This window comes from Triticum aestivum, chromosome 1B, assembly GCF_018294505.1.
Source record: "Triticum aestivum cultivar Chinese Spring chromosome 1B, IWGSC CS RefSeq v2.1, whole genome shotgun sequence".
Taxonomy (NCBI): Eukaryota; Viridiplantae; Streptophyta; class Magnoliopsida; order Poales; family Poaceae; genus Triticum; species Triticum aestivum.
In genome coordinates this window covers 9,564,271-9,635,850 of record NC_057795.1, presented here as the reverse complement: position 1 = coordinate 9,635,850, position 71,580 = coordinate 9,564,271, and the positions used below count along the sequence as shown (strand labels likewise).

The 71,580-nt window shown below is 46.2% G+C and overlaps 4 protein-coding genes and 1 pseudogene across 6 annotated transcripts; 3 read left to right on the top strand and 2 right to left on the bottom strand.

The window, feature by feature from the left end:
- The first annotated feature begins 16,284 nt into the window (after positions 1–16,284).
- LOC123075632 (uncharacterized) lies at positions 16,285–17,553 on the top strand. Its single transcript, XM_044498192.1, has one exon. It carries the CDS (start codon positions 16,285–16,287, stop codon positions 17,551–17,553), a length of 1,269 nt encoding a protein of 422 aa, XP_044354127.1.
- A 4,880-nt stretch (positions 17,554–22,433) lies between these two features.
- LOC123084110 (probable glutathione S-transferase GSTF2) lies at positions 22,434–23,473 on the top strand (annotated as a pseudogene).
- Positions 23,474–29,016: 5,543 nt separating this feature from the next.
- Positions 29,017–33,744, bottom strand: LOC123103334 (protein PHOTOSYSTEM I ASSEMBLY 2, chloroplastic). Its single transcript, XM_044524891.1, has 6 exons — positions 33,219–33,744; positions 33,015–33,074; positions 32,793–32,839; positions 30,802–32,661; positions 30,445–30,660; positions 29,017–30,302 (listed from the first exon to the last, which is right to left on the bottom strand). Exons 1-4 carry the CDS (start codon positions 33,354–33,356, stop codon positions 32,574–32,576), a joined length of 333 nt encoding a protein of 110 aa, XP_044380826.1. The 5' UTR covers positions 33,357–33,744; the 3' UTR covers positions 29,017–30,302; positions 30,445–30,660; positions 30,802–32,573.
- Positions 33,554–39,089, bottom strand: LOC123103320 (tubulin-folding cofactor E). 3 transcript variants are annotated; one of them, XM_044524869.1, is made up of 15 exons: positions 38,706–39,085; positions 37,992–38,162; positions 37,377–37,423; positions 36,676–36,822; positions 36,504–36,578; positions 36,123–36,232; positions 35,914–36,041; positions 35,722–35,783; positions 35,514–35,621; positions 35,399–35,433; positions 34,993–35,061; positions 34,473–34,564; positions 34,318–34,394; positions 34,085–34,162; positions 33,554–33,903 (listed from the first exon to the last, which is right to left on the bottom strand). In XM_044524869.1, exons 1-15 carry the CDS (start codon positions 39,016–39,018, stop codon positions 33,805–33,807), a joined length of 1,611 nt encoding a protein of 536 aa, XP_044380804.1. In that variant the 5' UTR covers positions 39,019–39,085; the 3' UTR covers positions 33,554–33,804. The 3 variants fall into 3 exon arrangements, with proteins under 3 accessions (XP_044380804.1, XP_044380795.1, XP_044380812.1); XM_044524860.1 differs by having other exon boundaries at positions 33,708–33,906; positions 38,706–39,089; XM_044524877.1 differs by lacking the exon at positions 38,706–39,085 and adding an exon at positions 38,290–38,622 and having other exon boundaries at positions 33,708–33,906.
- A 2,204-nt stretch (positions 39,090–41,293) lies between these two features.
- On the top strand, positions 41,294–45,137 carry LOC123103311 (ras-related protein RABD1). Its single transcript, XM_044524849.1, has 8 exons — positions 41,294–41,543; positions 41,669–41,741; positions 41,821–41,868; positions 41,991–42,038; positions 43,414–43,485; positions 43,704–43,859; positions 44,266–44,369; positions 44,689–45,137. The coding sequence occupies exons 1-8, from the start codon at positions 41,527–41,529 to the stop codon at positions 44,786–44,788; spliced, it is 618 nt and encodes a 205-aa protein (XP_044380784.1). The 5' UTR covers positions 41,294–41,526; the 3' UTR covers positions 44,789–45,137.
- The last annotated feature ends 26,443 nt before the right edge of the window (positions 45,138–71,580 follow it).

Sequence of the window (71,580 nt, the reverse complement as noted above, 5' to 3'; positions counted from 1 at the left end):
CCGCTGCACGACCCGACTGAAGGAAATATGCCCTAGAGGCAATAATAAAGTTATTATTTATTTCCTCATATCATGATAAATGTTTATTATTCATGCTAGAATTGTATTAACCGGAAACATGATACATGTGTGAATAAATAGATAAACACAACGTCACTAGTATGCCTCTACTTGACTAGCTTATATATCAAAGATGGTTATGTTTCCTAACCATAGACATGTGTTGTCATTTGATTAATGGGATCACATCATTAGGAGAATGATGTGATTGACATGACCCATTCCGTTAGCCTAGCACTTGATCGTTTAGTATATTGCTATTGCTTTCTTCATGACTTATACATGTTCCTGTAACTATGAGATTATGCAACTCCCGTTTACCGGAGGAACACTTTGGGCGCTACCAAATGTCACAACGTAACTGGGTGATTATAAAGGAGTACTACAGGTGTCTCCGAAGGTACATGTTGAGTTGGCGTATTTCGAGATTAGGTTTTGTCACTCCGATTGTCAGAGAGGTATCTCTGGGCCCTCTCGGTAATGCACATCACTATAAGCCTTGCAAGCAATGTAGCTAATGAGTTAGTTACGGTATGATGCATTACGTAACGAGTAAAGAGACTTGCCGGTAACGAGATTGAACTAGGTATTGGATGCCGACGATCGAATCTCGGACAAGTAACATACCGATGCCAAAGGGAACAACGTATGTTGTTATGCGGTTTGACCGATAAAGATCTTCGTAGAATATGTAGGAACCAATATGGGCATCCAGGTTCCGCTATTGGTTATTGACCGAGAATAGTTCTAGGTCATGTCTACATAGTTCTCGAACCCGGAGGGTCCGCACGCTTAACGTTACGTTGACAGTTTCATTATGAGTTTATAAGTTTTGATGTACCGAAGTTTGTTTGGAGTCCCGGATGTGATCACGGACATGACGAGGAGTCTCGAAATGATCGAGACATAAAGATTGATATATTGGACGCCTATGTTTGGACATCGGAAGTGTTCCGTGTGAAATCGCATTTTACCGGAGTACCGGGGGGTTACCGGAACCCTCCTGGGGGTTATTGGGCCTTCATGGGCCATAAGGGAGAAGAGGAGAGGAGGCAAGAGGTGGGCCGCACCCCCTCCCCTCCCTAGTCCGAATAGGACAAGGAGAGGGGGGCGGCGCCCCCCCTTTCCTTCCCCTCTTCCTCCTCCTTCCCCCTTGTCCTACTCCAACTAGGAAAGAAGGGAGTCCTACTCCCGATGGGAGTAGGACTCCCCCTTGGCGCGCCCTCCTTGGTCGGCCGCCTCCTCCCCCCTGGCTCCTTTATATAATGGGGCAGGGGGCACCCTAGAACACACAAGTTGATCTACGGATCGTTCCTTAGCCGTGTGCGGTGCCCCCCTCCACCATATTCCACCTTGGTCATATCGTCACGGAGTTTAGGCGAAGCCCTGCGCCGGTAGAACATCATCATCGTCACCACGCCATCGTGCTGACGGAACTCATCCCCGACGCTTTGCTGGATCGGAGCCCGGGGATCGTCATTGAGCTGAACGTGTGCTGAACTTGGAGGTGCCGTACGTTCGGTGCTTGGATCGGTTGGATCGTGAAGAAGTACGACTACATCAACCGCGTTGTCATAACGCTTCCGCTTACGGTCTACGAGGGTACGTGGACAATACTCTCCCCTCTCGTTGCTATGTCATCACCATGATCTTGCGTGTGCGTAGGAAATTTTTTGAAATTACTACGTTCCCCAACAGTGGCATCAGAGCCAGGTTTTATGCGTAGATGTCATATGCACGAGTAGAACACAAGTGAGTTGTGGGCGATACAAGTCATACTGCTTACCAGCATGTTATACTTTGGTTCGGCGGTACTGTGAGATGAAGCGGCCCGGACCGACATTACGTGTACGCTTACGTGAGACTGGTTTCACCGTTACGAGCACTCATGCTTAAAGGTGGCTGGCGGATGTCTGTCTCTCTCAGTTTAGCTGAATCGAGTGTGGCTACGCCCGGTCCTTGCAAAGGTTAAAACAGCACTAACTTGACGAACTATCGTTGTGGTTTTGATGCGTAGGTAAGAACGGTTCTTGCTAAGCCCGTAGCAGCCACGTAAAACTTGCAACAATAAAGTAGAGGACGTCTAACTTGTTTTTGTAGGGCATGTTGTGATGTGATATGGTCAAGACGTGATGCTATATTTTATTGTATGAGTTGATCATGTTTTGTAACCGAAGTTATCAGCAACTGGCAGGAGCCATATGGTTGTCGCTTTATTGTATGAAATGCAAACGCCCTATAATTGCTTTACTTTATCACTAAGCGGTAGCGATAGTCGTAGAAGCAATAGATGGCGTAAACGACAACGATGCTACGACGGAGATCAAGGTGTCGCGCCGGTGATGATGGTGATCACGACGGTGCTTCGGAGATGGAGATCACAAGCACAAGATGATGATGGCCATATCATATCACTTATATTGATTGCATGTGATGTTTATCCTTTATGCATCTTATCTTGCTTTGATTGATGGTAGCATTTTAAGATGATCTCTCACTAAAAATTATCAAGGAGTGTTCTCCCTGAGTTTGCACCGTTGCCAAAGTTCGTCGTGCCCAGACACCACGTGATGATCGGGTGTGATAAGCTCTACGTCCATCTACAACGGGTGCAAGCCAGTTTTGCACATGCAGAATACTCAGGTTAAACTTGACGAGCCTAGCATATGTAGATATGGCCTCGGAACACGGAGACCGAAAGGTCGAGCGTGAATCATATAGTAGATATGATCAAGATAGTGATGTTCACCATTGAAAACTACTCTATCTCACGTGATGATCGGTTATGGTTTAGTTGATTTGGATCACGTGATCACTTAGATGACTAAAGAGATGTCTGTCTAAGTGGGAGTTCTTAAGTAATATGATTAATTGAACTTAAATTTATCATGAACTTAGTACCTGATAGTATTTTGCTTGTCTATGTTTGTTGTAGATAGATGGCTCGTGCTGTTGTTCCGTTGAATTTTAATGCGTTCCTTGAGAAAGCAAAGTTGAAAGATGATGGTAGCAATTACACGGACTGGGTCCGTAACTTGAGGATTATCCTCATTGCTGCATAGAAGAATTACGTCCTGGAAGCACCGCTGGGTGCCAGGCCTGCTGCTGATGCAACTGACAACGTTAAGAACGTCTGGCAGAGCAAAGCTGATGACTACTCGATAGTTCAATGTGTCATGCTTTACGGCTTAGAACCGGGTCTTCAACGACGTTTTGAACGTCATGGAGCATATGAGATGTTCCATGAGTTGAAGTTAATATTTCAAGCAAATGCCCGGATTGAGAGATATGAAGTCTCCAATAAGTTCTACAGCTGCAAGATGGAGGAGAACAGTTCTGTCAGTGAGCATATACTCAAAATATCTGGGTATAATAATCACTTGATTCAACTGGAAGTTAATCTTCCGGATGATAGTGTCATTGACAGAATTCTCCAATCACTACCACCAAGCTACAAGAGCTTCGTGATGAACTATAATATGCAAGGGATGAACAAGACAATTCCCGAGCTCTTCGCAATGCTAAAAGTTGCGGAGGTAGAAATCAAGAAGGAGCATCAAGTGTTGATGGTCAACAAGACCACTAGTTTCAAGAAAAAGGGCAAAGGGAAGAAGAAGGGGAACTTCAAGAAGAACAGCAAGCAAGTTGCTGCTCAAGAGAAGAAACCCAAGTCTGGACCTAAGCCTGAAACTGAGTGCTTCTACTGCAAGCAGACTGGACACTGGAAGCGGAACTGCCCCAAGTATTTGGCGGATAAGAAGGATGGCAAGGTGAACAAAGGTATATGTGATATACATGTTATTGATGTGTACCTTACTAGAGCTCGCAGTAGCACCTGGGTATTTGATACTAGTTCTGTTGCTAATATTTGCAACTCGAAACAGGGACTACGGAATAAGCGAGCACTGGCCAAGGACGAGGTGACGATGCGCGTGGGAAACGGTTCCAAAGTCGATGTGATCGCGGTCGGCACGCTACCTCTACATCTACCTTCGGGATTAGTTTTAGACCTGAATAATTGTTATTTGGTGCCAGCGTTGAGCATGAACATTATATCTGGATCTTGTTTGATGCGAGACGGTTATTCATTTAAATCAGAGAATAATGGTTTTTCTATTTATATGAGTAATATCTTTTATGGTCATGCACCCTTGAAGAGTGGTCTATTTTTATTGAATCTCGTTAGTAGTGATACACATATTCATAATGTCGAAGACAAAAGATGCAGAGTTGATAATGATAGTGCAACTTATTTGTGGCACTGCCGTTTAGGTCATATTGGTGTAAAGCGCATGAAGAAACTCCATACTGATGGACTTTTGGAATCACTTGATTATGAATCACTTGGTACTTGCGAACCGTGCCTCATGGGCAAGATGACTAAAACACCGTTCTCTGGTACTATGGAGAGAGCAACAGATTTGTTGGAAATCATACATACAGATGTATGTGGTCCGATGAATGTTGAAGCTCGTGGCGGATATCGTTATTTTCTCACCTTCACAGATGATTTGAGCAGATATGGGTATATCTACTTAATGAAACACAAGTCTGAAACGTTTGAAAAGTTCAAAGAATTTCAGAGTGAAGTGGAAAATCATCGTAACAAGAAAATAAAGTTTCTACGATCTGATCGTGGAGGAGAATATTTGAGTTACGAGTTTGGTTTACATTTGAAACAATGCGGAATAGTTTTGTAACTCACGCCACCCGGAACACCACAACGAAATGGTGTGTCCGAACATCGTAATCGTACTTTACTAGATATGGTGCGGTCTATGATGTCTCTTACTGATTTACCGATATCGTTCTGGGGTTATGCTTTAGAGACGGCCGCATTCACGTTAAATCGGGCTATCAAAATCCGTTGAAACGGCGCCTTATGAACTGTGGTTTGGCAAGAAACCAAAGTTGTCGTTTCTTAAAGTTTGGGGCTGCGATGCTTATGTGAAGAAACTTCAACCAGATAAGCTCGAACCTAAATCAGAGAAATGTGTCTTCATAGGATACCCAAAAGAGACTGTTGGGTACACCTTCTATCACAGATCCGAAGGCAAGACATTCGTTGCTAAAAATGGATCCTTTCTAGAGAAGGAGTTTCTCTCGAAAGAAGTGAGTGGGAGGAAAGTAGAACTTGATGAGGTAACTATACCTGCTCCCTTATTGGAAAGTAGTTCATCACAGAAATTGGTTCCTGTGACACCTATACCAATTAGTGAGGAAGTTAATGATGTTGATCGTGAAACTTCAGATCAAGTTTCTACTGAACCTCGTAGGTCTACCAGAGTAAGATCCGCACCAGAGTGGTACGGTAATCCTATTCTGGAAGTCATGTTACTTGACCATGATGAACCTACGAACTATGAGGAAGCGATGATGAGCCCAGATTCCGCAAAATGGCTAGAGGCCATGAAATCTGAGATGGGATCCATGTATGAGAACAAAGTATGGACTTTGGTTGACTTGCCCGATGATCGGCAAGCCGTTGAGAATAAATGGATCTTTAAGAAGAAGACTGATGCTGATGGTAATATAACTGTCTATAAAGCTCGACTTGTTGCGAAAGATTTTCGACAAGTTCAAGGGGTTGACTACGATGAGACTTTCTCACCCGTAGCGATGCTTAAGTCTGTCCGAATCATGTTAGCTATTGCTGCATTTCATGATTATGAAATTTGGCAAATGGATGTCAAAACTGCATTCTTGAATGGATTTCTGGAAGAAGAGTTGTATATGATGCAGCCAGAAGGTTTTGTTGATCCAAAAGGTGCTAACAAAGTGTGCAAGCTCCAGGGATCCATTTATGGACTGGTGCAAGCATCTCGGAGTTGGAATAAACGCTTTGATAGTGTGATAAAGCATATGTTTTTATACAGACTTTTGGAGAAGCCTGTATTTACAAGAAAGTGAGTGGGAGCTCTCTAGCATTTCTGATATTATATGTAGAGGACATATTATTAATTGGAAATGATATAGAATTTCTGGATAGCATAAAAGGATACTTGAATAAAAGTTTTTCAATGAAAGACCTCGGTGAAGCTGCTTACATATTGGGCATCAAGATTTATAGAGATAGATCAAGACGCTTAATAGGACTTTCACAAAGCACATACCTTGATAAAATTTTGAAAAAGTTCAAAAATGGATCAGGCAAACAAAGGGTTCTTGCCCGTACTACAAGGTGTGAAGTTGAGTCGAACTCAATGCCCGACCACAGCAGAAGATAGAGAGAAAATGAAAGATGTTCCCTCTGCTTCAGCCATAGGCTCTATCATGAATGCAATGCTGTGTACCAGACCTGATGTATGCTTAGCAATAAGCTTGGCAGGAAGGTACCAAAGTAATCCAGGAGTGGATCACTGGACAGCGGTCAAGAACATCCTGAAATACCTGAAAAGGACTAAGGATATGTTTCTCGTATATGGAGGTGACAAAGAGCTCGTCGTAAATGGTTACGTTGATGCAAGCTTTGACACTGATTCGGACGATTCTAAATCGCAAACCGGATACGTATTTTTATTAAACGGTGGAGCTGTGAGTTCGTGCAGTTCTAAACAAAGCGTCGTGGCGGGATCTACATGTGAAGCGGAGTACATAGCTGCTTCGGAAGCAGCAAATGAAGGAGTCTGGATGAAGGAGTTCATTTCCGATCTAGGTGTCATACCTAGTGCATCAGGACCAATGAAGATGTTCTGTGACAATACTGGTGCAATTGCCTTGGCAAAGGAATCCAGATTTCACAAGAGGACCAAGCACATCAAGAGACGCTTCAATTGCATCCGGGACCAAGTCCAAGTGGGAGACATAGAAATTTGCAAGATACATACGGATCTGAATGTTGCAGGCCTGTTGACTAAGCCTCTCTCACGAGCAAAACATGCTCAGCACCAAGACTCCATGGGTGTTAGAATCATTACTATATAATCTAAATTATTGACTCTAGTGCAAGTGGGAGACTGAAGGAAATATGCCCTAGAGGCAATAATAAAGTTATTATTTATTTCCTCATATCATGATAAATGTTTATTATTCATGCTAGAATTGTATTAACCGGAAACATGATACATGTGTGAATACATAGACAAACACAACGTCACTAGTATGCCTCTACTTGACTAGCTTATTAATCAAAGATGGTTATGTTTCCTAACCATAGACATGTGTTGTCATTTGATTAATGGGATCACATCATTAGGAGAATGATGTGATTGACATGACCCATTTCGTTAGCCTAGCACTTGATCGTTTAGTATATTGCTATTGCTTTCTTCATGACTTATACATGTTCCTGTAACTATGAGATTATGCAACTCCCGTTTACCGGAGGAACACTTTGGATGCTACCAAACGTCACAACGTAACTGGGTGACTATAAAGGAGTACTACAGATGTCTCCGAAGGTACATGTTGAGTTGGCGTATTTCGAGATTAGGTTTTGTCACTCCGATTGTCGGAGAGGTATCTCTGGGCCCTCTCGGTAATGCACATCACTATAAGCCTTGCAAGCAATGTAGCTAATGAGTTAGTTACGGTATGATGCATTACGTAACGAGTAAAGAGACTTGCCGGTAACGAGATTGAACTAGGTATTGGATACCGACGATCGAATCTCGGACAAGTAACATACCGATGACAAAGGGAACAACGTATGTTGTTATGCGGTTTGACCGATAAAGATCTTCGTAGAATATGTAGGAACCAATATGGGCATCCAGGTTCCGCTATTGGTTATTGACCGAGAATAGTTCTAGGTCATGTCTACATAGTTCTCGAACCCGTAGGGTCCGCACGCTTAACGTTACGATGACAGTTTCATTATGAGTTTATAAGTTTTGATGTACCGAAGATTGTTCGGAGTCCCGGATGTGATCACGGACATGACGAGGAGTCTCTAAATGATCGAGACATAAAGATTGATATATTGGAAGCCTATGTTTGGACATCGGAAGTGTTCCGGGTGAAATCGGCATTTTACCGAAGTACCGGGGGGTTACTGGAACCCTCCCGGGGGTTATTGGGCCTTCATGGGCCATAAGGGAGAAGAGGAGAGGAGGCAAGAGGTGGGCCGCGCCCCCTCCCCTCCCTAGTCCGAATAGGACAAGGAGAGGGGGGTGGCGCCCCCCCTTTCCTTCCCCTCTTCCTCCTCCATCCCCCTTCTCCTACTCCAACTAGGAAAGAAGGGAGTCCTACTCCCGGTGGGAGTAGGACTCCCCCTTGGCGCGCCCTCCATGGCCGGCCGCCTCCTCCCCCCTGGCTCCTTTATATACGGGGGCGGGGGGGCACCCTAGAACACACAAGTTGATCTACGGATCGTTCCCTAGCCGTGTGCGGTGCCCCCTCCACCATATTCCACCTCGGTCATATCGTCGCGGAGTTTAGGCAAAGCCCTGCGCCGGTAGAACATCATCATCGTCACCATGCCGTCGTGCTGACGGAACTCTCCCCGACGCTTTGATGGATCGGAGCCCGGGGATCGTCATCGAGCTGAACGTGTGCTGAACTCGGAGGTGCCGTACGTTCGGTGCTTGGATCGGTTGGATCGTGAAGAAGTACGACTACATCAACCGCGTTGTCATAACGCTTCCGCTTACGGTCTACGAGGGTACGTGGACAATACTCTCCCCTCTCGTTGCTATGCCATCACCATGATCTTGCGTGTGCGTAGGAAAATTTTGAAATTACTACGTTCCCCAACACCGACAGCTTTCTTTATCGCGCGCGGGTGCCCTGCGCACCTGGTCGCGTTGGGGGGCCTCGCGCCTTGGCTCAGGGATGACATCTTGCTGGAGAGCAGGAGGAGGCGCGCCATGAGCTATGTTACCCTCCTGGGGTTACGGGGGAGGCAGCGAACGGGATAGCACAGGAGCCTCTCTAGTAGCGCTGACGAGCTCGGCGATGCGGTCCAACCAATCCTTGTAGAGATCGTCGATCGGATGGTAACGCAGAAACTCACGTGCCATGAGCAGCGCCGACTGCGCGGTCGCCGTACCGTGACGGGCATGGGAGGACGAAGCAGTGGGCGGGGTCAGCGACGGAGTGGCGGTGCGGCCGTCGCATAGCACGGAGGGCGGCAGCGACGAATCCTGCTGCTTGTGGGCTCCAGGGCCGGTGGAAGCGTTGGCCACGGGCGACGGGGAGCGGCGAGGAGCACCGTTGCCCACGGGCGCCGTCTGGGCAACGCACGCGGCAAGGGCTGCCCCGCGCTCGGCACGAACTCGACGAGCGTCTGCCATGAGAACAGCGGAGCGTTGGTGAAACAACTGACAGAAGAGAGGCTTCGGCACGCCCCTACCTGGCGCGCGCCAAATGTTGGATTCTAGGCTCCGCGGACCCAAGAAAGGTTCGAACTTAGGGGCGTGTGCAAAGAACTCAAACTCTCAAGCCGATCGATCCGCTGCTCTCATGACCTAGCTCGATGAACAAGAAGGAGAAAGACACGGCAGTTTACCCAGGTTCGGGTCACCTTGCGGTGTAAAACCCTACTCCTGCTTTGTGGTGGATTAGCTTCACGGGGGGCTGAGGATGAACCAGTACAAGTGGAAGAACAGCCTCAGGAGGCGTGTTCTTGTGGTGAGCTATGGGTATTCGGTCTTAGGGGGTCCGATCGCTTCTAAGGTGATTGCTAGGCCATATTTATAGTGGCCTTGGTCCTCTTCCTCCAAAACTTAGGCGGGAAGGGATCGCACAACAACTGAATTTGAAAGGGGACAAGAAGTACATCTAATCCTGACGAAAGGTGGTCTTCGCCTGCAAAGCCTATGAGTGTGACGTCGTGGTGGACTCGGCGATGACATCCATCCTGCCGTTCTGGTGGTCTTGGTCTCGTAGCACGCAAATGGCAACATTTGGCTGGTCCCTTGGGACTCCACACCTGCACTTTCCTCCTTTGCACCAAAGATGAAACTTGCCGCTTTACGCCCGCTGGCGCGCGTCTGGCCTTGGTCGTCATGGTTGATGTCATTCCAGCCTCGTGAGGCTGGGCCTTGCATAGAAATATCCGCTCCGCTCAGTAGGCCACCTGAGGATGCCGCTCCCTCGGGAGGTCTTGATGTCCCCTAACTCGCGAGGCTTGGCCCCTAGCGAGGGTCTTATCTTGCCGTGGTTGAATATGGGCCATGCTACGTCTTGAGCTTGTGTTGGTTTTCCTTGAAGAGGAAAGGGTGATGCAGCAATAGTAGCGTAAGTATTTCCCTCAGTTTTTGAGAACCAAGGTAGCAATCCAGTAGGAGGCTCCTCAAAAGTCCCACGCACCTACACAAACAAACAAAGAACTCGCAACCAACGCAATAAAGGGGTTGTCAATCCCTTCACGGCCACTTGCGAAAGTGAGATCTGATAGAGATAGTATGATAAGATAAATATATTTTTGGTATTTTATGATATAGATTGGAAAAGTAAAGATGCAAATAAAAGTAGATTGAAAGCTTATATGATAAAAGATAGATCCGGGGGCCATAGGTTTCACTAGTGGCTTCTCTCAAGATAGCATAAGTATTACGGTGGGTGAACAAATTACTATCGAGCAATTGATAGAAAAGCGAATAATTATGAGATTATCTAGGCATGATCATGTATATAGGCATCACGTCCGTGACAAGTAGACCGACTCCTGCCTGCATCTACTACTATTACTCCACACATCGACCGCTATCCAGCATGCTTCTAGAGTATTAAGTTCATAAAGAACAGAGTAACGCATTAAGAAAGATGACATGATGTAGAGGGATAAACTCATGCAATATGATATAAACCCCATCTTTTTATCCTCGATAGCAACAATACAATATGTGCCTTGTTTCCCCTACTGTCACTACGAAAGGACACCGCAAGATTGAACCTAAATCTAAGCACTTCTTCCATTGCAAGAAAGATCAATCTAGTAGGCCAAACTAAACTGATAATTCGAAGAGACTTGCAAAGATAACTCAGTCATACATAAAAGAATTCAGAAGAGATTCAAATATTTCTCATAGATAAACTTGATCATAAACCCACAATTCATTGGATCTCGACAAACACACCGCAAAGGAGTTACATCAAATAGATCTCCAAGAAGATTGAGGAGAACATGGTATTGAGATCCAAAAAGAGAGAAGAAGCCATCTAGCTAATAACTATGGACCCGAAGGTCTGTGGTAAACTACTCACAACTCATCGGAGGGGCTATGGTGTTGATGTAGAAGCCCTCCGTGGTCGATTCCCCCTCCGGCGGAGCGCCGGCGAAGGCTCCAAGATGGGATCTCGCGGATACAGAAGGTTGCAGCGGTGGAATTAGGTTTTCGTGGCTTGTTCTGATGTTCTCGGGGTACGTGGGTATATATAGGAGGAGGAAGTAGGTCGGTGGCCGCCCAAGGGGCCCACGAGATAGGGGGCGCGCCCTGTAGGGGTGGGCGCACCCTCCACCCTCGTGGTCGCCTCGGCTGCTTCTTGACTTGCACTCCAAGTCCTCTGGATCATGTTCGTTCCAAAAATCACGCTCCCGAAGGTTTCATTGCATTTGGACTCCGTTTGATATTCCTTTTCTTCGAAATACTGAAATAGGCAAAAAATACAGCAATACGGACTGGGCCTCCGGTTAGTAGGTTAGTCCCAAAAATGATATAAATGTGTAAAGTAAAACCCATAAACATCCAAAACGGGTAATATAATAGCATGGAACAATCAAAAATTATAGATACGTTGGAGACGTATCAGGCCGTACCATGCCATTGGTGGAGCCACGTCGTGAGCCGCAGGCAGGCAAGTCTGGGTACCCCGGTTCCCAGAACGCTGACAGATAACCAGGTGAAAACCATCACAACCGCTGAGCGGCACTCATAAGAAACCCACAAACCACTCCATAGAGGGCCTCAACGAGACAGCACGCAGGCGTCATCATCATCACTCCTCTCCTAGACCTAGAGGCATCATTGCCATCCCTACACTTAGAGCAAATGACTCCGACTTCGCCGAAGGCGATCATCAACTCAGCCCCACTATAGTGGGCGCGTGAAGCTGCATGAAGATCTGTGACAAAACTCAGCCACCTACAGAAAAATAGCGAAATTCTGATTCTGAAGCAGAATTCTGAAGGACAAAACAAGGCACGGTTGGCACCACGGAAGATCGCTGAATGGCCACCTGCAGCCAGTCATCATATACCACAGGGCCCCGCCGCCGCAGCTTCGAGTCCACAGCAACAAAGAAATCGACGCAATACTGCAGACACGTCGGAGAAGAGCCGACTATAGCAACCATTGTCACTTCGCCGACATTGCTCCTACCATCATTGACCCCACAGATGTGTGGACGCCACACCTACCGCAAATCACCAATCTCGCTTTCTAGTGTCGAGCTCCGAGACAAAGCCCCCAGGAGAGAAAATGACACATCAAAGTGTCGCCATCATCCGATCACAAGATCAAGGGTTTCCCCTGGGGAGGCCATGATGGGCGGATGGAGAACACGGCCGCCGGAGATGAGATCGAGAACACGGCCGGCAAGGTGGAGTGGGTGGTCGCGCTTCTAGACGAGGCAGACGACGACCCCGCCTCATGGTCATGCTTGGCCTTCTTGCTAGGCACCCACTTCCAGAAGCCCATGGAAACGAGCGGCGAGGAGCGAGGAGAGCGGCGACGCTAGGCTAGGGTTTGCTGTTAGGGAGGGAGGGAGCAATGGTGTTGTGTGGACGTGGTGGGGAATTCGATATGCCAGTCCCCAACTTCGCCATAAAAAAGGATGCGGCTGGGGGCGGCTGGATGGCTGACATGCGGGCCCGCCCACACGTGTGGATTAAATGGGGCTGGTGGAATATAGTTGGACGGCCGATAGGTGGGCCCAAGGCAGACGCCGAGAGGACACGTGCGCGTCCGTTCACTGCCCATCTGGCCGCAAAGTCGGGCCAAATTTGCTCCCGGTTTGGTCGAGCCGGACATGAAACGGACAGACTTTACAGATGGGATCGCGCGTTGGGCCATCGCAGCTGTCCGTTTCGATCCAAACGTTCACCGTTTGACCATTCCGTGCCGTGCGCTGAAGTTGGCCCAACCGAAGGACATAAGAAATTCCCGCAGACGGACACCCTCCCGTAGTACCTGGCACGCGGATGGCGGAGGTGGTCAAACATCCATGCGCCCCACCCTGCTGACGGAAATTGCAACGTCCGGCTAACGAGAGCCGATCGATCGAGGATCAGACGTAAACCCTGCTCCCCTCTCGCTCTCTCATTTCCTTCCCCTCTCGCCGTAATCCAACACTCTCTGGATCTCGCCGGAATCCGCCAAATCCCGTGCTTGCTGCGCCGCCACTCCTTCCCCGGCTTGCAGCGCCGCCTTCCTCGTCCTTCCTGGCCCCTCCACCAAGCCGTGTTCCCCTGGTAAGGAAAACCATGCGCGTGCGTACGTGCAGCAGATCTGGCTGTCTGCTAGGTCTAGCACGGCTCGATCTCTGTCTTATTCTTCTTGCTTCAGAGAGTAGAATTATTTGTCCACCTAACTAATTCGACTAATTCGATGTTTTATAAGTTGTGTGCTGAGTTCGTACTGGGTGTTGTGGATCCCCTTCGTCCGGAAATACTTGTCCTAAAAATTATTGTATCTAGACTTATTTTAGTTATAGATACATCATATCAATTTTTAGGGCAAGTATTTCTGGACAGAGGGAGTATATAAAGCAGTGCGAAAGCCTTTTTGGTAAACAAAACCAAATTGCTCTGGGACCTTTTTTTTGCGGGGGGAAAGCATTTCATTACTTAATTAATCATAGTGTTACAATCATTCATAATGACAATGCTAATCTCCTGAGGAACATTTGCGAGCCAACAAGTCGTCCTTTGCTGTCCACGCCCTATCGCTGCCATAGTATGTCCAACCTTGTTCTGCGCACGAGTGATCTTTCGAACTTGGGAGTGTCGCTGCTTTAGCATCTCCGTGATTTCTGAAATAAGGTACATGCTACTAGATCGATCCACCGGTCCAGCCTTGATCATGGACACAAGTTTAGCACAGTCTGTTCCACCAAGATGAGTTTCTGGGACCAATGTAGAGCTAAGTTAAGGCCTTCAGCACATGCAGTAATCTCAGCCTCCAGTGGTCAAGGGCAATCATACAGCCATCTACACGCCGCAAAAATTACTTGGCCCAAGTGATTGCGCAGTACCATGCCCGCTCCCGCAGACCCATCAGCGACAACGAACGAGCCATCGAAATTCAGTTTGACATGTCCGCCCGGTGGGGGTTCCCAAGCAACAGGACCAAACATTTTGTATTGGTAGTGTCAGGAACAAAATTGCTTAACTCTGTCAGGACCGGCAGTTTCCCTTTGATAGTATCCGCATGTGGGTAGTGCTTGATTGTCAACAGGGATTGCACATAATCACAAAGGAACCTCTTGGACACCTCTACTGGAATCAGGGGCTTGTCATGAGTCAACTCGTTGTGTATATGCCAAGCACGCCATAACACCATGAGCACAAGCATCCGTTGGGTCTCGGATAATTCGTGTAAGAGCAGCAGCAACCAATCTGGTTCTCTTCTACTAAGAACCTCCTCCAATGGCAGGTCCCAAACTAGCCTCATAACATTCCATGAGTTTCGAGCATGGGGGCAGCGTACGAGTGCATGATGATCTGACTCATCTTCCTGTCCACAAATGGTGCACACTCCATCAACCTCCATATGGCGTTTCATCTTGTTCAGCCTAGTGGCCAGTGCTTCCCTAGCAGCTTTCCAAGCAAACACACAGACTTTGGATGGCGCTCCACAACTCCATAGCATTTTCCACCCCGGCCTTGAGCCATCAGGCCGAGTACTACACGCAACAGTCCCCTTTCAAGCCAAGATCTCATCCCTTGCAAAATTGTACGCCGACTTCACAGAGAAACGACCATGCTTGTCTGGTTGCCAAGCAATAGAATCAGCCTCCCGTTGGCCAGAGGTTTTTATTTTATTTTCAGAATCTCTATAACATCAGCCGGATAGAAGTGTTGTCTGAGGAGTGAAATGTTCCAAGATCCATCAAAATTCAGAAGGTCAGCTACCCATTTCAGTCGGCGCCGTCGTTTCTGCGTGATTGGCTTAAAGGGAGGCCCTCTCGGCAACCACGGGTCGCGCCAGATACATATGTCAGTACCATTCCCCACCCACCAAACATACCCCTGCTTCACTAACTGCAGACCATGCTCAATGGCGTTCCACGTTGATGATCCGTTCCCGGTAAAGACAGTGTCAAGAATGGACCCATCCGGATAGTACTTGGCCCGCAGAACCTGTGCACAGAGACTTTCCGGAAACTGAATAAGACGTCAGGCTTGCCATGCTAAGAGGGCTTGATTGAACATCCGAAGGTCTTTAAACCCCATTCCACCTTTTCCTTTAGGTCTCACCATAAAGTCCCAGCTGACCCAATGTGTTTTTCGTTTACCTTTTTCTGCTCCCCACCAGAAGCGACGAATCATTCTCATGAGTTCCTCACATAGCCCCGCTGGTACCTTGAAGACGCTCATAACATAAACCGGGAGGGTCTGAGCGATCGCTTGATCTTTATTTCTTTTCCACCCATAGAGAGATAGTTGTCCTCCCATTCCATTAAGCATTTTGCCAACCTCTCTTGTAGGCTTTTTAATTTACCCTTACTCATTCTGCCATCTGGTGTCGGGAGGCTGAAGTATTTAGCTTCAAAGGTTGCTTGCATAATTTGCAGTGTACCCTTAATGCTCTGGGACCTGCAGATACATAAATTTATGTATCTGCAGACGATATTGTATGTTTCATATTTCCGCGCGCCACCTATTGCTTGCTAAGGTAGTGGCCGTTTACAGTGTAGATATAAATTCAGTAATTCTAGGGTTGTATGTATGTATGTTAAGGTCCAGTATCTTTAATTGGCCTTTTATCACTCATATTTTGGCGTGTTCTGCATCTTTGCAGTAAAGCAATATTTTGAGTTATCCATGGTTACAATTCAGGTCATGATGGGGGCATGATTATTATGATAAGCTACTATAACTTTGATTTCGCGCCTAGCGCATTGCGTGCAGGGTTCTATTTGTAAAAAAAAGTTTATATATCTAAAGTTTTTTTATGATTTTTGGTAACATTATTTCTTTTTGATTATGGCTTTGAAGGTTATTGTATGATCACGTGCCCAGCGCTGATTGGTGATAACATTGGAGTGCTCTGGGGTCAAGTATCTTTTTCCTAATCCATCGTTCCGTGTGTCTGTTTATACTTGCTGAGGTGTTGTGAAATGGAGTGCAACAAGGACGCGGCCCTTATTGGAAAGGAGGATGCAGAGAGGAAGTTTGTAACTCTAACTAGCATCTTAAATGCTGCTTCCAGGGCAGGGAAAAGGAAGCAGAATGTAGGATCAGAAACATCTGCAGTGCACCATAACTGCCATAAGCCGTTCCAAGCAAACGAGACACCAATGCCGCAAACTGAGAATGGCCGTGCAGTCCAAACTGAGAATCAAGATGCAAGCAGTGCTATAAATTTTCAGTGGAGTCCACCATTCATGGGAGGTGGAAGTATTCTGGCTTCTAGCAACACTGGAGCCATGGAGTTTCAACATGTTAATGTTGGGCACAACGGGAAAGTGCAACCTCCTACCAAAATTAGCCTAGCCAAGTCCATTGATAAGGATGAAAAGAGGAAACTTTTGATTAAAAAAGCGAAGAGCAGCTTGACCGAGAAGCTGAGGAAGATTAGAAGTAACAAGAATGATTCTGGTAGAAACACAGATGCTGAAAAAGAAGAGGATCACCCATTCACATATATTGTTCCTGATCCTCATTTTCATGATTTTGATAAGGATCGTACCGAGGAATCTTTTCAGAGTGGTCAAGTTTGGGCTTCTTATGGTGACAAAGATGGCATGCCTCAGTGTTATGTGCTCATTAAGAAACGTCTGTCCTTATCACCATTTAAGCTTGGGATAAGTTTTCTCCACGGCGCAAGGACGAGCAATGAATTTGGGTCTTTCGATTGGGTTTCTTCTGATTTAAGAAAGACGTGTGGTGATTTCAGGATTGGCATGTATGAAACCTGCAGTGCATTGAACGCATTCTCTCACCAGATTACATGGGATAATGGTCCTGGTGGGATAATCAGCATTTATCCACGGAAAGGCGACATATGGGCCGTGTACCGGAACTGGTCAGCTGATTGGAATGGAAATACTCCTGATAATGTGATGCAAGTCTATGATCTGGTTGAGGTTCTGGATGATTATGATGCTGAGCACGGCATTTCTGTCGCCGCATTGATCAAGGTTGCTGGATTCAGAACGGTTTTTCAACGCTGCCCGGATGGGTATGCCATCAAGAGGATTATGAAAGAAGAGATGCTTCGGTTTTCACACCAGGTTCCTTTTTACAGGATGACAGGGGAAGAAGCTCCAGATTTGCCCATGGGTTGCTATGAGATAGACCCAGCTGCTCTTTCTAAAGAGCTGCTTGAGGAGATCACAGAGGCAGTGGAGGAGGGTAACGAGATACCAGGGGAAGAAGCTATTTAGTGCCCCCAAAGATGGTTGTGAGCTACTCCGAGCTGCCACCTCCGATCAAGTTCAAAGGAAAACTGAAACAGTGGAGAAAGGCAATGCTGATGAAAACATTGATTGATGCTGATCATTAGATGCCTTCTATGTTTCTTTATACCTACCATCTGTACTGAATATTTCTTGGCATGTTGTACCTTGTATGTTTTCCTAGCTTTTATTTCTCTTGAACGTGAATTTTGTTGTAACTGAACTAGTACATATGGGGCTAGCCATTCTGTGTTGTAATTGGGTAGCTTGGACATGAATTTGCTGTGATGACTATGCCTTTTTAGTAGCTAGCTCTACTTTTTATCGGTGGAGAACCAAAGTTAAGTTTGTGCGAGCTTCTCTGTGAATGATATTCTACCATGCATGGAACATCCTGTACATTTATCCACCATCTGTTGTTACTTTGATATTCATGCCACGCTTTCTAGGTTGTGGCAAAAATTGTTTTGTTTCTTAGTGTTACATATTTAATTGTGGTATTTTTTTTTCTCATTCCACAGTGTATATCATAATGTTTCGTCATGTACAAACAAATAAGAGTACACTTGTTTAAAGTCGGATTTGCTGGTATAGAATGAAACATTACAATACACTCTGAAACATTGAAAAAATATGCAACATTATGTATGTACCCAAAGATGAACCTCATCAGATGATGTCCGCGGTTGACTGTGGGCATTTTCTGGCTAAACGCTCCCGCCAGTTCATGAAGGGGTGGGGTGCTAACCTTGCCACAGATCTCAAGGTCCGCAAGGCTGGCCAGCTTTTCAAGATTCAGCTCCTGGATCTTAAGGCCAATGGGGTACGCTTATCTTTGGAAGAATGGGCGATCCGCTATAATCTGGAGGACGAGATCCTCAAAATCTGTTGTAAAGAAGAGACCTATTGGCGCCATGAACTGGGTACTTTTTGGGGACGGCAACACGGGGTACTTCCAAGCTATTGCCAACGGAAGGAGGCATAGATGTACTATTTCCCTTTTATAGGATGGTGACCGTTTAATCAAGGACCCCGTGGATATTAGGGCACATGTCGACTGGTTTTATGCTCAGTTATTCTCAGAGGCCGCTAGGGGTGGAACCTCCTCGCCGAACATATTAGAACAGGGAATAGTCCGGTTTCTCCAGAGGAGAACAACTTACTACTAGCACCTTTCGAGGAGGCCGAAGTCGTAGCGATCATCAAGTCCATGAACCCGGCATCAGCCCCGGGTCCGGACGGCTTGCCAGTGCGCTTCTTCCATGCTTTCTAGGGAACGATATCTTGGATCTTTTTGGGGAATTCTTCCATGGAGTGATGGACATTTCCTGCCTTAAGTATGGGATAATATCTCTCATCCCCAAAATCTGCGGAGCGACCAACATTTGTCATTTCCGTCTAATAACGATCATTAATGTTATCTTTCGGATCCATGCTAAAGGGTACGCCAGTAGGGCGGCCCTTATAGCAGATAGGAATACCCACCTGAATCAGACCGCCTTCATTAAAGGGAGATTCATTTATTCTCGATGGGATCCTCGTTCTCTATGAGGTCATCCAGGAAGTCAAGAGAAAACACCTCAAATTAGTAAAAAAAATAATGATTTTCCTAAAGCTTACGACAGTGTCCATTGGTCCTTCGTGAAGGAGGTCCTCATCCAAAAAGGTTTTGACACCCATTGGATTGTGATGGTTATGCAACACATCTCTAGTGGTAGAACAGTAGTTAACATGAATGATGAAGCCGGCCCATCTTCGCCACCTCTCGTGGGGTACGTCAGGGTGACCCCCTATCACCATTTCTGTTTTACTTGGTAGTTGATGTGCTCGCAGGTATCCTTGATGCGGCGAAGCATGCATGGCATATTAGGGGAATATGCCCCTATCTTATTAGGGGAGGGGGAATTACCCACCTCCAATATGCGGACGATACCATCCTTATGGTGGAGGGATCGGACATGTATATCCAAAACATCAAATTTCTGCTACTCTGTTTTCAGGAGATGTTGGGGCTACCTATCAACTTCACTAAGGCCTTGTTCGTTTAATCCCACCCCCGCCGGGATGGGAACGATTTTGGCCCGAACCCCGTGGTTTTTACCCTCGTCGGGGCTGAATCCCCGCGTAGCTTACATGCGTGTTCGGTTAAACCCGACCGGGTTTATATCCCATCCAATCCCACCCCGAACCGCAGGGATTTCACCGGGTTTAGACCCACGTCTCCTGCCGCGTGGAAGAAAACCTCATCTCGTCTTCTCGAAAGAAAAAGGAGGAGAGGGCAAGAGCGGCGGAGGCGGCGGCGCCGACGCCGGCAGGGAAGGACTGGGCGACGGCTAGGGGCCGGAGCGGACGATCTCTCATCTCCAGTGAAGGCCGGCTGCTGCGTCTTAGCATTAGATCTCCCAGTGCGAGCTCGGCGGCCACGGCAGGCTACTTCGGTGTCCCTCCCCAAGGTTTGACGCCGGCAAGATCTTCTCCCCTTTTGATTTCTAGGGATTCACATCACCTTTTCCGCCAGTGATTGAGGGGATTAACCAAACAGCAATGAAGGGAAGGGTTGAGAGGAAATTCTGGGGATTAATCACGGCAGGGTTTGGGTGACAGGGTGGGGGTCACCCAATCCCTAGGTGGATCAAATCCACTAGAGGATTAAATCTTTTGCAACCGAACAAAGCCTAAGAGTGGGGTAATGGTGCTTGGATACTCTGACATGGATGAGTAAAGAATTGCAAACCGACTAAATTGCCGCCTAGGGTCTTTCCCGACATCTTAACCGGGGATGCCAATTAGTGACTCTAGGTTGTTAGTTAAGGACCTAAGCATGACGATGAAGAAAGTTCATCATAGGGTTCAGCCCTGGCAGGGAAGATGGTTATTGAAAGCGGCACGTGATGTGCTCATTAACTCATCTATGATCAACTTGCTTGTGTACTTGATGGGATTCTATAGTCTTCATGAATCCCTTCATCATGATAGTGTGAAGTACCAATCCCGGTTATTCTGGGCAGGAAAGGGAGACAAGCAAAAGTACAATATGGTCAAATGGTCGGAAATTTGCAAACCCAAGGACAAGGGGGCTGGGAATAATTTCCACCAAGCAGATGGATATCATGCTGCTATCTAAATGGCTTTGGAGGATTGCAACCAGAGAAGGGGGTCTCTGGTTGTATATCATTCGAGCGAAATATTTGCAAGGCCAGCATCTAGCATTCGCTCTGCAAACTAGAGATCTCAATCCTGGCAATCCGTAATCCAGCTGCTTCCGGTGCTACAAATTGGATCATCCATCACGGTGGGCTTGGGGACGAATACCCTTTTTTGGTTGGATCGCCGGCCGGGCCAAAGGCCTTTCGCCTCTAGGTTCCGCACATAACCATAGAAGCTGCCCTTGTGAATCTCGTTAACCTATCCTTCCATCAGATGTTTGGCCCGTAGAACGGGGCCAATGGGAAGAACTATTAGAGTGTGTGGCCCTACACATGCCTACCTTAGACTAGGATGCCATAGGTTGTCACCTAGAACCAAATGGTCTCTTTCCCTCTCGGTCCATCTATAGATCCCTTGTGTCTACTCTGGGACCAGAGGAATTGAATCTCCTCCGGGCGATCAAATTGCCCCTCAAAATTCGTATCTTCCTTTGGCAATTAGTCTGTGGCCGCTTCCCCTCGGGGATTGAGGTACTCAAGCATAATCGCCCTGGCGATGGTCAGTGCCCTTTGTGTGAGGTTCCAAAAGATTCGAATCACATCTCTTCACCCGCCCCTCGGCTTGGTTTCTTTGGAGTTGCCTTCGCGAGGTGGTAGGTGGTAGGTGGTGCCATGCTTGTTTTGGGAGGTTCAAACCCACCAACCTTCCATCCGTACGACCCTTTGGGTGGTAGTTGGGGTGCTATAACGGACATTATCGACTGTGTTAATAAGCTTGTGATTGAACATGTGATCGCACTTCGCGGGCGACTGGTGCTATTTATAAATTGTGTGGATTTATGCAGCTATGGTGGGCGCTTAGCAAGTGGCACGCTCAGTAGGCCATCAACAAGACCTCCTTGGACCTTCGCTCCATCGCCTCGCGTCTTGCGCCGCCACCCCCTTCACCGCTCTCACCGCCCATCCACCGCCTCCTAAGCCAGATTAGCTACCCAGTTTTATTTCAGGGGATGTTGTGTTGAGCCTCCAGCAAGACTATTTATTTTATGCTCCCTCTTGCTACTAATACTCCTCTCTGTATGAACATTGTTGTTGGTTGTTGGCCGTTGCTTTATAATATAAAGCAGGGGGGAACCCTTTATCATCGATTATGCAAGTACATTGAAACCAGACAAATGTTGCCAAAAATCAAAAAGCATTGCATGAACCTCAAAGCAATGATCAGACGGTGGATGGATGCACCTGATACCCCGTGCATGGTAGAAAAAGCACAAGTATAGAGAATTTCTTGTTAGAAGAAAGCAATTAAACACTCGGTAGGATCAGAGTTCAAGTAGTACCAACTTGGAGATTTCGTCAACCTGGCAGGCACATATAAGCCATTTATTTGATATAAGCCATTTCAGAACCGCATGTATACTAACCTTGTGAAGGCATCCATTTCAGAACCTCTACATGGCAGAACCACAGCATTTGCTAGATAAATGTGTATCCTTTGAAAAGTATATACTCCATATAAAACCCTCCTCGTGGAACATGGGCGCACATTTTGACAAAGTTTGCGGTTGTAAGCTTCCATCCTCTACTATATAAGTATGATAAGATGAAATACTATGCTATGCTATCAGTCAACCAGGTAGGCACATCAGTTGAGGTGAAGACAGAGACATATTTTGGCAATAAGAAGAGAGAAACCGGCCGGCCAGAAGAAGAGCAGCGGACATGGCGGCCGCCGTGAAGGTGTACGGGGTGGCCAAGTCTTGGAACATAGCCAGGGTGCACTTGATCCTGGAGGAGGCCAGCGTCGAGTACGAGGTCGTCGCCGTCGACTTCGCCGCCACCGAGCACAAGTGCCCCGCCCACCTTGCCAGGAACTTATGTACTCTAGACTCTCTGGCTCTTCTATGTATCCTGGCTACTTTGTCTTTTAGTGTCTAATCAACGTCTAGCTGAATCTCAGTCCGGTACCAGTCAGATTTCCATCCTTTAGTAGCATGTAAGACCAGTTAGTAACACAACGATCATCGGGATTGAAGCGGTTGACCGGATAAAAATTCTGAATGACGACATGCTGAAATATCAGCTAGCTGGAAGATAGCAAGGGTGTTTGTTTTTCTTCTAGCGTTGATGTTGCTGATTAGCTGCTAAGTGGTACATGTGTGTGTGCTTTTTCTCTTTTCACAGCCATTCGGTCAGGTATGGTGACTTCTGCCTCTGGGGTAAGAAACTTCACGAGCAAATTTTCTACTGAAATCAAACATGCTTCAACCCTTGCTTTCTCACCACATATATTGCAGAGTCACGTGCGATCACGAAATGTATGCCGCAAGTACAAACCGGAGCTTCTCGGGATCGGCAACCAGGAGCTGGAGGGATCAGCAATGGTGGACGTGTGAATGGAGGTGGAGGCTCACCATTACAGTCCTATAATGGATGCTATCCTCATGGAAATCAGGATCCGACCAATCTTTGGGCAAAGAGTAGACGAGAGCGCCGTGGAGGGCAACATCGAGAAGCTAAAGAAGGTGCTGGAGGTGTATGAGTCGAGGCAGTCGAGCTCCAGGTACCTGGCTGGTGATTTCATCAGCCTCGCGGACCTCAACCATGTGTCCACCATTTTGTGCCTAGGGATCACTCCGTACAGGTCAGTTCTCGACGCGTACCCACGTGTAAGGGCATGGTGGGATTGCCTGAGGGCCAGGCCGGCGGTGAGGAGGGTGTCTGACCTAATGAATACGTCCGTGAAGAATGATCTGAAATGATTTAGTTGGCCATATGTTAGCATCATTTTTTTTTTCATGTGAGTCTTGATGGCAAAGGGGGAGAATGAAGTCCTATTATGTTGCTCAGGATATGTCTTATGGGAGTTGGAAGTCCACTCTTTGATTTCCATCTTCTGATTTGTGATTACTTTTTTAGTAACTTATCGACTATGTGTGGTATTTGGCTTGCTACTCTACTTGTGATTTTTATGGTGTACTAGATGACCCGGTGCGCCAAATGGCGCAGAGACCCATTTGAAACCATGTTCATGTGGAGAAATATTTGCCTTTTTTTAGTAACTTTATGTTTGATCAAGGATAGAGACCATGTCAAACCCGAAGTGTTTTGAATGTGTATTTGGACAATGTGCCATTTGGCTCTATGTTACCCAAGTAAGGTGCAAGGTCCAAATTCAAGCATCAAGGGTAAAACCTTTTGTAACAGAAACGTTTGCATTTGTAGGGATAGCATTTCTGCCAAGTTATACATGACTTTCAAAGATCAGTAAACTGAATCCGAAATTTACAGGTTGTAGAGGAAAAAATTCTCGAAATGCCATTAGATAGGTACACAAACAATGAACATAGGAAAAAAATTAGTGCATGATCCCAACCTTCTTGCTAACAACCAGCACAACAACAACCACTCCTAAAAATTGGCATTGGATAACTGATATTTTTTGTGTAGATAAATCATTAATCTCCATAGGGGTAGGAGCTCCCTTATTTAATTGAGGGGTATGATTTTGACCGGATCATCACGCTTGTTTCTGCAACATCACACTTGTTTCTGTGAATAAAAACTCTTAGAGAATATAGACCCTCAAAAAGGAAAAAACACTCTTTGGGAATGGATGGTTGAGACCGCTCCGACATGTGTTTTCGTTCTGTCGCTTGTTGTTCGGGGAGAGTAAACTCTAGGTGGCTAGGGCAAACTCTCCCCTCGAAACTTCATTGGTGAGCCCGTGGATTCACCTTCCCTTTTCTACCGCTCCATCAACCGGTGGTGGGAATGGGAATCTCGGTGCCTTCGATCCGGTTAGTAGTTTAGGTCACGTTTTTTAGTCCTCGCAGGTGCGACACTCGAGCGGATGGTGGCGCTACTTCTTCGAGTTTGTCTTTCATGTCCCGATCCTACTCGAGTTCGTCCATTTGAACATAGCCGACGAAGCTCTGGCGTAGATTCCTGTCGTCTCCTTGGGGTGATGAGGTTAGGGTTTCTCGTCATGTGGTGGGATTTGGTGTCAGATGCTTCAGATATAGGCAAGGGTTCAACGATGATGACTACGGCTCCAGGTATTGAACAAGGGGCACATGTATGAAGATTTCTCGGCTATCATTAACCAGGTCAAGTCGGATCCCGTAGGGGAGCGGCGATAGCGGCGCGTCAGCAACAGTAGTGGCTATGTGATGGTCTTGGAATCGCAATGTAATTTTTATTATGTTTGATATGATTTGTATTTTCAATGAACATTGATAATAGATATGGATAATTTTTTAAAATAATAATTGAGTGCTAGTTTATGTGAATAAAACATATTCCCTTAGTCTCATAATGTAAGACGTTTTTTACAGACGTTTTTTAACACTGATGTAGTGTCAAAAAGTATTTTATATTATGAGACGGAGGGAGTACCTGAGAATAATAGATCCTTTAAAAAGAAAAGAAAAACTCCTTGGGAGTAGATTTTTTTTCTCCCCTTGGAATAGATGGCTGGCACCTACGAGCGCTCATATATGCATTTTCCCGGTGGGCCACAACGTATACCGGTGCAAGTGGCAGTGGGACACAACGTTCACGGGGGGCTGTGGGCCACAATGGTTCAGCGTGAGCAAGTGGTAGTCTCCCACCGGATAAGCCACCATGCCACGTGTGTCTGGTGTGTGTGGGTTTGGCTGTGCGCGTGTCCTCTCATGGGGGCATCCACTCAGTCCAGCTTTGGACAGAGGAGACTGGCGATTTGGATCCGCCGTAGTGTTGTTCTGGCCGTCTTGGGCGAGGAGGTTCCGGCCATCGGTGCTGCTTTCCCCGGCTGCTTCTTGGGCAGAGGAGGTTCCGACCGTCGGTGCTGCTTTTCCCGGCTGCTTCTTGGGCGGAGGAGGTTCCGGCCGTCGGCGCTGCTTTCCCCGGTTGCTTCTTGGGCGGAGGAGGGAGCTCGGTCCATCTGTTCACCCAGCCGCCTGGATCCATAGGGGACATGTCCACGATTCAACGCCCACCCGACGTTGTCACCAAGGTAATAAATAATCCATTCTAATCCATCCTGATTCTCCTGAAGAAGCATATTCGGTTGATTAGCATGGTCTTCTACAGCAGTATTATGCTCATGCAAATCACCACAGATAGCAGCAGCAAATTTAACTCGATCGAAAAGTACTTAGAAAAGGCAAGCTAACATACCATGTACAATAACCATCATGGACATCTGGATGTCCAGTATTACAGTGGAATGAGTTGATTTTGCACCTGTAAAACTGAAATTGATTTCTAACTTCCTCTCCTTCTTCAGCAGGGTGACCTGCATTGGTTTTAGACATCAATCTATATAGCCCCGGTCTTCCAATCTATGGTTGAGCTTTATCTTCTGCTGGTATGCAGCGACGTCAAGCAGAGTCATCATTGACAAATGGATCTGTTTAAGATTGTTTGATGTCAGGTATGGACTTCAATCATATAGTAAGAAGGCAATAGGAGAGACACATGAAACACAATTTTGCCCTAAAGCATATGCTAACAATGGGGTGTTACTGATAAGCAACCTTGATTTGGTATATGTGAGACAAGTTATCATATAGTTCTAAGCATGTTTCTATAAAATGTTGTAATTAGTCTAGGGTAATTTATAAAGATGATGGCCATAGAACATAAATACTCTCTCAGTACACTAATATAAGACATTTTTGCAGTTCAATTTAAACTGCAAAAACATCTTATGTTAGTGTAAAAAGGGAGTATGATATAGATGAAGTAAACACTGCATTTTCACACAGAAATAGTGATATTATGATTGAACATAGATTCAAAGGCGATAAATCATTACTACCGACCATACTTCATTGTGCGCCCATAATCCACAAAATCAGAAGCAAACGCATGCTCAATAGTCTTAATCATAATGATAGATTTAAGGGAAATGACGCACATGGGTAGCGTTGGAGGGGGCACCCATATTTCCTTGAGCATATATTCGACTTTGCGCTGAGCATCGGTAATAAGTCTTGCCCTTGATGCAATAATAGCCTTGGCAATATTCTAGTTGTATTCGTCCATATCATCCACCGGCACATCACTTTCGGTGGTATCATCTTCCTCTAGGTTGTCACTATTGCCAATTTCACTTAATACAATAGCAAAGAACACTTTGTTAGTTGCAAAATAAAAAAGTAGAAACATGTAAAGCGTGTAGAGGTGGTTGATGTAGCACGTATTAACAAAGTATATTAATAGAAAGGTACTGACAGGTGATTAATGTAGCGGTGTTAAGAAAATTCGCCACTTCTAGGCTCCACTTCGGAGCCGTCCGCACCAACTTTCCTAGAGCTATCTTGCCTGCGTCCCGTTTTGAACCTATGATTGCCAAGAGAACAGAATAAGTAAATCATTATGTTTCCTTGATCATAAACACTAAACAGTCTTTACTAAAGCATTAAGATTGTCACCGACCTTCTAAGAGGAGGCTCAAACTTTTTTGCCGATCCCTCTCATCTGCAAGAAACAATAGGTTGAACTAATCATGCAAAATATATAATTTTATCAACATTTGAAATAACATAGCACCAAATAGCATACTATCAGCGGTCTCCGATTCGAGACCAGCAAAATACATATGTATGCAAGGCAACATCGGTTTTCAAAGGGGAATGACTGGTTTAGCACCCCCATTCACATGTGTATTAATCAAGGCATCTGAATTACAACATTGCAGACAACATAATATGGCCACAAAATCCTGGAGGTTCGACCCGTGATGCACCACGAAATTCACCATCAATAAACCATTCTGGAGTTCGTGTAGCACTAATATTAGCATAAGGCGGTTTACGTACCAGTTTTAATGTAACACTTTTCTAGAATTTTGATTAACACGGCTACTAACTACCGGTGTCACTAATGCCCAAATAGATGAACATGTAAAATACATGGCATGGGCGACAGACCAAAATCAAAGGCTAGCAGATGTGCGCCACGACACTGATTAGTGATTACATGACTTTGATAGGTAATACCAAATCACATGAAAAATATAGTGTCCAATAGACCATATGCGGAGAGAGTTTCATGTTAAGAGAATGAAGAAAATGTTGCAGGTCAAGAAAACAAGTATAAGAGCTTATATATAGAACAGTTTAAACTGAGCAGATGCCCTGTCACATATTCTGTGGAATGAAATTATATGAAAGAATGTTGTAAGTCAAGAAAACAAGTAGAAGAACTTATATATAGAACGGTTTAAACTGAGGAGATGCCCTATCACATATTGTGTGGAATGAAATTATATGACCAATTTACCCTGTAATGGTTGTCATCTAACTCGGTAGGAAAGAGAGCCCAGCAGGCATGGTGTTTGGAGGGCCTATTTGTGCTATTTTTAAATATTGTTACCAACATTGAGACTGAATTAAGATGAAGCTAGCTACTATACAGATTGGGCATATAAGCCTAGTAGATGTGTTTTTAGGAGTGTAATGTGTTTACAACAATGTATCAATCTAGTTATCAGGGATGTAACCAACAACACAGTAACTTGATTAAAGGCCTAAGCAATAGAGTGCAACGATACACATATTTTCGGCAAATGGCACTGCATCGGCAATGAATTGGCATACATCACAACATAGATTAATGCTGGTCGTATGAAAAAATACCAACATAGATTAATACTGGCACACATCAGTAATCAAGTCCTAATTACAGTTGCAAAATAGCCAAAACCAGCTAGTTTCTCAATGTTGCAACCATTCTGCACCAGCAGTACTTACTTGCTACCATACACGCTGCAGCGACTCAAGCATTGAGAACTTTTGATAGAGGCTATATTTTTAAACCATTTGTTCACGTACTAACATTTTGATCCGAGAGGCATATTTTTTAAAATTTTGGGATACACCCTGTATGATAAGAACAATAGACAAATGAATCAAAAAGGCTAGATTTACCCAAGAGTACCAACCTTTCTTTAGCATGTTTCAGAAGAATAACATCGCCAGATTAAGTGAAGCAATCTTTCGCTTGAGTTGCTTGTCCTTGGTCGTTTCCAGAATCCTGGCACAAAATAAGCTTGAAGGAGAGCAAGCATGAGAAGAAAATAATAATGTAAACAGAACACGACGCACAGAACACACAGGTAGAGCGAGTAAAATGGTGTATATGAAATGAGCAAAACAATAGAAAGTCAGAGAAGGAAGGCAGAACCTTGGCAGGAAGAAAGGCAGCACACGAGGCGGCGGGCCGGCAGAACAGCAACAAGAACCGCAGACCCACTATTCTAACTTACAACATTGGGTCCGACGGGGGATGGGGATGAACTTGCAACACACTTCCACACAAGTAAGTTTCTTACAGATGCATTTCTTTATAATAAAACTGGTTGCTTGACAGTATACACATTTACAGAAATATGAACTTCTTTTCACCTAGATGGATGGATCTTCCCATAGATTTCATACACCCTGTATGACTTCTTTGTTAAGGGGTGGGTAATCAAACCCGACACTTATTTTTGATAGTTTTTCTCCAATCTCCTGAAGATAGGAGAGCAGCACACTGTAAATAAACAAACTTCATAATCTCAATAATACTTTATACTTGACAAAGTCAGGATTGTAGTAGCCTTGCCATGGCATCAGCCACAATATATTTCTCAGTTATCACAAGAACACTGTATAATGCTGACATGCTAGTGGAGAGCATAGTGAACACAATAGTGCTGAAGAAACTTGTCTGTGATCTTCTCTAGATATGGTTATAACATCACCTTGTATGAATACATCATGGCATAATTGAAGGCATTGGACAATATTCTACATGAACTGGGTGGTCTATTTAATGTTCTTAATGGATCCATGTACAAAGATAAGAATTTGACAGTATGAAAAGTAGAAGAACACATGTGTAGTTATTCACAGAAACAAAGAAGTAACTATAATCCAAATAATGCTTCAGCAACAAAACATACTTGCTCTTAACTGGACAGCAGCCGTTGCTGGCAAAGTGTTGTTGTCCATCTGAAGAGTAGGCGCCAGAGAGACAGGAGTGGGGCCTGATTTTGGCTGTCATCCGGGTCGGGTTCCGCCTCTCTTAGCTTATTTCTTAGTTATCAGAAGAACACTGTATAAAGTTAGTATTCTTTCTCTGAAGAAATCAAGCGTAATAACAAGCAGAGATTATATATTCCTAAGCTATCAGAAGAACAATGATTTGTGGGAAATCGAAGGAGCGATACATAGAAAGGACGGGATAGAGACCAAACTTTGTATACTTCATTTGGCTGAATCATCTACAGTTGAAAGTATATCCGTGTATGATGGTGGAAAAGTAGCAAAACACATGACGGTGGAACAACAACAAAACACAATATTGCAGCAGAGCTTAAAGCAGGTGCAAGGTCTGAACAAGGTTGATTATAGTCTAGTTCTGAGTGTTAACTGTAATGCTGCCTCAGCTATAACAAGTTGTTCATGTTGCAATATATTGGTGTTTATGCCCAGCCCAAATGTAACTTACATACTGAACAAAATAGGACGTACGAACCTGATTATCAGGTAAAATAGCATATTTTGAGTAGTCGGATTCCCCTTGGGCAAGCTCTTTAGCCCCATCATACATTAACTGCGCAAATTAAGCTCATTACTCGGGAAAAAACACTTGCAAAACACTCCCAAAAGAACAATATAAAGCTGCCTACATGATCCTCACTAAGTAATAAGAGGAAAAACTATATTAAAACACGCTCGTTGCAGTATTGGCATACTTTGATTGTCTGGTACACGATGACATGGTTGACTGTCATATAGCCCTTGTGTTCCGCCACGTCAAAGCCGGTCCAGAAAAGAAGATTTATCTGGAGATAGATGTTCAGAAAAATGTAAGGTGTACTATTTGTCACTGGGATTGTAACTTTCCAGGGAAGAATACAATGGAATTCTTGCCTGCATAGATATCATGGACTTTCCTGATTCTCCAGCCCCTTAAAAAGAAAACATCACATATTAGGAACCAGCATTTCCTGATTTTGAAACAGGGTAAAGAAGACGGCTATCGGGAATTGGTCCAACTAATATTTTGAAGAGGAGGGGAGAGGGGGAAGGGGAGGGATGCGGTGCCATACCACCGTCGACCGGCGTCGTTTGTACAGCCACACCGCCAGTAAGGTTGAGGGCGAGGGTGCTGCCAGCATGGACCTCGTCAAGCTCCTGGCATCCAGTCACCGCTATCGCTCCCATGCTCCCTGCCGCCTCCATGTTTCTCCCAGAGCTCGGTGGTAGGCAGAGGGGCCGCCGCCACCCCTCTCCCTGGGCGCCACCTCCTCCCCCATCAGGTGGATGCTCCTCGTTTCTTCCACTCCCAGGACGCCAGATCCCCTTCCACTCCCGAGACGCCAGATCCGCGGGCTCGCCGCTGTTTAGCCGGAGAAGAACAAGATGGAGTAGATGCTGGCCAGGAGGTCGCTCGGCTTGGCCCGGGCGAGAGCACATGAGGAGAAAAGGGAAAGCGGGGGGGGAGGTGGCGCAGTGGAGACCAGTGGAGGAGGGGAGCTTGGCTCGAGAAGTGGAGGGATTGGCTGTTTGGAGACGAATGAGATTGGGGGCTAGGTTTTCACCGCGCCCTACGATCCAGCCCCACGCCTCTCGCTTTCTCACCCAGGACGCACACGGGGCGCACCAATACACTGGGCCCGTAGGCATTTGAGGCCCACCCGTCATGGACAAGGAAGCAAAACAAATGAGTCACAGAGGACTAACGGCCACGACTTTGACAGCAGCGTAAAAATCCCTGTTGCTGTGAAATCATGCGGCCACAACGCACGCGCGTCGTGAATGCCCCTGGAATGGCGCGTACTCTACCAGGCTTTATATGTTAGATGGGACTGATATTCTTATTTTTGTTGATCAGGGATCCAAATATATATATGTTTCGTTTTCGCATCCGGGGCAAGAAACTTGAGCGACCATCTTTTGCAAATACATATTTCTGTATGACTAATATTTTGCGATTCCATTGGCTGAACTAGACATATCAATAATTTAGTGTGGACTAGCAAAAAGGCCCGTGCGTTGCAACGGGGGAGAAAAAAAACCACTTATATCTCTAGCTGGGTCAGTTGGACAAACCGTGCATGGCCGGTTGGTGGGTTATGAGATCTAACCCTGCCATCGGCAAATTTAATTTTTGCTATCTCTCCGTACGTGGGCCACAGTGCGCCGTCAGGTGGGCTTCCTCTGTTGGGCCAAAACGGGTGGCAAGTAACGAAACCAAATAGCCTACGTGAAATTAATTGAATTGGACCAAACGAAACGGGACGAAACCAAGAATATCACCTCCCTTTAATTTAGTGTGGATACATAAACTTGTTACCACTTGATGGATTTATCCATCATATGTCTCAGATGAACTTAATGGGCAAAATTTTATATTGAAACTGAACATGTTATGGAAAGCCCACCAGGCAGCCAAACCTGAGGCGGCACATTGGTGCTCTGTAGCTAAGTGCGCAAAGGGGCCACATGCAGCCTCACAGAGTGCCACCCATCGCCCTGGAGAGGCACTTAGTTTTTTTAAATAATACTTACGACAAACTGAATATATTCAAAAAATAAAAAAATACTTACAGCATACAGATTCAAAAGCATCCAAGCAAGTCAATACGCGCAGAAACCAGTTTGATTTCCTCACAACATTCTGCTTGGCATTATACTGCCGGTTCTCAAACCGATTATGTGTACCACCATATTCGGTTTTCGACATTTTATTTGGCGATTCTGGTTGATACTTACTTCTAGATAGTAGTCAGAATTCGAGCAAAGTTGAGCATGATAAATATGACATTGGAGAGTGCATCTGCCTGCAGCTGCCATGGATGGATGGATGCTTATGCTTCTTCTATCTTTCTCCTCTCTGCTCCGGCGTGAGGCCTCCCTTGCCGCAGGTGGGGCACTTCCTCATCCCAAACCCCTGGCAGTCGAAGCACCTGAAGCATATCCCATAATACCAGCAGTTTAGTCACAAACCAATCACTGGAGTAATAACTGATACTTCGACTACACGTAGTACTGTACATGAATATTATGACTTGTAATTTCTCATGATTGACAAACATACTTCCATCTCTCGAAGATGTTGCCGTTCTTCTTGTTCCTGCCAGTCCCCTGCATCAAGCATTAGACAGTTAGCTCCCCTCATCAGTATTAAGAAAATATGATTGCAGATTATAACAAATGGCCTTCAGAAGATAACTATCAAAAAAAATCATTTGCAGATAGTAATAAATGGCCTTCAGAAGATAAGATATGTATGGCAGCAGCAGGCAGAGACTGGTCTTGCCTTGCAGCCTTCGCATTCCACTGCACCCTTCCCCCTGCATGTCTTGCAGCCTGAAGCCACCTGCACAGCACAAGCAGCATCTTCTTCAGTACAACACTGGCAAGAATGGCTTCTATGCAGCAGGGCAGCAACGATAGCCATGGCTAGAACCAGCCGGTGCCAAGAAGATGAAGAAACTGGAATTCTGTGAGGAGATACTCATACCAGTTTCGCCCCGGACTTGGACGCCATGGCCGGAAGCATCCTGGTCTTGGGCGTCGCTCGCTGCCGACACGAGAAGCAGCTGTGGCTCGTGGCGGCGGATGCCCTCAGGGAGACCAAGCTAGCACTAGCAGGCTCCATGGCTGCTGCTGCTGCTGCTGCTTGCTCAGAAGCCTTCCAAGTTTACAGCCCTATGCAGGGTAATGCACAAGGCAAACCATCCTCAAGCCTCTGAAGAAGAGAGACAAAGGACAGCGACTGGGAAACTTTGGAGACACAGAAACAAAGAAATATGAGTTCTAGCATTATTTGTGGTGTGAGGCTTTGTGGCCATATGATGAGGATAAGGATAAAGCTGATTTTCTCTCTGCCCCCACAAAGGGCTATGAAAACAGCATCTCTGTTCTCAGCAGCACAGCTATAAAATAAAGCATCTCGCGTGTCTAAACAAATATAAAATCACACCAAGAAGACCACATTTTCTCTAACAAATGAACAGAAAAAAGGAGACTGGCTCTTTTAAAGTAATCATAGTGCGGTATACATGCACACAAATACATATATTCTTTCTACTGTTCCCAGCAGAGGACTAGCTTTCTTCATCGACGATAATGGTTGCTCCTGTGCCTATCCCAAGTTCCACGAGCGAAGCCGTCTCTTCTTCGAGTAGTTGCGGTAGTGGGCATCCCTGCTAAAACACAAACATAGCATCAATAATAATCTATTTCGAATATTGGCATGTTCACAAGCAGATTCTTTCAAAGACAACAAAGCAGTACTTTTTCTAATCGGACTTTTGTGCATGAACAATAGAACTCCAGAAGTTCAACTGTGGGGGAGATAATGGAGAGACACAATATATGCCGTACCTCTTCTTCAAGAAACAATCTCAGTTTGATGTCCTTCAGTTTAAAGAAACTCTCGCACAAAGATTTCAGCTTTCCAACCTACACACACACAAAAAAAAAAAAAACTTTGACAGTTAAAACACTGAATAGGACAAAGCAGATCGGATGAACGATCTGTCATGACTGTAAGTAGTACAAATAAGTGCCAGAGGGAGACAAAAAATAAGGATAGACAAGTGGTATGAAGCACTTACAGTAGTTGCAGGAGGCAGTTTCTTTGTCAATGGCTGCTTCTCACCCATGGATGGCCCCACACATTTCAAGGTGATACCTGCATGCAGGATAGAAAAGTTCCAGCTCATTCATGTAGCCATATTATTGTCCAATTTATCTAGTTCAAGATAATTACTTATAAGCCCAGAGGCCATCTTTTGTGGGCCTGACATCCTTGAAGTTGGCTTCTCATCCTCAATGCCATGAAAGGCCTTCAGTTCAGCAAACCTGCATTTAGAATTATGTGCTGCCTAAGTATACTCAATTAATTAATTAATTAATGTTGATAAAAAAATCAGGCATCTTTCAGAAGTAAACAAATTGTCAAACAATGCCAGAAAACACAAATACATGTCAGTAATGAGCTAACCATATAGTCCTAATTGACTAACAAGCAAAACATAACCTTTTTCAGTCACTGAATGTTACAAAAGTATTCTTCTAATTAGAGAGGATAAAACCATACAAGGAGTCTTCTAGTTAGAGAGGTCACTGCATTAGGATGACATCGCAACATCATCCTTCTCAGATGAACATGGGAACACCATTTGAGCAATTGGATTTTCTATTTTCTTTAAAAAAAATGCTCAAATCAATGGATTATCTCCTTGATGGATCCTTAGTGCTAAAATGGAGTGGAATTTTGACAAACTTACCTAGGGTGTAGCTGTTTGAGCACTTCTGGATCATTTGATTCTGCTTTTCCCATAACAAGGCGAATGTATCTATAATGTTACATCACAAGTATCAGAATTATGAAGATAAGCAAACCATATTTATTTAAAGATGTGTGAAATTAAAGAGGCTATCTCAGAACACTAGAAGAAAATTAAGGGTACACGGAGAAAAACACAAATATGGCCCCGCCAACCAACTTGAGATGACTAGCCAGCCATACACGATCTGTATGTCGTAAAACAGGTACCCCCCCCCCCCCCCCGGCGATCCATATTAATTGTCGCTGATTTAGTAAATCAGCGACAATTACTATGGATCGGAGGGAGTAATAATTGACAGGGACAATAGTTTTTCCTACAAGAAGGGCAAAAGGGATTAACTGACCGTATTTCTGCTTCCCTCCGTTCACGTGCACTTACCTAGACAAAGAATGACATATTAAGGATGCATTGTATTGCTACATATATGCTGAAGACACACCCAGAGAAACAGCAATTACCTCACTGCCATTTAGTATCTTAACATTTCCTAGTCGAGCAACAAGCACAAATCGAGGAGCACCTCCCTTGGCAGGATCAGCTATAGGATTATCAGAAATCCTGACGTCCTTCCAGAAAAACAGATTTCAGTGTAGCCGTGTCGATCTATAATTATGCAGCAATACCAAAGTGAAAAATAGAAGGATAATTCCTTGGAAACTAGCTCACCATTAAACTTGGGAAGAGGTTAAGTGAATCCACAGAAGGAAAGTCTTCTATTTCATTAGATCCTGAGGCATTTAAATGTCACCATTAGCACAACATGCCTGTTTCTAGTTGAACAGCACAGAAGGCAGTACAGGGTATTGTCTTAGTTTTGAGAAGTACGAGAATACAGCGAAAGGCAAGCACGAAAAATACCTAATAAAAGGACTTGTAATTTTTCGAAGGCCGGAACAGCTACATCACCAAGAGGCCCTGATGATGGAAGATTAGACGGGTATCTTACATGCTTTATCTTGTTCTTGTTCAAATGGAGCTGTTCCAAGCTGCAAGTCACAAGATCCAAATGAAAGAAATCCTGAAGCAACACTAACTTAAGTACAAATGTTAAATTTTTATATTTATACCTTCTTAAATAAGAAAGTTTTACCATTTCATCCCATGAAACAATGTGATTGTCTTCCAAATTTAAGAGCCGCAGTGTATCGAAACCTTGCACAAATTTTCCAACTGGGCTCTGGAGAAGATGGTAAAATACAGTTAGTCCTCAAAAAAAAAATTAATGCACACTTTGCTGAAGGAATAAAAGTATGAACTACAAACTTTGGGAATGGTTATCCATTTAAAATGCAGCACATTGGCAATGAACTGGCAGAAAGCTTCCAAAAACATTTATTAGTAATTGAGGTGTTTTGCTCTTTTCTTTGGATACAGATGAGATGAAGAACAAGAAAATAGCAATTTTATGTAAAGCACATAAGAACAGAAGTACGAGGAGAAATGCTAACCGTGATTATGTTCAGCTTGTTCCATATTAGGTGGAGGTCAGTGAGACATGCAAATGGAACTTTAAGCTTTTCAATCTGTTCCACATAAGTTGGCATCAAACTTCTAGCGTGATTGATAATTTGATATCGACTGATAATATTTCAAGTAGTCCGCATGCAGCATAGCACATACCAGTTCCCAGGTTACACCACAGTTGTTGAGAACCAAAACACGAATATTCTTCAGCAATGGACTTTCTACAAAGTCATTCTCCATGGTATTGTTTGTCAGATCGAGAACTTCCAGAGATGGCAGGGCTTGACAAAGAGAGAATATATCCTGAGAAAATCCAAACTGTTTAGGCACATTCCAGAAGAACCATAGCACTAACATTAGCGGCAAGAAACCATTGATACCAGAAAGTGACATGTTGAGACAGCAAACAAGTTATAAAACATGTACTGTCAACTCAGAAAAAGTATTAAAGGTGTTCTGAACTGATGTAATAACATATTTGGTGATGACGATATGGGTTAACAATGGACAGGACAGCATTAACACATGGACATGCCAGGAAATACTTGCTCATAAGTGACAGCAGTACTAACACTAATATGTTATCACAGGAATTAGTAACAGCGCCAAGCTTATTAGTGATGAAATATAGCAGCAGCACATACCAGTTACTCATCTCTCGCAGTCTTGATGACATAAGCATGGTCAAATTTTAAAATAAAAATCAAATGGAATCAGAAGACAAAAAGGTATAGCATTTTGTCTGTTCCAATTTTACTCAGTTGCATATCTTATGTCCATACTAGTTAAGAATTGCAAAAAGTCGTAGAGTTCAAATCAAATCTGTGAAAGTACGCTTGCAAAACAGGGGTACATACTTGCCACTGAGAAATGAGATTCCCCGTTAAATCAAGTTGCCTGAGATCTGAAACAAGGAAAACAATTAGCCAGGACACTCATGAAAATGGGATGCTGATTATAGACTTTGTATGCATACTTGACTGGCTTTAAGTCTCGAACAGATTATTACTACCTCCGTCCCATAATATAAGAGCGTTTGTGACACTACACTAATGTAAAAATAGCTCTTATATTATGGGACAGAGGGAGTAGTAAAAATTGTTGGTTCTCATGCTATAGTACCTTACATCATTTAGAAAATTCAGACCAATTCCAAACAGAGGTAAGGTAGATTCTAAGAGCCAGTATAAGGGTTTCAGTTGAAAGTGACGACAGTAATGGGCCGCCCCATTTATTTTTACATTTTGTCAATAAAAATTATAAATCCGTTCCATTATCTCCCATGACGAAAGCACTTAGAGTGCAGTAGCTATGGAGCCTTGATGAACAGTCAAAACAAAACATTGTTGATCGTCCTACCTCGATAGAAACAGAACAGTCAAAAGAAAGCATTCAGGAAGCTCGGCGTGCATCACCAGGAGCAAGTCAAATAGATAATAAGATAAATCAAGGATTGCAAAATTAGTTCTTACTTGGAACCAAACCCTGTAGTTCCTCCGGCGATCCGGTGGAGCTTACTCCCATGAAGGAAACAGACGCGCACGACAACTCGTCAAAGTTCTTCAGCTTGTCCCGGACCTTGTTCGTCCCGACCAGCTCCACCGACACGCGCTTCTGGCTCGTCGAGAACACGTACATTTCATCTGAACACAACATAGCATGCGTAAGGAGGTCACATTGCCAATTTACAAGATCCAGACACAACCAGAAACAGATTCATGTCCACTTGATAATTACTCAGGAACAATAATAAACTGGTTGGGATCTTACGCCGACTCGCCAGCAAAGACAGGATTCTCAACATGATCGATGCTCAACTGATTGTCTTGGAAACAAGATCCTGCGGTGTAAAAATCCTATTTTGGGGCCTCTTTGATTCGTAGGATTTTGAAAATGTAGGAATAGGAAAAGTATAGGATTGGGGTGGCATGTCAACTTGAATCCTATAGGATTAGCAAGGAGTGTTTGATGTTACATGGAAAACAAAGGAAATGTAAAAAAAGGTTGGAGTGGATGTTAGGTTTCCCATGAAATGTAGTACAAAAGATTCCATAGGATAAATTCCTATGGGATCCAATCCTATGAATCAAAGGGCCAACATAGGAAAAATTCCTAAGGATTTCAATCCTCTAGAAATCCTATTGAATTCCTTTGAATCAAAGGAGCCCTTGAAGGTACGGACGCACCTTGTTCCTCCTTGGTGAAGTCGTCGACGCGGTAGCGGAGGCGGAGGGCGTCGGGGAGCGGGATCCCGGCGCTGAGGGACGAGGGGCGCGCGAAGGAGGCGGAGCGGTCGCCCGCGGCAGCGAAGTAGCGGCGGCCGGCGAGGGAGCCGTCGTGGCGGCCGCCGGCGCCGCCGTCCCAGTCGACGCCCACCCAGTCGCCGGCGTGGCCGTCGACGGGGCCCAGGTAGCGCACGGTCCCGGAGCGGCGCGGGTCGCCCGACGCGTGCACGCGCTGGCCCAGCCGGAACCCGCCGGCGGCGCCGGCGGCGGCCATGCGGGCGTGATGCGGAGGGAGTGGAACTGGATCGGAGGGAGGAGAGAGCGATGTGCCGCTGACCAGGGTGGACCCACCAACGACTCGTTTGAGTAGTACTCCCTCCTTCCCAACATCATACTCCGTCCCTCCGTCCGGAGCTACTTGTCGATATCGAGCCCACCACACCATTTCTCCAGGCGAGCCTTCCAAGCCCGTAGAGAACTCAATCTATGGCGAGCTACATCGACGGCGGAGGTGCTAGGGACGAGGGGGCGTCGACGTGGCTTCAACAAAGCGCTCGTTTTAGCATCGGTTGGTCTGAGTAGATCGTGCATGCGTCCCTCTCTGTGATCTTTACAATGGCTCAAGTAACGAACGACCTACGCTAATTTTCGTGCTAGAACCTAATACGCCTATGATATTGGGAAGGAGGGAGTACTATTTGAGGCCAGAGGGGAGACCGGTCAGGGGGTGGCGCGGGAGGGCGTGTGTGGAGCCCCGGGTAGGAGAGTAGGGGAGGTGGACGAGCCGGTCCGATGGATGGACACCGGAGCAGGGGCGGACGGCGCCGAGCCGAGACGGTGCACCGGAGCAGGGGCGGACGGCACCGGGGGCAGAGATGGTGGATGCTGGAGTTGAGGCATCAGGAAGCCGAGCCACGCGATCGTGGGCAGCACAGAATAGGTGGGAGCCAGGGGAAGGAGGCGGCGGCACAAGCTACTTCGTGGGGAACGTCTCTTGAAGAGAAGATAGGGACATGTTTACAGGGGTAGTTTTGGGATAGCCAAACAACTGACAAGGTCCTGACGGTTTGACTCACGGAATTTATTTGACACGTAATAGCAATACTATGTTGGCAAGTTGGTTTTTAATACTTGTATTTGGCATGTTTGATTTTCACCGGTGGCATTTTGGCTATTCTCTTGTACCATTTCCCTGCTAATGCAATTACGCAAATGATAAAAAAGAAATGTTGTAACTACTATTCAAAATCATAAGGCAAAAAAGTATTTTAAAATACAAATATAATAAGCCAGACAACGTATATACTGTGATGAAAGAGTAATTGCTGGTAAAATCTTGATTTATTAATAAATTTGCAAAATGTGCATTTTGCAGCAGAAGGCGCAAATTGGTCACAAGATGTGTGTTGGTCCCATCAATAAACCCTCTAAAACTCAAAAGGTTGCGGCGTTTAAACTTGTTGTAATTCATTTGTAATAGTACATCAAAAAATATAATATCTACCAAAAGCACTAGCCTATTAAAAACATTTCACACCATGCCTATTAAAAACGCTTCACACTATATAAAAGAGTGTGGTTGCGAGTTAATAATTGGTTACACATAAACAAAAATGGTTAACAACACTTACGAAAACCACATCACAGTATACAATTAGAACATATTAGCTTTGTGCTCTCAAGAAATGTCAAGGACAACTTTTACATAACAAGGAAAATGCTTTACTGCTCTTTGTTAGCCTCTATATATGCCAACCTATCTCATGTCTCATCTATTATGATTCATATGTAAAAGTACCTTCGTCTAAGGTGTCACTTTTGTTTTCAATATTCAACGTACCATAAACATGCTATCTTCGATTGGTAATGGCTTAACTACCCAAGCATAGTACGCAATCTAATTTCCACTTCCACCCCTCATTTGCCCCTGACTCACGCTTCTTGTGTTACCATAGAAGTTATTGCAGTAGACATCGACACCTTCTTCAAGATGTTGCCTTTGACCATTACCTTTTATCATGCAATATTATACAAGTGTTATAATATTGTGACTTGAAAGATAATTCTCAAATAAGTCCACAAGTAAGATTCTCAATTATCCAATCAAAATATCACTATCAATCATAATTGTAGGGTTTCGACGTGGAGTTCATAGTAACTCATCCCGCCCGTGAATCTTGATTCATTTGTCTTGTAAACACCGAGGCTCAAATTTTCCATAATAGTTGTACGTACAGCTCATTAACCAATCTATGCCAGGGAGCAAAAACAATAACCCGCCAAAATGAGACCATCACATGTATATTGGTTAGACAATGTGATACCTACGGTAATACCGGTTATCTAACAACACTTGGTAAATCACGGTGCTTATGCAATCGAATCGAAACACATTAACTTTGTACCATCACAACAAAACTAATAGCTAAACAACTCTCCTTTGGGTAAAGACAAGTAAAGGCTAAAACTCTTTATTTTATAGCAAAAAAAAAGGAGAAAAAGAGGAGATGTAAAGACAACTTTTGCACTCTTTGTGCACCGCTTGATTGATTAGCCGCTAAGCCATCCCCCCTCCCCTCACGCGTCCTCCGTCGGCCATGGCGGCATATAAGCGGACCAAAGACAAGAAAAGGCGGAGACTTCTCTCGCCCGACTCCCTTTGCTTCCCCTCTCCACCTTCCCCCGCTCCCCTCCATCGATCTGCGCACGCCAGCCGCCTCCGCCGGATCCCCTCCAGCAGCGCCCCTCCCCCGAATCCGCCGGAGCCCAGCGGACGCCCGCCATGAGCACCTCCGAGTAGTAAGTCCCCGCCGCCGGCGGCGCCGCCGATCTTTCTTTCCTTTCCTCGTCGGTTTCTTGCAAGTTGTTCCTTTTTTTGGGTTCGGGCGGGTGATTGATTGATGCGCCGTGGTATGCTGCTGCAGCGACTACCTCTTCAAGCTGCTCCTCATCGGCGACTCCTCCGTCGGCAAGTCCTGCCTGCTCCTCCGCTTCGCCGTGAGAAACCCGATCCCCTTCCGCCTTTTCCCGATTGGGGAAAAAATTATGAGGCTTGATTGGTTGATCCCTTTTGCAGGACGACGCGTACGTGGACACCTACATCAGCACCATCGGCGTTGATTTCGTAAGTACAGACAGATGATCCCCTTTTGCTGTGATTGATTGATGGAGCTCCATTAAGTACGTTGCTGCAAGTACAACTTCCCGACTGAATCTGCTGTACCTTTTTTCATGAATGTGTCGCAGAAAATTCGGACCGTCGAGCTCGATGGCAAGTCGGTGAAGCTGCAGATTGTGAGTTTCAGTTTACAGAGATTTCGCTGATGCCAGTTCATTTGTTTGGTAGCTCTGTTATCTGTTCATAATTGGGATATGGTGCTTGGATTCATTCATACTTCATAGAAATCATATACAAGGGTGGGTGGGAATTGGTGGGGCTTGCTGTCTAGATCTTGGTGTTAGGTTGTTACATGGATTGCTTTATCCAGAACGGTGGGTACCAACTGTGCAGGTTAATCAGGGGTTTCTGATTGGCGTACTCAATACATTGTTCCGACAAAACTCAGTATGGTTCTTAACTCTATTTAAGCTCACCCTATGGTGGAACCAGGGACATGGGGACATTACAGTACTATAATTGTGGGGGAATGCAGTGGCACCTAGAAAATATACGGTCTGTGGAACATGCCCTGGACTCAGCAATTGATGTAACTCTGTTGAGCTGCGGTGCGCCATTTTTAGCTGATTTTATTGGGGAGGCGGGTACTTACCTGGAAACTAAATGGCCTGGTTTATACTGTACTATCGCCCATCGTTGATAGCGATGCACGAACTAAAGCTCTTAGTTGTTTGGAGATGAATTGCTTTATATTATTTTAAGGGAGATCTTTTATGATAAGCCCCTGTGTGTACATCACCGAACTTAGATTGGGCCAGTGTACTCCTCAAGTAATTAGTTACTGTACAACCTAGACTGTACACGCTTGTTAAGTAGTCATAATTGCAAATAATTGGAAGCTATCGCGTTGATTGGGTACCAACTCCGCAAGTTAATTAAGGGTTCCTGATTTATGCATTGTCCCGACAAAACTCGAGCGATTGGCTGGCAGTTTTTTTGTTCTTAACTCTGTGTTAAATTTGTCCAGGTGGTGGAACCAGGGAGGTGGGAATAATAATTTCAGTATTAAAACTGTGGGGAAAAGCAGTGACACGTAGAATTAATGTACCATCTGTGCAGCATTCCCTGAGCTCAACAATTGCCGTTACTCCGTGGAGCTGTCTTAATTTAGTTAGTTTTCATTATATGCGGCGGATATTTGCTTGGAAAATAGAATGGCCTGGTTGGTCTTGCACCAACTAAAGCCCTTAATTGTTTCGAGGGAAATTGATTTTTATTATGTAAGTGAGGTATTTTATAATAAACCCTGTGTGTGGACATCACCGAACATAGATTGGGCCACTGTACTCGCTGAGTAATTACTTACTGTGGAACCTAGACTCTACATGCTTGCTAAGCAGTCATAATTACAAACAATTGGAAGCTATCGTGTTGATGGTTAGTTGTTAGTTGAGACCTGATGTGTTAGGTCAGCATTGCTTTACAAAATCTACCTGTGTTCATTCAGTCTTTCGGTTGTTGTAATGTGATGATGGTCTGTTCCTTGTTCAGTGGGACACAGCAGGCCAGGAAAGGTTCAGGACGATAACGAGCAGTTACTACCGGGGAGCGCATGGAATCATCGTAAGCCCTCATGGACAACCATAGTACTGTTTATCCTGATCTTTTCACACCTGCGGTTGTTTCTTTTGGAGTTGTTTCACAGTTTCACTCTAGTCATTGTTGAACTTAACTTGGTCATTTTCGCTCTGCATTATTTATTGTGCTTCATCATTCAGGAATGAGGATCTACATTTTCATAGAATTACCAAGGCGTTAATACTCCTCACTACACTTTTCAGATTGTATATGACGTGACAGATAGGGAAAGCTTCAACAATGTCAAGCAGTGGTTGAGTGAGATTGATAGGTATGCCAGTGACAGTGTGTGCAAGCTTCTAGTAGGGAACAAGTGTGATTTGGTTGACAGTAAGGTCGTTGATACAGAGGAGGCCAAGGTAAACCCTTCTCTCTCTTTCTTTTAGTTCTACCGACAGTTTAGCCATAGTCTGACTCCAAATGACAACAGATTCGTTTGGCAATTCTACATTTCTGATGTCAAATTACCCAATTTCACGGCGTGCTGTTATCAACATTTAGTGAATAATGTGATTCCTGTTGTGTTGTTGTGTTGGCTAACATCTACGTGATTTTAGTTCGAAGATGCATCTTTAAGTGGATAGAACAATGCGTCTCTAGTTGCTACACACAAAAAAACCAATCTAAGCCTGTTTTGTTCTTGATAAATTGACATGCTTCTTTGTTCTTGATACTCTGCTTCCTAGTGTGGTCCTAATGTGCTACTCAGGACAATTACTCAAAATATGGTAATCAAGTAACTAAAACATCTATGATGAATTTCAGGCTTTTGCAGAATCATTAGGAATGAATTTCCTTGAGACAAGTGCAAAGGAATCCATCAATGTGGAGACAGCTTTCTTAACCATGTCATCAGAAATCAAGAACAAGTAAGCCAAGAAATGCACAGTTTTAGAGGCCCTTTTCTTCCCAGCTTCTCTGCTATATTCGATGCTGATAGATCGTCAAATTAACTGCATTCTATGAGAACTATTTCGCTTTTTCTAGGTTAATATTTGTTACAAACACTTTATTTAGATATTCACATTAGTTTACATGAGGGCTAAATGCAGATCATACAGTCCTCCCCTCTTATGGTTACTTTATCCCTCCTTCTAAATCTTGCCTCTCTTCGAGTGAAGTATCTAGACTGTATATCTCTCTTGGTATATCCAGATAATACCTGACTACTGATTTACCTGCGTGCAGGATGGCGAGCCAACCTGCGGCGGAGAGGAAATCGACGGTCCATGTTCACATGAAAGGGCAGCCCATACAGCAGCAGAACAGCAGCTGCTGCTCCTCATAAGCTCAGCAAGACTCCATTCCTACACCTCATGAGATCTGGTCGAGCAGTGAATTGGATATACTGAATACAGAAATTGTATAAAACAGAACTTGTGTTAATACTTACTGTTTAATATACTTGTCACAGTTTGAGCTTGTTCTGCAATCTCATTAGTCATTTCTTCGTCAGTGTTTTAGGCGCATTTGATGGATGTTAGGTTACAAATATTGTATGCAAATATGGTTAATTCCATCATCCTGTTATCTTTCAGAAAGGACCATATATTGTTGCTAATTATATGGAGCTTGTCTTTAGTCATTACTTTGTAACAGAAATTGTATGAAAAATATGGTTAATTCAACCTTGTCAATCATCTTTCTGATATACTTTTGTGTTGTCGATTAGCTGGAGTTATCTTTTGGCCGCTTTTTTGGAACGTTGAAACCTGACTGATGTAACTCTTAAAATGGACATCGGGCCAGAAAACATTAAGCTTGGATATTAGTATTACCAATGAACTTGATATCATATAGTAACTGAATACATGTGAGTTCCAGGTCCAACAAGCCAGGATATCTATTTGTGAACATACTGAATACATAACTTGTTGTATACAGAGCTTGTGTTACTACCTTATAATGTTCAATATGATTATCACAGTGAGAGCTTGTTATGCAATCTCATTAGTTGTTTATGTATTAGGCGCATTTGATGGATCTTTACGCAACCAGAAATTGTACATATGAAAAATATGCTTAAACCAAGTTTGTCATTTGTCAAAAAAGGACCATCATGTTGTTAACCAGTATATCCGGATTTTGTCTACAACTATGCCGGTTTTCTCAGACAACCATTGAACGACTCACAGTTTGCGAAAAACAATCTGTTTCAGTAAACCTTTTGCCAAGTGCGATAAACTATCGATAGAGCTCATTTTGACATGAAACCTGACATGTGGGTCCCGGTGTAAGTGATGATGTGGCATGGGAAACCCACACCGTTCGACCCTGGCATAGGGCCCACCTGTCATCCTTTCTCTTGCATCTTCCTCCTCCTTGCTCATGTACTGCTCCCACCCACGAGCGCCGCGAATGGGAGCCGCCGCCGCCGCACTAGACGCCCAACGGCCCTGTTCGCCCCTGCCTGGCCGCACTAGCGCTACCTCGTTTCCATCTCATTCGCTTATCTACGGCTATACGGAGTAGTAGCACAACACTACTACCTCCGTCCTGATTTATTCACCCCCTTCATATTTTGTGCCAAATTTTGATCATAGATTTAACAAACATAATGCTAATGCATGTCACAAAAAATTATATCGTTGGATTCGTATTTAAACATATTTTCTGATAATATTGTTTTGTTATGTATACTTATAGTTTAGTAAGTTAATATCATGGTCAAAATATGGCCCTAAATACGATTGGGACTAATAAAACCAGGACGGAAGGTAGTAGTTCGCAGTGAAGAAAACCAAGCTATCAAAAATGGCAGGGGCGACAGAGCATGTGGTCATGGCGAGGGCAACTCGAGGAGGCGCGCCTGTAGGGGAAAGCCGCGACGGCTTCTTGGAATTTATAGAGTCGATGAGGCATGAGAGAAGAGTTGGGAAGAAGCAGTGGTGGGGATCCACATGGCGGCGACGGTTCATCGAAGGTGGGGACGACTGATGGCATGGGCTTATGCCACACCCCAGGTCGATTCCTTCTGCATAGAGGCTCGTCCCGGCAATGCGACGATAATTGCTCGGGATGGTTGTTGGCCGCGAAGACTACACACCTCGGGAGGTGATGCAGCTAGCCGGCGACGGTGCAGAGCCATCCCTCATCCTCACCCTCTAAGCACCTTGGTGACCGAGGCCCCACCGGCGAGCTCCATCGCCGCTCCGACGCGGGTTGGCTCCTGGCGACCATGGCCATGCTGGCAGTCGTCGCCTACTAGATGTTCGGCGAAGAGGTAAATACACCGGGAGTCTCAAAACCTGCACACAATGATCAGTTTAATGCATAAACTTGTAAAATACGCGTTTCTAGTCAGTGAACTTTCATGGAGGTGCAAATACGGTCATTCCTCCCGTATCCGGCCATATACCATGCTTGTGTATTGTGCCAGCATGGCACTGGCCCATAGGTAAATAAAAGAGGGTGAGGAGGCGTTGGGTGATCTAGGCACAATGGTTATTTTAATATTTTTTAAAGACACCCCTCAACTTTTATACTACAAGGGACAGCCTCAAATAGGACCCACCAACGCATGCATTGTTTCTTTTGCAGGAACACCCTTTGAAAGGATCGAGAAGAGGTGTCTAGAGGGGGGTGATTAGACACTAAGTACTAAAAGTTGCAATTTTTAACTTCTTTAAGTTCAAGTGTAGTTTTGGCACAAGTTTAACAATCACAATACATAACAAGCAAGCATGCAAAGAGTATATGAGCAGCGAAAGTAAAGCATGCAACTTGCAAGAATGTAAAGGGAAAGGTTTGGAGAATTCAAACGCAATTGGAGACACGGATGTTTTTGTCATGGTTCCGATAGGTGGTGCTATCCTACATCCATGTTGATGGAGACTTCAACCCACGAAGGGTAACGGTTGCGCGAGTCCACGGAGGGCTCCATCCATGAAGGGTCCACGAAGAAGCAACCTGGTCTATCCCACCATGGACGTCGCCCACGAAGGACTTGCCTCACTAGCGGTAGATCTTCACGAAGTAGGCGATCTCCTTGCCCTTACAAACTCCTTGGTTCAACTCCACAATCTTGTCGGAGGCTCCCAAGTAACACCTAGCCAATCTAGGAGACACCACTCTCCAAGAAGTAACAAATGGTGTGTTGATGATAAACTCCTTGCTCTTGTGCTTCAAATGATAGTCTCCCCAACACTCAACTCTCTCTCACAGGATTTGGATTTGGTGGAAAGAAGATTTGAGTGGAAAGCAACTTGGGGAAGGCTAGAGATCAAGATTCATATGGTAGGAATGGAATATCTTGGTCTCAACACATGAGTAGGTGGTTCTCTCTCAGAAAATGTATGCTGGAAGTGTAGGTTCGTTCTGATGGCTCTCTCCACGAATGAAGAGTGGGTGAAGGGGTATATATAGCCTCCACACAAAATCTAACCATTACGCACAACTTACCAATCTCGGTGGGACCGAATTGAGAAACTCGGTCGGACCGATTCAGCAAATCTAGTGACCGTTAGGATTTTTGGTGGGACCGACATGCAACTCGGTAGGACCGATATGGTTAGGGTTAGGGCATAACGTAATCTCGGTGAGACCGATTACACAAACTCGGTAGGACCGATTTCTGTAATAAGCTAACCAGAGAGTTGGTCAGGCAAACTCAGTGGGACTGATTCTCTCATCTCAGTTAGACCGAAATGTTAAGAAGAGGAACAGAGAGTTTGCATTGTAATCTCGATAGGACCGATTACACAAACTCGGTGGGACTGATTTGGTAATGGACATACACAGAGAGATTACAATCCCATCTCAGTGAGACCGATTTGCCTAGGGTTTGTGGCAGTGGCTATGACATCTGAACTCGGTGGCGCCGGAAAGAAAGAATCGGTCGAGTTTGACTTTTGGTTTAGGTCATATGTGGATGTGAGAAAGTAGTTGAGGGATTTGGAGCATATCACTAAGCACTTTGAGCAAGCAAGCTGAGGGAGTCCCGGACTATGGGGTGTCCGGATAGCCGAACTATCATCTTCGGCCGGACTCCTGGACTATGAAGATACAAGATTGAAGACTTCGTCCCGTGTCCAGATGGGACTTTCCTTGGCGTGGAAGGCAAGCTTGGCGATACGGATATGTAGATCTCCTGCCATTGTAACCGACTCTGTGTAACCCTAACCCTCTTTGGTGTCTATATAAACCGGAGGGTTTTAGTCCGTAGGACGAACAACAATCATACCATAGGCTAGCTTCTAGGGTTTAGCCTCTCTGATCTCGTGGTAGATCTACTCTTGTACTACCCATATCATCAATATCAATCAAGCAGGAGTAGGGTGTTACCTCCATCGAGAGAGCCCGAACCTGGGTAAAAACATCGTGTCCCTTGTCTCCTGTTACCATCTGCCTAGATGCACAGTTCGGGACCCCCTACCCGAGATCCGCCGGTTTTGACACCGACATTGGTGCTTTCAATGAGAGTTCCTCTGTGTCGTCGCCGTCAGGAAGGATGCCCCGTCCCGTCTTCAAAGACAGCATTGTGGCTGAAGGAGCTTTGGCTATCGACCAAACTCTCCAAATAGGCGGTTTCCTTATGACCGCCTGTTCGGCCACCGCGCCGACGATGAATTCTCGGGTCATCGAAAGCAATCTTCACGTCAACTCGGAACTTGCCGAGCAGTTAGATCCGATGGAGCTCTCCTCCTTAAACGAGCTCTTGGATCGCATCACCGCCCTAGGAGTCGCTATAGACTACAATCAGATTGGGCTTAAACCCGATCTGAGAGAGATTAACTCTCCCCAGGTTACCCATCACGTTGCTGTGGTGGAGGAGCAATGCGGCGACCCTTCTTCTATCTTAAGGACTAGTTATGTCCGGATTCCTGATCCCTCCTTGCCGGATTCCCGCGAAGGGGAGGACGTCACTCAAGCCCTGAACCTAAAGTCAGGCAGCGGGCCAGATTCATTGGATAGCATCCAAGAACCCAAGCTTCCAAGTTCGAAAACTTCTTGACCCTTGAGTTTTAGATTGGATGGGGTTCCGAATTTAATTCCACCCGCTCACCCAAACACAAGCGATCTATCCCAAATCCGGCAAGAGCCCGCAGAAACAGTACACCATTACTAGGCCAGATTCCTCCTGGTCATAAACAGGATAAAGGATCGCCATGAGGAGGACGCAATTTCATTCTTCTGCAATAATTGCACGGACAAGGGAATCCTCAACACCGTAAGTCGTCATGAAATCACACGCTTCGCTGACTTGGTGTCCATAGTACAAAAGTACTGTGCGATGGAAAGCGCTTGAAAAACCGAAATCAATTTTTGGGACAATCCGGCCCTGAATACAATCCCAGTCCGAAATAAAAGGGTGCATCATCGCTAGGCACCTGGGTTAAATACCAAAAAGCAAAAACCCTCTATAGGGCACGGAACCGTACTGGAAGAATGGCTCAATGGACCCTGCAAAATTCATAGTGCAGAGGGTGCCACTCCAACTCATAGCCTTAGATCATTTTGGATACTACGGCAGGTGGCCAAAAGTGGCGAAGAGCTTCTAATTCCAGAATACCAGTCCAAGGATACCAGTACGGTATTAACAGTCTTCAAGACTTTCGCATCAAATAATATGCGGAAACGAACACTCCGCAGCCTTGTCGAAGTCTACCAAGTAGCAACAATAAACCCATGGAGTGACACAGCTATTACCTTTAATGCCAGTGACGAACCTAAATTCCGAACAGCCCAAGCACCAGCCGCATTGGTCCTCGGTCCAATAGTGGACGGCTTTCGCCTTACCAAGGTACTCATGGACGGTGGCAGCGGACTGAACCTCATTTACGAGGAAACCCTCCTAAAAATGGAAATAGACTGGAGCCGCATTGAGCGAAGCAGCACAACCTTTAGAGGAATAATCCCCAGTCGGGAAGCATGATGTACAGGAAAAATCACACTAGATGTGGTGTTCGGCACGCCGGATAATTACAGGTCCGAGGAGGTCACGTTCCAAGTGGCCCCGTTCAGCAGCGGATATCACCCTCTATTGGGGCGAGAGGCATTCAAAATTTTTCAAGCTATACCCCATTACAGGTACATGAAGCTCAAAATGCCCGGGCCCAACGGAATCATCACTCTTGCTAGTGACCCGGACATAGCACTCTGCGCCGAAAACAAGACAACCGCACTGGCCCTGGAGGCACTATCCGAAGCCCTAGCGGCCGAGGAACTCACACTGTGTTGCGCTCCACAGTGAATAGGGACGACGTGATACTCGATAAGAGATCCAAGTCCACCTCCTTTAAACCAGCGGACGAAATAGTCAAATTCCAAGTCCATCCAATGGACCCTACAAAAATGGCCTCCATTGGGACACAATTAAACCCTGATGTGGACGCCGCACTACGAGAATTCCTACGCGAAAATTGGGACATCTTTGCCTGGCACCCTTCAGACATGCCAGAAATCCCACGCCGGCTGGCCGAGCACAGCCTAAACATCCTACAAGGATTCAAGCCAGTCAAACAGGCTCTTCGGCGTTTCTCCGAACCCAAGAGACAGGCCATGGGAGAGGAGCTAGCCAAATTATTGGAGGCCGGATTCATCAGAGATATAAAACATCCGGACTGGCTAGCAAACCTGGTGATGGTACCAAAGAAGGACAAATCCTGGCACCTATGCGTCGATTTTAAGGACCTCAACAAGGCTTGCCGAAAGGATCCCTTCCCCTCCCCTGCATTGATCAAATTATCGACGCTACCGCAGGACACGATTCATTGTGTTTCCTCGACGCATACTCCGGCTACCACCAAATTAAGATGGCAGAGCCCGACCAGGCCACAACGGCATTCATCACCCCATACGGCCCATTCTGCTTCAACACAATGCCCTTTGGGCTCAAAAATGCTGGCGTAACATATCAGCGCATGATTCAGACATGTCTGGCAAACCAGATCGGCAAAACAGTGGAGGCATACGTAGACGATGTGTTCGTCAAAACCAAGCACGTCGAAACTCTAGTAGACGACTTGAGGCTTACATTCGATAATCTCCGAACATATGACATCAAGCTTAACCCGGAAAAATGTGTTTTCGGCGTACCAGCCGGAAAGCTCTTGGGCTTCATTGTATCCGGTAGAGGAATTGAAGCAAACCCAGCCAAGATCCGAGCTCTGTCACAATTGGACATCCCAAAGGACCTCAAACAAGTACAAAAATTGACGGGATGCGTGGCGGCTTTAAGCCGCTTTATCTCCCGTTTGGGAGAAAAGGCATTATCCCTTTATTGACTCCTCCGATGCACCGAACACTTCGAGTGGACGGATGCCGCCACGGCCGGACTCGAAGAAATAAAAGCCATATTGGCAACAAACCCGGTCCTGGCCGCGCCCAACATAGGCGAACCAATGCTATTATATATCGTGGCAACTCATCAAGTGGTGAGCGCGGTGCTCGTTGTCGAATGAGAAATGGACGGACACAAGTTCCCCCTTCAAAAACCAGTTTACTACGTGTCCACTATCCTGACTCCATGCAAGTCACGGTACCCGCATTATCAGAAGATAGCGTACGCGGTGTTCATGGCATTCCGGAAGCTGCGACACTACTTTCAAGAGTGTTCAATAACAGTTGCCTCCGATGTACCTCTTAATGACATTATAAACAACCGCGACACGACGGGCCGGATTGCCAAATGGGCCATTGAGCTCCTCCCGTTCGACATAACTTATAAGCCACGGCGAGCTATTAAGTCGCAAGTTTTGGCCGACTTCATCGCCGAATGGACTGAAGCCGAACTCCCTAAAGAGTACGGCGCATATTCCAACTGGATCATGCACTTCGACGGCTCTAAAATGTTGGCTGGTCTGGGGGCTGGCGTCGTCTTGACGTCCCCAACCGGAGATACGGTTCAATACGTACTCCAGATAATGTATACGGACTCCAACAACGCAGCCGAATACGAGTCCCTTCTACATGGCCTCCGGATGGCAGTCTCCATGGGCTTTCAACGCCTAGAGGTGCGCGGGGATTCGAACCTCACGATATCCCAAATAAATGGAGACTTCGATGCCAAGGATCCGAAAATGGCAGCTTATCGCAACGCCATCCTAAAAATGTCAGCTCGGTTTGTGGGGCTCGAATTTCACCATATAGCCCAGGATAACAACCAGGCAGCAGACGTATTGGCACGCATTGGCGCAAAGCGCGATGCCGTCCCTCCCAACATCTTCCTAGAACGGCTATTCGAGCCATCCGTACTATGGAAGGGGGAAGCCGAAAATAATAAACCGACCCCAACCGCACTTCCGGACACCGAACATTCTGACACAATCGGCGGTTCTGCCAACGAAGTAACATCCTCAGCCCACGTGATAATGGCAGTCATTGCCCCGTGGACGGAACCATTCCTAGCCTACCTAACCAGGCAGGAAATTCCCGAGGACCAAAACGAGGCCCGCTGCATAGTGCGGCGATCTAAAGCCTATAAGGTTCATGAGGGAGAGCTTTACAAGAAAAGCACAACCGGAGTCCTTCAAAGGTGTATCTCCAAAGAGGAAGGGCGGAACCTTCTGGCTGAAATTCATGCCGGACTCGGCGAGCACCACGCCACAGCCCGGGCCCTTGTAGGGAAGGCCTTCCGTACAGGATTTTATTGGCCGACGGCCCGGGCAGATGCTCAGGACTTAGTCCAACGATGCGTCGGTTGCCAGCTCTTTGCTAATCAAAGCCACATGCCACCCACCACCCTCAAAACTATACCCATAACCTGGCCCTTCGCGGTCTGGGGGCTTGACATGGTTGGACCCCTTAAAGGAGGAACCCACAAGCAAAGATACCTACTGGTCATGGTGGATAAGTTCACCAAATGGATAGAGGCCAAGCCTGTCAAGACGGCCGAATCCGGACCTGTGATAGACTTCATATCAGGGGTCGTACACCGTTACGGCGTACCCCATAGCATCATCACTGACAATGGAACGAACTTTACGGCCGACGAGGTTAAACTCTGGTGCAAAAACATGGGCATCAAACTCGACTATGCTTCAGTCTATCACCCTCAAACTAACGGTCAAGTCGAGCGAGCAAATGGTCTAATCATGAGCGGCATAAAACCCCGATTAGTGCGGTCCCTTAAGGAATCTAACATGCACTGGGTAGAGGAGCTCGACTCCGTACTCTGGGGGCTGCGGACCACTCCAAACCGCACGACCGGATTTACACCATTCTTTATGGTATACGGCGCAGAGGCAGTTCTGCCCTGTGACATAATTCATGACTCACCTCGCGTGCGCATGTACGAAGAAAGAGAAGCCGAGCTCGATCGGCAGGACAGTTTGGACGCATTGGAGGAGGAGCGTGACGTGGCAAAAGCCCGTTCCACATTCTATCAACAGCAAGCTCGAAGATATCAAAGCAGAGAAGTACGGGCCAAAACTTATAACGTTGGCGAGTTAGTTCTACGTTTGCCGGACAAGAAAAAGGACAAACTCAAGCCCAAATGGGAAGGTCCCTTTATCATTGACCAAGTCCTGACCGGGGGAGCATACCGTCTGCGAGATGCATCGGATAACCGACTCGAGCCGAACCCATGGAACACAGCCCGTCTCCGAAGATTCTATGCCTAGCGCCGGATTCTGAGTTCGTCTCCTTCCTCCGTCTATATTTTACATATTAGCTGTCTTTTGTTTCTCTCCTTCTCCCCCCTTTCTTTTTTTCCCTATTACAGACTTTGAAAGCTTGTTCGCGCATTGTTCGCACACACTTGACGCACTATCCGTGCTCATTATACCTGGGGGCTTCTTTAACAGAAGCTTATTTATACGGGCTTCATGCCCAACACATGTGTCACACTTCCGCATGTACCTTTTATTCGCCATTATATGCATCGATATGACTTAAGTTTTGGCCAAGCTGGGTTGCTTGGCTCCTGTGCTTACCCCTATGTTCCCGATTGTTCGGCTAGGCGGTAAAGGGAGCACCTCTGCGATTGTTACTGCCGGGTCAGCCGGATGTGTACCTCAGACTGGGTGAAGCCGAAAGCTAGCGTTCTTAAGGGAATATTCGGCCGGTGAACTAAAAGATGATTTCCTACCTAATTATTCATCTGCCCCCAGATGCTTTTCTGCTTTTTTCGCAGTCCGGACATGCACTTTAGGGCATGCCTCCCAGGGAAAGGAACCCCTAACAGAACTATTCTCCCTGGAAGATGTTTCTTACTAACCATGTAATATAACATAACTAGTTGGGCACTTGTCTGCTAGAGCACTAATGACCCCTATGCCTGGTCTCCATGCATACCCCGGTTCTTATATAACCGCGAGGGTATTCGGACACACTCCGGACTATTGGGTCCCGAGGTTGAAGCGAAAAGGTCCGCTATGACAAACGATCTACAATCCGGCTAGAAGGCATTTTACATGTCATCTTAAATTACATAGTCAACTTGACTGAGCATATTCCTCTTCAATGCCATCCAGTAGGCTGTCTAGTTTACAGTCCTGCTGGGAATACTTTGCGGCCAATTCTACTTGGCCGTACACTAAGCTTACAGGGATCTCCTTCCCATCGGGCCCCGCAGGTCCGACCTCGGCCATGTGGTTTAGGTCAGCCTTCGTGTACCGCGTCTTCACCATGGCCCAGGCCTCCCTGGCGCCCTGACGGCAGGCCGATATCTTCCATAAGAGGAAGCGCTGCCGCGCTCCCTGAAGCCTCTCTGCAAGCTCTCCAAGGCCTTCGGGCAGGGAGACAGATGGCCACAATGCCTGGGCAACGCCTTTCATCACCTGCCGAACTCGTTCGTGCAGTTGCAAGAGCTCGGGAAGAAGGTCACCCATAGAATCGGGCATTTCCTCTTCAGGACGGCCTGTGAGCACACCTACAGACATAACTCTATTAGTCGACTTCCTCGCCGAACTCTTTTTTAAAGTTCGTTCAAGCACTTACTAAAAATGCCGCGTCGAAGCCACCGATTCTCCTTAATGGAGTCAGATAGCTGGGCACGAACATCCTTTAGTTCCTCACCCAGCTGGGTGTCGGCATCTTGGAGATTATTTTTCTCCTGCCTCACCCTTGTAAGCACATTCTCGCCGGCCTTTAACCGGCGCATGAGCTGTTGCTTGTCCGGATCTACTCCGGCGCCATCTGCAATATTATTGTCAGACTTATACACACGCTGCACTTCACAAATTACTTATCTTTTGGAAGCATATATCACCTGAGGGGGTCTCTTTGGCTTCCCCTGCTGCGGCTAGTGCGGCCTCAAGTTCGGCTTTGCACTCCTCCAGCTCTTGGGATAGTTGGGTATTCTTTTCTGTAAGATCCTGCACAATAAATGATCCTTAAATCAGTTATTCTAGCTATTTCAAGTCTCGGGGGCTACTGGCATATATAACTGTCAAATTTTCTCACCCGTATGTCTTTTACATACTGCTCCGTGGCTCTGGCTAGACCATTTTGAGCGGCACGGAGGTGCGCATCTCCCGAATTAAAGGCATCCAATGCCTCTAGGGAGAAACACGCATCACGAAGAACTGTCCGGCAGCGCTTGTGCTTCATGGCACTCTCCACCTCGGAATTGGTGGCAGATAACCTGTCGGCATCCTCTGTCGGAGGAACATCCGACGCACGCCCCGGGTTCGCCTCCGCTTCTGGACCGGGCTTTGGAGCCTGGCGGGGAGGATTGATTGGCAACCTCTCCGGATACAGTCCGGCGAGCGCTCTTCTTCCTAAAAAGGCATGAGCGTTAGCATGCCTCCCGGGAATAAAACCGGAGAGTAAGGTGACGCGCCATACCGTTGTGTCGGAGTTTTGATCCGGACCGCACTTCTTTTTAACCTGCTGGGCCGTGCTGCCCCTTGTTGGCCAGCTGCCGCGGGCTCGGCCTTCCGCCTCAAGGGCGCCTCCTGTGAAACACCATCAGTATACGGTGATCAAAAACACGCATGGATGGGTCATTTTTAAAGTATTGGGACTTCAATCTCAGTTACCTGTGAGGCGGGAAGTATTCCGGGGTAATCGGCCGTAATGGCGACCAAGGCATTATCGATGCTCAGTTGGTGGAAAACCCCGTCGATCAGCTCCACCGATATGTCCGGATCCTTTTGGGAGGTCGGGTCGAGGAACCGTTCTGGATCCTCGGGTTGTGGGGGCGGGCTGTTTATATCCTTTACGGCCCGGCGCAGTTCCTGCGCCAAAATGTCAGGACCCCGACTCAATGCCACATCGATCTAGCATGTAACACCTCATATCACTTTGCGGCCTCACGCACGGTATTCCCACGGGTGTCACCTTACCTTTGCCCAGGGCCGTTTGCGCCTTTTGGCACACGTATATGATAGTGTCGCTAGCATCCATATGATAAGGAGCCGGGCTGACATGGCTAGTCGTAAACCCAAAGTGGCACAGACTTACAGGGACAGGCATCCATGACCCAACATCGAACGTGTCGGTCATCAGCGAGTGAATCCGGGCTGTAGCACTGGGCTAGCAGGACTCTAGTGAACCGAGCTATAGCGGGCTAACAGGACTCCGGTATTCATCGCGTGACATTTCCCCGAAGGGGCAGACACATGAACAAAGAAGGACACATGCCGGCTAGCCTAAGTGTTCCGGAGCAGTAGCAAGCTACCATGGCTCAGTGGAATCACTAGGAGACATTTCCCAGTAAGAGAGGCTACCAAGGATAAACAACTAGATAGTCAGATCCCACACATACCAAGCATTTCAATAACATACACACAATATGCTCGATATGTGCAAATACAACATGGCATCACAACATGACTCTACAACTCAAGTATTTATTCAATAGGCTCCGAGGAGCGAGATATTACAAACATGGGTCTCTCGACCCAGCATTCAGAGCATACAAGTCAAAACACATGCGGAAGCTTGACATGTCTGAGTACAGACATCTACAAATGAAAAAGGCTGAGAAGCCTGACTATCTACTAGATCCTGCCGAGGGCACAAGATCGTAGCTGAGGTATCAAGCTAAACGTCGAAGTCCACATGGAACTACTAGTGAGACTGAAGTCTCTCTGCAAAAACATAGAATAGGCAAACGTGAGTACAAATGTACCCAGCAAGACTTACATCAGAACTATCTACATATGCATCATTATCAATAAAGCGATGGTGGGGTTTAACTGCAGCAAGCCAATTTTGACTCGGTGGCTATCCTGAACTACGACTGCAAGTAACTCTTTTGAGGTGGCGCACACGAGTCCACATATTCACCATATCAATACACCACTATGGATCCGCTCCGTCACCCTACGAGAACGCCATCCATAGCACTCAAGCTTATCTTGCGTATTTTAGAGTATCCACTTTCATTTGTCTATGAACTGTTATAGGCAACCAAGAAGTCCTTTACCGCGGACACGGCTATTTGAATAGATCATTTATAACCCTGCAGGGGTATACTTCTTCATACATGTTTCCACCACTTAGCGTCTGCACAAGACATGTGCTCAGCAGACTTCAAGCGAAAGCCGACGTGGGTGTAGGTCACGACCTACCTAAACACTCAAGTCTCTAGTCCAGGTTTATCGCCTATTCAGGTTCCATCCGCAGGGAGTCCGACCGAGGTTTCCACATACGGCCCCGAACGATGTGTACAGGGTTCCGTGACACCAAACGGGCGCCCGGTATACCCGGCCACGTGCCTACCACATCACAGCCCACCCCTCCGGTCAGCACTGTGCACGGCCTCCAGCATACTACAAACACCAGAAACTACTTGCAACTCCTGGACAGAGGACTAGGGTGGTTAAGAAGTCGAGCGGGGTCATATTTCAGGGCCCAATGCATGGTAGTAGCTGAATCATGGATCACAAACACAGAACTCAGTTCCTGAGGACGGCTTCAGTGAGACAACCCACCATGTACTCCTACATGGCCTCTCAGTGCTACCTTTACCAAATCGTGTTCACACACTTAGCTCACACACAGTAGGACATGTTCACACACGTCTGATTCATCCCCGATGAATCAGACCTAACTCAACTCTAAGCAGTAGCAGGCATGACAAACAAGCATGAATGAGTAGGCACAACAGGGCTCAAACAACTCCTACTCATGCTAGTGGGTTTCATCTATTTACTGTGGCAATGACAGGTCATGCAGAGGATAAAGGGGTTCAGCTACCGCAGCAAGTAACAGATGAATCGTTGTTGTCCTAATGTAGTAAAGAGAGCAGGAGCGAGAGAGTAGGATTGTATCGGAATGAATAAGGGGGGTTTGCTTGCCTGGCACTTCTGAAGATAGCATTGAGTCTTCATTAGTGTCAACGATCACAGCATCGGGACAACATCTACCGAGGGGGAACAACACCGACAAACAGAGAAGAAACACGATCAATGCAATGCACAATATGATGCATGCTATGACATGGCATTATGAATGTGTTTTGGGCTAATGCAAGCTAGATTAGATTGAGATGAGTCCATTTGAACCAAAGATTCAAATGCAAACCCATTTTAAGAGGTCATATTAGTGCATTACCTTGTTTCACCTAAACAGCAAGGTTAAAGTGTTCTAACATGCATGAAAACGGTACAGATGGATAGATTGCATTTTTCTGATCATTTTCATATATAATTTGTTTGATTTGGAGCTATGGTCGATTTTCTATGATTTTTAGAAGTTTTGGTTATTTTCTGGAATTTCCTGTATAAGAAAAATTCCAGTAATTAGTTATTGCGTCAGCATGATGTCGTGGTGACGTCAGCAGGTCAAAGGCGACGGTCCAGGTCAAACCTGACCTGTGGGTCCCGCGTGTCAGTGTCATAACTAACTTAACAGAGTTAGTTAGTGTTAGGTTAAGCACTAATCTAGGTTAATCAATGCTAAACTAACCTAACTAATAATTAACAAGGCGGCCCACACGTTAGTGGGTCAGGGGGGAAGTCAAGCCCCCGGTCAAGCGGGGTCAAACCCACCGGACTTGGTCCACGGCTCGTCGCAGGTGAAGCCCGAGACGGCGAAGGGGCTCGGACATTTCCCACGGTCGACCAAATCGACCGCGGTTTGGTCCTACGCGTAGCTGGGGCTCGCGCGCATCTGGTAGGCCAAGCGGGAGGAGCTGGGGTGGTCTGAGTCGACGGTGGCGAGCACAAATGCGGCGGCCGGAGTTCGGCCGTGCTCGAGTTCCTTGCTAGGGTGTTTGGGAGGAGGAGCTGGGGGTGGCTATGGGTGCGCGGGGAGGTTCTGAGCACACTGGTGTGCTCGGGCACGGGCTGCAGTGACCGTGGCCGCGGCGGCGTCATGACCGGCGGCGAGGTGCTTCGGCTGGGGTGGGAGAGGGAGCTACGGCACGAGAACGGAGGAACGTAGAGAGGGGAACGAAGCAGAAGCTCACAGCAGACTCGACGGCCTTGACGGAAAGCTCAGGGATGCACTGGAGATGGCGGGGCGGCGATGACGATCTCCGGTGGCCGGGGATGAAGATGGCGTTGATGGAGGCGCTCCAGGGCCTCCTGAGGCGCGTGGATTGGTGGAGAGGTAGCCGGCGGCGTGGTGGAGCTTCTGGGCACGACGGAGGGGCGAGGGATCGGCGGTAGCTACGGCAACGGTGGTCGGTGGCGACGGCAGCGCTCGGCCGCGGGGTGAGGGAGAGAACCAGAGGAGGGGAGGAGGTCCAGCGAGAGAGGGGAGAGGTGTAGAGGGTCCGGGGGTGTCGTGGCATTCACAGCCGCGTCGGGGAAGCGGCGGGAAGCAGGAGGTGGCGCGGCGCGTGGCTTCGCGCGCCGTGCACGCGCCCTTGCCTACTGGCGCGAGGAGGAAAGCGACAGAGGGTTTGCGGTGGTGGGCTGGGCCAGCTGGCTGGGCTGCCAGCTGGGCCGGCTAGGTGGTCCGCGCAGGTGAGGCCAGGTAAGTGTGCTGCCAGGTACAGTGCCCTCTCTCTCCGGTTTTCTATTTAGTTTCTGTTTTTCTTTTTTTTTTTGTAATTGTTTTTGCTTTAATAAAAATGCTAGAGCATTTTCAAAAATCCTGAAAATATTTGTGGGCTCTGTTTGGAATATTTCCAATAGCCCTCATTTACTTTCAAGATCATTTGAACATTTAAAATTATTTATAGCATTTAAATGTCCAAGAACAAATAATGTATGATTTAATTCAATAACCTAGAATGTCCTAGAGAAGGGTGCACCATTTTTGGCAGAGGTTCTGGACGAAAACAAAAATGATGAACATTTATGAGGGCATTTTGGGTTCATTGAAAAGATTTAACTTTGACCCTAGTTGAATTTCATTGGCTGCTAGGGTTTGGACATCCCCATTTCAAGTTTCATGAAATTTAAATATGATGCAACACTCTAATGCGTGCACTAGGCATTGTCAGAACTAGGGATGTGACCGCTCACCCCTACTAAACAAGAATCTCGTCCCGAGATTCAAGTCATGAGGTAAGAAGACAGAGGGGTCACAAGCTAACACGATCTTCATGATCCGATTTGCCCTTCTCGAAGATGTTGATTCATTTCTCCAATTGATCTTGACGTCTTTGCTTTGAATTCTTCTTGCAACTATGATTACAGAAGAGAGGAAACTCGACAGAATTTGATCGTCACAAAGATCAAGCGATACACGATCAACTCATGGAATGAGACGATAGAACGTCTCTTAAGCCGGGACACAACACACACGTCAAGACGGATGGAGAGAAATTGATAACAAAGGTTCAATTTGGTAGGCAACATTTCCATGCTTAAGAAGATGGTGGATGCGTTTCAAGTAGCGAGGAGTTAAGTTGCCCTTCATGTCAAACGGGGCACCTTAGAGGAGGTGACTCGTAGAGCTATTCCCTTAAGTGGCAAAAGAATTACTTTTGGTTCAGAGATCATTGAAACTCTCTAAACCAGCCCAAGGAAAATCACAAACGACCGTGTGAAGAAGCTTGAAGAAATGGCATACTCAGACTAGGATGGATGATGTGGACTACCTTGTTGAAGACAACGCAATGGATGATTTTTGCTTATCATCGGAAATGAAAGGGACCCATGGCAGACTGACACCATGACGGGTGCAAGCTGGGAACAAAATGCAAATGCTGGGAATGACCCAACCATCATATCTGCCTGAGACTCAGATCTGGTTGGTAACGGGATATTTCAGACAACATGTCTGGAGAAGAAAGTTTGCAACACAAACCGACGAGATAACGTTGCGAGACTCTCAGGAGATGAGCTACGATAGCAAGCCCCAAAACATGAGCTGGTTCTGCTACATACATGTGAACACGCTGTCCCAGACAAGCATGACCACATAGTAGTCTTATAATAAAACACTACCGAGTCCTGTTTGGGAACCATCATTGCAGAGAGCGAAGTCCTGCGCATGTACCTTTGGGTCCTTAAGGGTTAGCACTCAAGAACTTCTTTTCCTTGAACAAATCAATCAGTGGCTTGGTGTGCTAGGGAATACATATGGAGTGGAGGTAATTAATCTACCAAACCATATAATACGTTCGCACATGCATAACTGACTTGGGATGGTACCAGAGGAAACAAAAGCAATCTTTCTCGAACCCACGGCGGCAACTTGCACCAAATGCACATGAATTCGAGGAAGTCACTTCTTCCATCCAAGCATAAGCTTCATGAACGAAACATGAAGGCATTGCTTACAAAGTTTCCAACACTAGGTTGATGTTCAACATGAATCATGGGGGAGACAAAATGCTGCTGATGGGCTCAATATCAACTCATCGGAATTTCCATATCACTGGACTTCCACCATCATGTGAACACGGTGATAGCATTGGTCAGACCCAAGAGATATAATGGTGTATGCTCAAGGGATCAACCACGAGTAAGACAACATTGTGAACATCGTTGGTTCTGATTTGACTTGGCAATAGCCCATACCCAAATCAAAGTTTTGACAAGACAATAAATCCAACAATTGATCACGAGAACCAATTGGTGAAGATATCATCTTTCTTCTACACACACACACCCAGAAGATATCCCATAGAGATGAACTAAGTTAAGCAAAGCTTTATCTTCCAACTCTCCAAGTTGTTGTCTAGCTCAACCAACTAGTTCAGGGATATCCAACACATATTCTTGGAGAATGGGTGGTTTAGAGGAAAACCAATATGATCAGGAACTCAACATAGCGGTCAGGTGACAACCTGGTAACACTTCCGAGAAGATTTTCGGAACATCATGAACCACCGATATGTTACTAAGCTCGAGAACAATCTTGCTTTTCAAAGCAAGACGATATGATCAAATAGGCAAGGGATTGAATAATCCTAACTCATTGATCGAAGAGTGCACCGGAAATAGAGACTAGGTAGCACAGTCTATCTTAAAATGATGATTCAATAACCAACACGCTAAGAGTGAAACTATTGTCCATTTACTACTAAGCAACATGGTTGCTAGAAGTATTAATTTCACACATCACAATTCACTTGTCGGTATTCCGGTTGCAACAACACGGAACCGAGGAGCGAATGATGATGGCGAGAAGTATCACTACGTCAAGAATTCATAAGGGAAGGTGCAATTCTCATGACGTTCCTGACATAAAGTGGGTAATACTTCAGGGTAGAACAGAACAAAAGCTGGATTGGCATTTTGATCTGCGGGATACAACTGCTTTGACCCAATCCTAGAAATGGACAAGGTACTGGAGTTTGTTTCTCCTAGTCATTCTGAATAGAATGGCTTGATGGACCACAAGAGTAATAGGCATCGATGCACACGGTTGCACAACTACTCCTGTCTATAAATGGATAGACGAGGGTCAGAAGACAACTAAAGAGGGACAACTCAAAGGAACATACGGTTTTCTGAGTTGTGGATACATAGATTAGTATGTCGAACAAAGTTCAACAAGTTTCTTCCGGATAACCCATGCAGGAAAGTAGAACTGGCAGATTCACAATGTAGAATGAAGAACTCATCAAGAGCACTCTTATTGTGATATTTGGTTCAAGGAACTCTTGCCAAGGATGGTTCATGGTATTTGGAAGAATGATATACCACGGACCTCGAAGACTATCACAAAGGTTACTAGTATCCTAAAGGTATGAGCAACACTATCAACACGAGGTAAGTAGAGTGAATCTCGGGTTCAAAGACCCAGGAGTAGAATACCTACTACTAAATGGCATCACGGGATGCTTTCGAGAATGGTGGCCAGAATCATCATCGGGAACACCAAACATGGCCAGATTACTAGGTGACTCCCTAAAACACCTAGGGTCATAATAATATCTCCAACATATATGCCGAGGCAAAAAAGTACCTCAACTCACTGATTAGTGTGCTTATTCTGACCATAAAGGACATCGGGAACAGAAAGAAAGGATTTGCAAATGCATCAGACTATTTAGAAACCTGGGATGACTCGGACAACATAACGGCTGTATATGCTCAAAATGATTTGAGACATCCTGCAAAATGGTGGCATAACCACTTAACATCACAATATCAAAGTTCTGAGATGAACTGTCAACACACAGAAGTAGTAGGAACCGAACTCGGGCTTGAATCCATCAATCCTATAAGTCTCTATCATAGTAACTCGTCATCCTGAGAGATAGATGAGAAGGCCTAGTTCTTAATCCCCATAGAAGAGAAGAGGATGACTCGGATCAGAAGGCCATGAGATATAAGGAGTAAAAGAGCCTTACGTTCCCTTCCACAATCAATTCCCTTACATAACTAAAGCATTTCTAGACACAACTTCGACCGGTTTGGCTTGGTAATCCTACAGGCAGTCAGGCGCTGATACCAAAGCTGTCAGGACCCCGACTCAATGCCACATCGATCTAGCATGTAACACCTCATATCACTTTGCGGCCTCACGCATGGTATTCCCACGGGTGTCGCCTTACCTTTGCCTGGGACCGTTTGCGCCTTTTGGCACACGTATATGATAGTGTCGCTAGCATCCATATCATAAGGAGCCCAGGCTGACATGGCTAGCCGTAAACCCAAAGTGGCACAGACTTACAAGGACAGTCATCCATGACCCAACATCGAACGTGTCGGTCATCAGCGAGTGAATCCGGGCTATAGCATTGGGCTAGCAGGACTCCGGTGAACCGGGCTGTAGCGGGCTAACAGGACTCCGGTATTCATCGCGTGACATTTCCCCGAAGGGACAGACACAGGAACAAATAAGGACACATGCCGGCCAGCCTAAGTGTTCCGGAGCATTAGCAAGCTACCATGGCTCAGTGGAAGCACTAGGAGACATTTCCTGGTAAGAGAGGCTACCAAGGATAAACAACTAGATAGTCAGATCCCACACATACCAAGCATTTCAATAACATACACACAATATGCTCGATATGTGCAAATACAACATGGCACCACAACATGACTCTACAACTCAAGTATTTATTCAATAGGCTCCGAGGAGCGAGATATTACAAACATGGGTCTCTCGACCCAGCATTCAGAGCATACAAGTGAAAACACATGCGAAAGCTTGACATGTCTGAGTACAGACATCTACAGATGAAAAAGGCTGAGAAGCCTGACTATCTACTAGATCCTGCCGAGGGCACAAGATCATAGCTGAGGTATCAAGCTAAACGTCGAAGTCCACGTGGAACTACTAGTGAGACTGAAGTCTCTCTGCAAAAACATAAATAGGCAAACGTGAGTACAAATGTACCCAGCAAGACTTACATCAGAACTATCTACATATGCATCATTATCAACAAAGGGATGGTGGGGTTTAACTGCAGCAAGCCAGCTTTGACTCGGTGGCTATCCTGAACTACGACTGCAAGTAACTCTTTTGAGGTGGCGCACACGAGTCCACATATTCACCATATCAATACACCACTATGGATCCGCTCTGTCACCCTACGAGAACGCCATCCATAGCACTCACGCTTATCTTGCGTATTTTAGAGTATCCACTTTCACTTGTCTATGAAGTGTTATAGGCAACCCAGAAGTCCTATACCGCGGACACGGCTATTCGAATAGATCATTTATAACCCGCAGGGGTGTACTTCTTCATACATGTTTCCACCACTTAGCGTCTGCACACGACATGTGCTCGGCAGACTTCAAGCGAAAGCCGACGTGGGTGTAGACCATGACCTACCTAAACACTCAAGTCTCTAGTCCAGGTTTATCGCCTATTCAGATTCCATCCGCAGGGAGTCCGACCGAGGTTTCCACATACGGCCCCGAATGATGTGTACAGGCTTCCGTGACACCAAACGGGCGCCCGGTATACCCGGCCACGTGCCTACCGCATCACAGCCCACCCCTCCGGTCAGCGCTGCGCACGGCCTCCAGCATACTACAAACACCAGAAACTACTTGCAACTCCTGGACAGAGGACTAGGGTGGTTAAGAAGTCGAGCGGGGTCATATTTCAGGGCCCAATGCATGGTAGTAGCTGAATCATGAATCACAAACACAGAACTCAGTTCCTGAGGACGGCTTCAGTGAGACAACTCACCATGTACTCCTACATGGCCTCTCACCTCTACCTTTACCAAATCATGTTCACACACTTAGCTCACACACAGTAGGACATATGTTCACACACCTTTGATTCATCCCCGATGAATCAGACCTGACTCAACTCTAAGCAGTAGCAGGCATGACAAACAAGCATGAATGAGTAGGCACAACAGGGCTCAAACAAGTCCTACTCATGCTAGTGGGTTTCATCTATTTACTGTGGCAAGACAGGTCATGCAGAGGATAAAGGGGTTCAGCTACCGCAGCAAGTAATAGATGAATCGTTGTTGTCCTAATGTAGTAAAAGACAGCAGGAGCGAGAGAGTAGGATTGTATCGGAATGAACAAGGGGGGTTTGCTTGCCTGGCACTTCTGAAGATAGCATTGAGTCTTCATCAGTGTCAACGACCACAGCGTCGGGACAACATCTACCGAGGGGGAACAACACCGGCAAACAGAGAAGAAACACGATCAATGCAATGCACAATATGATGCATGCTATGACATGGAATTATGAATGTGTTTTGGGCTAATGCAAGCTAGATTAGATTGAGATGAGTCCATTTGAACCAAAGATTCAAATGCAAACCCATTTTAAGAGGTCATATTAGTGCATTACCTTGTTTCACCTAAACAGCAAGGTTAAAGTGTTCTAACATGCATGAAAATGGTACAGATGGATAGATTGCATTTTTCTGATCATTTTTCATAAATAATTTGTTTGATTTGGAGCTACGGTTGATTTTCTATTATTTTTAGAAGTTTTGGTTATTTTCTGGAATTTCCTGTATAAGAAAAATTCCAGTAATTAGTTATTGCGTCAGCATGATGTCGTGGTGACGTCAGCAGGTCAAAGGCGACGGTCCAGGTCAAACCTGACCTGTGGGTCCCGCGTGTCAGTGTCATAACTAACTTAACAGAGTTAGTTAGTGTTAGGTTAAGCACTAATCTAGGTTAATCAGCGCTAAACTAACCTAACTAATAATTAACAAGGAGGCCCACACGTCAGTGGGTCAGGGGGGAAGTCAAGCCCCCGGTCAAGCGGGGTCAAACCCGCCGGACTTGGTCCACGGCTCGTCGCCGGTGAAGCCCGAGACGGCGGAGGGGCTCGGAATTTGCCCACGGTCGACCAAATCGACCGCGGTTTGGTCCTACGCATAGCTGGGGCTCGCGTGCATCTGGTAGGCCAAGCGGGAGGAGCTGGGGTGGTCTGAGTCGACGGCGGCGAGCACGAATGCGGCGGCCGGAGTTCGGCCGTGCTCGAGTTCCTCGCTAGGGTGTTTGGGAGGAGGAGCTGGGGGTGGCTACGGGTGCGCGGGGAGGTTCTGAGCACACTGGTGTGCTCGGGCACGGGCTGCAGTGACCGTGGCCGCGGCGGCGACATGACCGGCGGCGAGGTGCTTCGACTGGGGTGGGAGAGGGAGCTACGGTGCAAGGACGGAGAGAGGGTAACGGAGCAGAAGCTCACAGCGGACTCGACGGCCTTGACGGAAAGCTCGGGGATGCAGTGGAGACGGCGGGGTGGCGATGACGATCTCCGGTGGCCGAGGATGAAGACGGCGTCGATGGAGGCGCTCCAGTGCCTCTCGAGGCGCGTGGATTGGCGGAGAGGTAGCCGGCAACGTGGTGGAGCTTCTGGGCACGATGGAGGGGCGAGGGATCAGCGGTAGCTACGGCAACGGTGGTTGGTGGCGACGGCAGTGCTCGGCCGCGGGGTGAGGGAGAGAACCAGAGGAGGGGAGGAGGTCCAGCGAGAGAGGGGAGAGGTGGCATTCACAACCACATCGGGGAAGCTGCGGGAAGCAGGAGGTGGCGCGGCGCGTGGCTTCGCGCGCCGGGCACGCGCCCTTGCCTACTGGTGCGAGGAGGAAGGCGACAGAGGGTTTGCGGTGGTGGGCTGGGCCAGTTGGCTGGGCTGCCAGCTGGGCCGGCCAGGTGGTCCGCGCAGGTGAGGCCAGGTAAGTGTGCTGCCAGGTACAGTGCCCTCTCTCAATGGTTTTCTATTTAGTTTCTGTTTTTTTTATTTTTTTGTAATTGTTTTTGCTTTAATAAAAATGCTAGAGCATTTTCAAAAATCCTGAAAATATTTGTGGGCTCTGTTTGGAATATTTCCAACAACCCTCATTTACTTTCAAGATCATTTGAACATTTAAAATTATTTATAGCATTTAAATGTCCAAGAACAAATAATGTATGATTTAATTCAATAACCCAGAATGTCCTAGAGAAGGGTGCACCATTTTTGGCAGAGGTTCTGGACCAAAACAAAAATGATGAACATCTATGAGGGCATTTTGGGTTCATTGAAAAGATTTAACTTTGACCCTAGTTGAATTTCATTTGCTGCTAGGGTTTGGACATCCCCATTTCAAGTTTCATGAAATTTAAACATGATGCAACACTCTAATGCATGCACTAGGCATTGTCAGAACTAGGGATGTGACACAAAATCACAAAATGAGACACTTGACTATGAGAGTACGGATCGGATAGGCAAAAATGAACGTCCGCTTACCCAGCTTGGAGGATTGTTCATAGAAAATCCTCCCTACGGATTGATGCGGAGGAATTCCTCCTCTTCTCCCTTGTACAATGCGGACAAGATCTTCATCAGATCGGTGACCGATCCCGGCCCCTTACGGCCGCAGCGGGTGGCATCATCCTCCCCGTTGAAATCCCACATGGGGTGGCCTCTGTACTGGAGCGGCTGCACCCCCCGCATAATGCATATGGCCATGACCCCGATCATGGTCAGTCCAAAATGAGCTAGCAACCTTATCTGGCTCATTAGGTAAATGACGTCCCTATCGTTTTCCCTCTGAGGGCTCCGTGGACGCCAGCTTAGGCATTTCTTCAAAGGAGCGTTATTAAACCTAGGGAGGCCGACCCGAACAGGGTCCGGCAGGGGGACATATTCTATATAAAACCATGCCGAAGGCCAGTCTTCGGACGCCTTCTTCGGGGTTCCAGATAGATATCCGGTCCCGGCGATGCGCCATAGTTCAGCTCCGCCCACTTGACATCTCATTTGCGCAGCTAGGGGGGTAAATGTAAAAATACCCTGACTTTTCACATTCGTTCAACACGTGGAAGACGGCCATTATTGGGCGCGGAAGCCGAGGAGCGCAGTATTCACAGGAAGCCGAACGCTATTTAGCAGGTACACAAGATTTGGAGAAGAACCCGCCTTGCAATGCCGAAGATAATCTACGCGCCGGACTCATCGCCATTGAAGCCTGGTTCGGGGGATACTGAGGGAGTCCCGGACTATGGGGTGTCCGAATAGCCGAACTATCATCTTCGGCCGGACTCCTGGACTATGAAGATACAAGATTGAAGACTTCGTCCCGTGTCCGGATGGGACTTTCCTTGGCGTGGAAGGCAAGCTTGGCGATACGGATATGTAGATCCCTGCCATTGTAACCGACTCTGTGTAACCCTAACCCTCTTCGGTGTCTATATAAACCGGAGGGTTTTAGTCCGTAGGACGAACAACAATCATACCATAGGCTAGCTTCTAGGGTTTAGCCTCTCTGATCTCGTGGTAGATCTACTCTTGTACTACCCATATCATCAATATCACACTACTAGGAAAAGGCCTACTAATGGCGCATCGGTTTTGCCTACTAATGGGGCACTACCGGTGCGCCATTAGTAGCACGCCATTAGAATTTTTTACTAATGGCGCACCACTGGTGCGCCATTAGTATCTGGTATACTAATGGCGCACCTGGCAGTGCGCCATTAGTATGTAACTCCATGCGCCATTAGTATGCCTCCCGTGGGGCCATATGTAACCATGTGCTTTGTCACACTAATGGCGCACTCTGCCTTGATGCGCCATTAGTGTCCTTTGGCAAACTAATGGCGCACTCTGCCTTGATGCGCCATTAGTATGAATATTTGTTTTTTTTTTGCTTTTCTGATTTTTGCACAGGTTACAAAATATATTATTGGACAGAATATAGACAGCAGCACACAGCAACATCAGATTCATCGAATACAATAGAAGATTAGTCTCCGAATACAATTCATCATATTAGTCTCCGAATTCAAAAGACCGAACAAAGATAAAACATTACAAGTCTCAAGACCGCGAGTATCGAGTTTGTCTTCACATTACAAGTCGATATCGATCATCTAAACTACCATCACATAAAAGAGAGTTGTGGTCATCACGATGAGCATCATCGCGATCAAACTGGTCCTCATCCGGTTCCTCTAACCCAGACGGTGCGGAGCGCATTCGGACGCCGGTCCTTCCTTTGCTTCTTCGATTGGCTGTCATCTGTGTGTGCGCCGCCATCATCAGTGGTGGCATCCTCGGCGGCACCATCAGTGGTGTCATCCCCGACGCCACTAGGGGTTGTGTAATCAGGATCGGTGTCTTCCGCGGCGTCCTCATAGCGGTGAGGTTGTTCCTCCATCTCCTGGGACAGCTCCCAGAATTGCTTGCCGCGCGAACCACCGGCCTCATCATTGTGGGCCATGTTTTGCTCTAAATAGGAAAAAAGTTTGGTCAAAAAGTTGGTTATTGTCAAGGAACAAGATCATAGTCTCATCATTTAGGGTTTGTCGACACCGAGGCACCCTAAAAGCCTAAGCTTTCATCATTTAGGGTTTGTCGACGCCGAGGCACCCTAAAAGCCTAAGCGTACATCATTTAGGTTCTCATCGACACCGAGGCATCCGGGGCAGCCAAGTTAAGTTTTCATCATTTAGGGTTTATCGATGTCGAGGCACCCTAGGTTGGGCCTAATCACTTGGCACTAATCACTTGGCTCTATTGCCACCTATGTTGGGTTTATCATCTAGGGTTTATCGATGCTAAGGAGAATTCTAAGTTGGGCCTAATCACTTGGCTCTATTGCCACCTATGGTTTAATGCAGCAAGAATGGCGGGGCAGTTGATCCTACTTAACTAAGTACTAAGATACCCGGCCCATGCATTAGTCGCAAGTACCCCATATGTCCTATTTTTAGCAAAGTCATGCTAAAATTCACGGAAAATTTCAGCATGACCTTTGCTGAAAATAGGACATATGGAGTACCCGAATTTGCCGGAACGGAAGTTAATCAACATTCCGACAATCTCAAGGGCCTCTCGGGGTACCTGCAAATTCATCACGACACGATGGTCGGAGACATGACCTCTGCAAAATGGTCGGAGACACGATGGTCTTTCTCAATGTGATCAATTGATGGATCAACACATAAAACATGTCCAATAAGTATCATTTATAGAGTCAACATCAGTATGAATATATATAAAGTTTTTCTTCATCAGCCAGGCCCATGCAAGTAACTGCATCCAGCAACTATTTTTGCTACTCTGTAACTAACTACACTCTGTATTTATAGATTCATTTCAGATGAGATCAGATTGAGCTCCAACTGTAGCTGCAGCTGAGGGATCCATGAGCCATCATGCCAGCCAGCCAGGAAATAAACTTTACTTTCCAAAGGAAATAAAAATACAATGCATACATACATACTTCATCAGCTATAGGTGTTGTTGTTAACTGAATTTTACTGATGTTGTTGTTAACTGAATTTTACTGATGTTAAATACAATGCATAAATACAATGCATACATACATACATACTGGACGTTTACTTTCCAAAGGAAATAAAAATACAATGCATACATACATACATACTGAATTTTACTGATGTTGTTGTTAACTGA

Coding starts and splice junctions, on each gene's coding strand:
- LOC123103320 (XM_044524860.1), bottom strand. CDS start 39,018: ATGGCCGCCGCCGGCGCCGCCGGCGGGTTCCGGCTGGGCCAGCGCGTG. Junction 35,784..35,913: donor ATTACAAGTCCTTTTATTAG/GTATTTTTCGTG, acceptor TAAATGCCTCAG/GATCTAATGAAATAGAAGAC. Junction 35,062..35,398: donor CGGAGGGAAGCAGAAATACG/GTCAGTTAATCC, acceptor GTAACATTATAG/ATACATTCGCCTTGTTATGG.
- LOC123075632 (XM_044498192.1), top strand. CDS start 16,285: ATGGAGTGCAACAAGGACGCGGCCCTTATTGGAAAGGAGGATGCAGAG.
- LOC123103334 (XM_044524891.1), bottom strand. CDS start 33,356: ATGGAGCCTGCTAGTGCTAGCTTGGTCTCCCTGAGGGCATCCGCCGCC. Junction 33,075..33,218: donor CCAAGTCCGGGGCGAAACTG/GTATGAGTATCT, acceptor TGTGCTGTGCAG/GTGGCTTCAGGCTGCAAGAC. Junction 32,840..33,014: donor TGGAATGCGAAGGCTGCAAG/GCAAGACCAGTC, acceptor TGCTTGATGCAG/GGGACTGGCAGGAACAAGAA.
- LOC123103311 (XM_044524849.1), top strand. Junction 42,039..43,413: donor AGTCGGTGAAGCTGCAGATT/GTGAGTTTCAGT, acceptor TTCCTTGTTCAG/TGGGACACAGCAGGCCAGGA. Junction 44,370..44,688: donor TCATCAGAAATCAAGAACAA/GTAAGCCAAGAA, acceptor ACCTGCGTGCAG/GATGGCGAGCCAACCTGCGG.